The sequence below is a fragment of the Chenopodium album genome, chromosome 14, assembly GCF_948465745.1.
Source record: "Chenopodium album chromosome 14, dcCheAlbu1.1, whole genome shotgun sequence".
Classification (NCBI taxonomy): domain Eukaryota; kingdom Viridiplantae; phylum Streptophyta; class Magnoliopsida; order Caryophyllales; family Amaranthaceae; genus Chenopodium; species Chenopodium album.
The window spans coordinates 41,099,979-41,172,067 of record NC_137847.1 but is presented as its reverse complement, the minus strand read 5'-3'; the positions used below and the strand labels follow the sequence as shown (position 1 = coordinate 41,172,067).

Genomic DNA, 72,089 nt, shown 5'->3' with positions numbered 1-72,089 from the left:
ACTCCTGTCATCCTTTGCCTTTCTCCATTTATCAGCGGTGGGAAAGTTGATTGTTATTAACTCAATTCTAATAGCTACTTTCAACCATATTCTTTCGGTTTTCAAGGTTCCTTCCACTATTTGCGACAGAATTGATTCGTTACTAACTCGGTTTTGATGGAAATCGGGTAAAGATTCCAGGGGTTTGCCGTTGGCTTCTTCTATGGTGATGCATCTCCCTAAAGGACTAGGGGGTTTGGGGATCCGCCATCTTCGGTCGTTTAACTCATCTTTATTGGCCAAGCAAGCTTGGCGGTTGCGGCTTAATCCCCAGCTCTTGGCTTCTCGTGTTCTCAAAGCTAAGTATCCTTCTTTACTTTCTTCCAATCCTTCTGTTTCTGGTTCTAGGCCTTCGTGGGGAAGCTGGGGGTTGGCTGAAAGAGGCTTGGTTTTACCTTCTGGTACTACTTGGAAGGTTGGCTCGGGTACAAGTTTTAGTATTTTGAATGATTCCTGGGTTCCTAATGTCACGGTTGTTTTTAAGGATTCTGTTCCAGAAGAGGATCGTCCTTCTTTGGTGTTAGAGTTAATGCTTCCCTAGTTCGACGTTTGTTCCCTAATTTTGTTGCTTCTGTGATTCTTGGTTTAGAGCGTTCACTGCAGGAAATTGATGATTTTGTTTACAGGAAATTCACCCGGGATGGATCCTTCTCCAAAAAATCAGCTTACACCTGTCTTCTTTCTCGCAATCCAGTCCTTCCTCTTCGGTTTCTCCCTCTTACTTGGTGGAAACACTTATAGGGTTTGCCCGTGCTCCCAAAATGGAAGATCTTGGCTTGGAAGGTTTTACATAATGCCATTCCTACGGCGTCTTTGCTTGTACTTAAGGGTCTTCTGATTGATCCTACTTGTGTGTTTTGTCATGATGCCCCAGCGTCGGTTGCACACTTATTTCGAGATTGTCCTTTTTCTTGTCATCTTTGGGATTCCTTTCCTTGGGATGCCGGTCCCATGAGGGATCATCTTTCCCTTTTCCTGGTTGGTTCTCGGATATTATCTCTAGATTGGATGCTACTAAAAGTTAGCCTGTTTTGGACCTCTTCTTCGGGACATGTTGGGTCATCTGGTTAACCCGGAATAATGTTCGATTTAGGTCTGTTGTCTATTCCCCTCAGTTTGTTTTGGACTTGACCTATGATTGGCGTGACAGAAGTAAACGAGCTCGTGATTTTGGTAGTTCCCACGATGGTATCCCCCCAGGGTTCTTGGGCCCTCCCTTGAGTCTAGTATTTCGGGGTTCTCTTCATCCTGCTTGTAATGTGGTTATACTTTTTAATGGTGCTTGGGAGCAGGGGGACTCATAATGCTGGTGCAGGATGGTGTTTTCGAGAGTCCTCTTCTTCCCAAGATTTGGGAGGTGGTGCCCGGGCTTGTATGGCCAGTTCGGTGCTTCATGCTGAATTACTGGCCTGCTTGTTTGGTCTTCAGCATGCACGTCAACGGGGTATTCAGCGGATTTGCTTGCATACTGAATGTTCGATGATTCTTCAGATGCTTAGGATCCCAGGTTCTGCGGATATCTCGGTTATATGGATTTTAAAATATCAATTTTGCTAATAATAGACTTTTATAATAAATTCATTTTACAAATTAATAACTTAGCCAGATTTTTTTAAATTCAAATATAATGTTAATTAAAGAATAGTTATTGAAAGTTACCATGCATAGTACGAGACCTAACCCAGTAAACATAAAACTATACACATATATATCTCGTATAAAAAATTAGATAAATGATAATACTGATAAGAATACTAATTTATTCTCCTGTTAAAAAAAAAAAAAAAAAGAATATTAATATATTCAACCAATAGACTAGCTTTTTAACACTTATCTTATTGATATTGCAAAGCATGTATATCTTGTTTTTAGCTCCAAGGATTCTTATCCTAATTCCTTGCCTTTAGTTGTAACTGATTACATAATTCTAATTGCATAACTTAGCTTGTCTTTACCTACAAACTAGTTTTTGGGCTCAAGCAATGCCTTGAATTATTACATAAAACTGATCATTAAATTAATATAAGTTGTAATTTATGATTCAATTTTTTTGTAATTAAATTCATTGTTCATATTGTCATTTACTACACATTAATAATTGTATTTAAAAGAGTGCATAAACTCGTAAAAAAAATAAAAAAATATAAAAATATAAAAGAGTGCATAAAAAATCACAGAGGTGGGTGGTAACTAGTAAAAAGCTTAGTTCTAGAATTAGAGGTTGTGGATTCAAATCTACTTGATAATTTTTTTTATTATGATGAGTGCATAACATGCAATGAAAAACAAATGGAAGGACAACCATGTGACGAATACCTTTTAATATATTAGTATAATTACCTATCGATATTATGTCAATAATACAAGTTCTCATAACCATCTCTCTATTCAATACTATTATTTTAAAACAAGAAGTTGGAGGGACACTTGTCCTCCTCCTATTTTTCATGTTTTATCATATTTTTTTAATTGAAAAAAAAAATAAAACCTCTTCCAGCCCATCCCTTAAACATGCCTATTCAAGAAAAAAAAAATCAAGGGGAAAAAACATATTAAAACAAAAATTAAATCTTAGGTGAAAAGACACAAATGAAATCGGTCAATTCTAAGGGGATTTAAAACATCTGTGTTGATGATATTGCTGATTATGATGATGATTATTTCTACTAGAGTCATGCTTATGGCATGTATGCCACATAGGCTGAGTTTGTTACAATGGAATCTTGCTGAGTCAGCAATTCTGTTCTAGTTTGTTGCTTGTAATAGAAGCTAAGCGTAGAGTATTATAGCTAGTATAAATATTCATATTGTAGCTATATTTTCATTCTCTGATTTCACATTTAATGATAAATCTCTCATCTCTTTTCTCTCTCTAATTCTTCTTCTTCTTCATTCTTACAGTTCATATTGTTCTTTTCTGAATTCTTATAGCAGAATTCAATATGGTATTAGAGCTTCTAGAATTCCAGAATTGATGTTGACTTTCTGCTAGATTTATATTCTTCGATCTTCCGCATTTTTACTCTGATTGTTGCAAATTGATTTTTCTGCAAATTCTGCAGTCATATTGTTGTTTGTTTGTTCAAATTTCCGTGAATCATTTTTTGTTTGATTCTTGAGAGTTTGATCATTTTTCTGTTGATTGTTTGATCATTTGTTCACAATGTCAGCAAATTCTGGACCTCTTCCTCCTACTCAGGTCCTACTAGTCCATACTTCATTCATCCTTCTAAGAACACCAGTCAATCCTTGATTTCAGAGAAGTTTTCTGGTGAAGGTTATGGTGAGTGGAAAGTCTTCCTCAACCAGCTACTACTGATTCAGTTCACTCAGCATGGAAGAGATGTGATGTGATCATTATCTCTTACATATTGAGGTCATTGGATACTTCTATTACTCGTAGTGTTCTATATCTCACTACTTCCAGAGAATTCTGGAAGGATCTCGAGGAACGATATTCACAAACTTCTAGTCCTCAACTATTTACATTGCAGCATAAATTAACAGATCTTCATCAAGGAGCTGAAACTTCAATTGCAGACATCTTTACTCAGATCAAAGCAATTTGGGATTAGATAAGTGAAATGAGTCCTCTGCCTACTTGTTGTTGCAGTGGTTGCACTTGTGCCTTAACTCAGAAGTTTCTCAGGCAGCAGCAGGAGGAGAGATTGGTACAGATGTTGATGAAGTTGAACAGCAAGTTTAATAACACTAGATCTAACATTCTGATGATGCAGCATCTCCCTCCTATTTCTCTTGCTTACAGATTATTGATTCAGGAGGAGAAACAACAGGAATTGAGTGTTGATGATAACACTAAGGTCATGGCATTTGCTGCAGATTCCAGGAAGTATCCTCAGTCTTACATGCCTCAATATCAGAATTCAACAGGCTATCAGAACAGGAAACCTAATCCTACCTTCTGTGATTATTGCAATTTTCCAGGTTATACTGTTGAGAAATGTTTTAAGAAACATGGATATCCTCCTAATTTTGGTAACAACAACAACAAATTCAAGGCAAAAAGGTTGCTGCAGTAGTTTATAATGCTGATATTAATGATGCTATTTTTGCTAATTCTAATACTCAGATTACTGTGTCTATGGATCATTATACATCTATCATGAAGGCACTCCAATCTCAGGATATTGGTGCAAGCTCAACTAGAGGTTCACTTGCACCAGAGCCATCTGTAGGAGCTTTTGTGGCAGGTACATGTCTAATTACTTGATCAAACTCTAACTGGATTATTGATAGTGGGGCAACTAACTATATATGCTCTAATATTGATCTATTTATTGATTTTAGAGTGTTTAATAAATTCACTAACATTATTACTATTGTTGATGGGAAGAGAGTAATAGTTGAACATATTGGAACTATTAATTTTGAGAATGGTATACAGTTGAAGGATGTGTTGCATGTGCTTGGTTTCAAGTTCAATTTGATTTCCACTTATAGATTGTGTAAGGATTTGAACCGTGAGGTTACTTTCACTCATGACAAATGCTTAATTCAGGATCCAACCATGAATCATTCCTTGGTTCTTGGTAATTTGAGTTCTGGATTATATTCTATTGATGATTCTGATCAAGTGAAGTATCAGAAGAAAGATCTTTCAGTTCTGAGCTCTTCTTTATTGGCTGGTACTGAAGAAGCTAAGCTCTGGCATCTTAGGCTAGGGCATCTTCCCTTTAATAAAATGCATTTAGTCAACAAATCTTTTAGTTATACTACTGGTTGTGATGTAGTATGTCAAGTCTGTCACAAAGCTGAGCAGACTAGACTACCTTTTCATTCTAGTTTGTCTAGAACAAATAAGTGCTTTGATTTTCTACATGTTGATACTTGGGGTCTGTAAGGAATATTTCAAGCATCCCACACTTGAGCCCCACTGTGATCATACACTTAAGCATGGTGGCGTCCAAAGGGAAGGAAGCTAGAATAAAAGAGTCGACAACAAGTTTTAGGAACTTGTAAACCGTTCACAGGGTGAAGGTTACACCCTTTAACCACCCAGGAGATCGTTAACTCCAATAGGTCTGGAACCATGACTGGAAGTTCGGGGATGAAGGTACAAATATAACCTAAAAGAGATTGAACCTGCCCTAATAATAGGCCTCTAGTTTATTCTTCTTGTATTCATGTGCGCTTTCTGACTAACATACAACCAATAGGTTAACCCTAAACCTGTTTATCGATGTTGGTTGAAATTTAATGAACAAACAAATCTATTATTGGCGATCACTTGAATTATAACCATATTAGCCTAAACAAGATTATTAATTATCTTATTAAGCGTGACTACAAGTACAAATTCCCTTTTAAACATGCATAAAAGGTGTGATCAAGCAATAACAACAATAATATATCAAGCAACATTATAACAATCATCATCATAATAATAATCTCAATCTCAAAGCAATAATAATATTAGCAAGATCCTAGGCATGATACTAACAAGATTAATAACAAACCCTAGCATGTCACTACACATTAAAGATCAATGCTTTATTCCTAACATGATACTAACATGATATTAGAAAGAATAGGAAGCATCATAGAAACATGCATGATATTAGAAATCAATAAAAGCATCCAAATATGATACTGGGAAACAATAATAATCAAAGCATGATTTCTATATAAAAATAACAATTAAATTACTTACTTCGATGCCTCGTATCTCTTTCTAATAACAAAAATACACGCGTTAGTAACTTCAAGGAAAATAATAAATCAACAATTAAATCAAATAATTGAAATAGAGATTTGGGACCAAACCCTCAGAAATATTAAACCTTTCACGTCTAGGGCGAAGGCAACTTCGAACTTGGCTAGGTGTGTCTAGAACTAATGTATGTGGAATTTTGTGAAAGGGAAGGTTTAGAAAAAGAATAGGGAGAAAGAAAGCTTCTAGCTTTTAGAGAAAGAAAGAGATGATTGTGAATTGTTGATTGTTGATGATTACGGAGGAGATACGACCCCTATTTATAAGAAAACAGTCCGGAAACGATAGAAAATACTTCAAGTTTTATACGGAATAAAAATGGAATTTGTCGCCAGGCGACAGACATCAGCGCCAGGCGACAATACCAGCGTCAGGCGACAGATGTTAGCGCCAGGCGACAGACTTTGTCGTTTGGCGCTAATTAAAAGATAAAACGCGCTTTTGCACGGAATCCTCTTCTTAATATGATTAAGCAGCAAATTCCGTGTTTATCAAATTATAATCAGGTTTGTGACAAATCACATATTTTATTCAAAATAAAACATCTTTAAAATATAATTATCAATCCTAATACTATTAGAATTTAAAAGAACCTTCTAAAATCAATCCTAATAACCTTAGGAATAATAATTAATAGAACCTCCTCTAGATCATTGGGCCGCATATAAAAATCATTTCGGACCCAATTTAGTTTAATCCATAACTTCCTCATTATTCATCGGAATTGGGCTTATAATATATCGTTGGAAAGCCCTTTTGGAACCTAACCCAACTACACTATTATTGGACCCTTATCGTGGACCAAGCTAAATTTGACTGGCTATTTTCATAAATAGAGTAATAAAAGAAATGTTTTTCAAAAACAGAAGGAGAGACATTTTAATAAAAACATCCACATCACTAGCTTTTCACACTTCTAACTCGTTCGATAATCAAATGATGTGAAAGGTATTCATCACTGGGTTTGGTTTTGGAGAGACACATTTGGGTGTCTACAGGGTCCTTACAAATTTAAGACTCATGATGGCTGTAGTTATTTTCTAACTATTGTTGATGACTTTTCAAGACACACTTGGACTTTTTTTATGAAGAATAAAACTGATGCTGTTTCTATATATATCGAATAACCTTGTTCTGTTTATTGAGAATCAGTTTGTTGCTAAGGTTTTGTGCATTAGAACTGATAATGCTAAAGAACTCTGTGAGGGTGAAATTTTACACCTATATAATGGCAAAGGTATTATTCATCAGAAGTCTTGTCCTAATACTCCACAACAAAATGGAGTGGTTGAGAGGAAGCATGGCACTTGTTAGAAACTGCAAGGAGTTTATATTTTCAGTCAAGGGTTCCTGTTAGATTTTGGGGTGAATTTTTGTTGTGTGTTACTCACATAATCAACAGGATGTCTTTGAGCAGTGTTGAATTCAGTTCACTTTATGAGAAGCTGTACAAAACTAAGCCTAAACTGGATCATCTTATTAGTGTTTTTGGTTGTTTGTGTTATATCTCAACTCTCAAGAATGATAGGGTTAAGTTTGATCCAAGAGCTAGACCTTGTGTTATATTGGGTTATCCTCTAGATCAGAAGGCATACAGAGTGCTGAACTTGGAAAATAACAAGATTATTATCTCAAGAGATGTTGTGTTTTATGAGAAACACCTTCCTTTTCACTATGATGCAGCCTTAACTCAACCTAAAATACCTATCTTTCTAACCACAAACACACCCTATGAGCTTGATATCCCATTTGATATACCTGAACCTTTCATTCTCTTACCAGAACCTGAACCTCAACCAGTCATTGACACTACAGAACCCAGTCTTGAACCTGTCACACAACTTGTGGGTTTCGATTAGTCCAACTCACCGTGGAACAAAACCCGACCCCAAGACCCACTCACAATTAATATAACTAAGGTAGCCATTTCTTAACCTTAAAGACGATCTTACCCTTGCCGCGTGCTTCACTCTCACTCGGAGCTCTTACTTCAAAGCCAAGTCTTGCAAGCGTAGAGACCTCCTACGGTATCCACCCGCAACTCGACCCCGACTGGTCTCTTACTTGGAGTTTAGCCAAGTCGGACCAAAACACTACTCGAGTATTATATGAATTTAAAGGTTTTCTCTCAAGTGGAGATGCCTTATTGAGTTCCTACTCAAGTAACTTTCTCCAAATCCCAAGGTGGGTATTTATAGAGAATGTCATGAGAGAATTCCACTCTACCAACAATGTGGGAGAGTTGGTAAAATCAATTTTCCCTTTTTATTATTAAATAAAAAATAAAAGAAAATAGCAAACGACTAATTAATCAACAAGTGGAATTCTAAGAGAAGAGGTTAGGTAAGGACCATAAGGGGAGGGGCAGACCAAACCTTGATCCCCAAGACTCCCATAAATCGCCCCTCATTTCTCTCGGCTCCAATGAGCGACTGCCACGTGGCAGGCCATGCCTTGGCATCTAAGCAGCCTTGCTGGTGCTTGGTGTGCGCGGCTAGGCCTCCTCCTAAGCGCACGCATGTGTGGCAGTGCTGCTGCCTCGACCCAACATCCCTCGCGTGCTTGCGGGTTGCTGCCCGAGAGCACTGCGCGCCACACTGCTAGCAGTGCTAGCACCCTAGCACGCTACTAGCCAGCTAGCACTGCTAGCTTATTGCTGCTGCCACCCGCACATGCTAGCAGTAGTGCGCTAGCATGCTGCAACACCAACTAGCCAGCCTAGGCTCGGTTTGTTGCGCATGCTAGCCATCATGCTACACCAATTGCCCCAAGCACTCGGTTTGCTTGGGGCATTCTGATGCTAGGGGTATTTTTGTAACTTGTTGATTAATTATTGATTTTACCGTCTCATCTTTTATTAATTCGACTCGACTTGCGACGCTCGGTTTCGACGCTCCTAGCTCAATTTCCAACGTCTAAATATTTAATACTCGAGCGACTCATTAATTGTTTCCGAATTAATTCGTCTTGTCGGATCGTTAGTTGCTTGGGTGTGACCCGAAGGGTTCAGTCAAGATTAAGCTGTAATATTAATTATTCATTAATATTACTAATCAGAAGCGGCCTCCAACTAGGCATTCCGATCACTTGACCTCACTGAATAATTAGCTTTCTAATAATTCCAAACCCTCTATTGGAATAATACACTTGTTCGAAGGACAACATTCCTATCATTATCCCACTTGTCTCTCCAGACAAATGCGGTTTTTTTGTATAGCCTATTTCCTATGTCACTTAATGTCTCTTCATGAACTATAAGGTAAAATTATTCGTCATCCTTATTACGTCCAGAAGTGTTTCTCGAAATCCGAGTTTGACTGTCAATAAATAGATGATTTCTAAAATCCATCTGAGTACAGCCATGCATTTTCACAGTCTCGCTCTTCGAGAGGCCTTGTAAACAACAAAGACATGTTCCCTATAAATGATGGGAGGACATTCCCAGTCTTGTACTGTCAGCTTCTTTTACTAAGAGGACCTAGCCGCCCGAGTGTTGCCGTTATAATCTCCATGTACTGAAGACGTTTGACTAACATCAAAACGGACTAGTACTCAAACAAGAGAACTCACAATACTCATGGTCGAGGAAAGAGGTTCCGATAGCCATAATGAGAAGTATACTTATGACGATTTTTTAAATCTCTTAAAGTATTCTCATAGGTCGATCCAGTATGGTTCCAAACCAATACCTGTGCAAATGATTTATGACAATTATGTCCTTATAGCACAAGAAACGGTGCTATAAATCAAACTACACACTAATCTCAAGTGGTCATTAACCGTCCATCATTTAAATGACCTCGATTAGGGATAATTTTCGATTATAATATTCAATGTTCACTTAATAGGTGTTTCTTTATCCAAGACTGGTCTTGATACCCTATTTTGAATATTCTCATAATCGAATGGACTCAATATTTAATTCTAAACCACAATTAAATAGAAACAGAGTGATAAAATTGCATGAAATTAAATTACTCTAAAACTTGAATGGTTCATCTTAGTGTCTTACATTAAAATGTTCAAAAATTAATTAAAACACTAAATAGGGAAATCAAAGCCAATCTCCAACGTGCCTGATTCCCATTGCCTCAACGTGCTTGTTGTGCTTCACTTGAGGCAGAGGTTTAGTAAGTGGATCGGCTACATTGTCATTTGTTCCAACTTTACAAATTCTGATTTCACCCTCTGATTTCCATTCCTTTATCATGTGAAATTGTCACTTGACATGTTTGACCTTCTGGTGTTCCCTTGGCTCTTTGTCCTTAGTAATAGCTCCATTTTTGTCACAATAGAAGGCTATTGGACCCTTAATGGAGGGTACAACATCAAGTTCACCAACGAACGTACGAATCCAAACTGCCTCTTTAGCCTCTTTAGTAGCTGCCAAAAAATTCGGCTTCAGTTGTATAATCTGCAGTTGTGCTTTTCTTGGCACTCTTCTAACTAAACGCTCCTCCATTTAGACAAAACACATATCCAGACTATGATTTGAAATCGTCTCTGTCTGTTTGGAAGCCTGGAACGGTATAACCTTCAACGAGTAATTCTTCTAAGCCACAATATACCAGGAATTTATCCTTGTTCCTTTTCAGGTACTTTAGGATATTCTTGGCTGCAGTCCAATGCACCTCTCTTGGGTCTGATTGGTATCGGCTCGTAGCACTCAAGGCATACGATACATCTGGCCTAGTACATATCATGGCATACATGATCGATCCAATAAGCGAAGCTTATGGAATCTGATTCATCCTTTCCCGTTCATCAGGTGTCTTCGGACATCGCTTCTTGCTTAGGGTTATGTCATGTGACATTGGTAGGTGACCTCTCTTGGCCTCCTCCATGTTGAATCGAGCCAGTACCTTATCAATGTAAGTACTCTGACTCAATTCAATCATCCTCTTAGATCTATCCCTATAGATCTTTATGCCCAATATGTATTGAACCTCTCCCAAGTCTTTCATTGAAAAACATTTTCCAAGCCAGGCCTTTATAGACTCTAACATCGGAATACTGTTTCCAATGAGCAATATGTCATCGACATATAAGACTAGGAAGGCGATGTCACTCCCACTGACCTTCTTGTAAACATAGGATTCATCATGATTCTTGATAAAACCAAACTTACTGATGGCTTCATCGAATCGCAGATTCCAACTTCTGCTAGCTTGCTTAAGTTCATAAATGGACTTATTAAGCTTACACACTTTTCCAGCATTGTTTTGATCGACAAAACCTTCAAGATGTGTCATATACACAGTTTCTTCCAAAATTCCATTGAGGAAGGCGGTTTTGACTTCCATCTGCCACATTTCATAGTTGTAATATGAAACAATCTCTAGGATGATCCGAACGGATTTAAGCATTGCGATCGGAGAAAAGGTTTCATCGTAATCAATACTATGAATTTTCCTGTAATCTTTTGCTACCAGTCTAACTTTGTAAATGAATACATTTCCATCTTTGTCGGTTTTCAATTTGAAAATCCACTTACATCCGATAGGTGTGTAACCTTCGGGTAAGTCAACCAAGTCCCAAACTTGATTTTCAAACATGGAATCCATTTCAGATCTCATAGCCTCTTGCCATTTAGCAGAGTTGGTGCTCACCATCGCTTGCTTGTAGGTTGCCGGTTCGTCTCCATCCACTACTAGGATGTCCTGATTCTCGGCTAATACAACACCAAGATACCTATCAGGTTGAGACCTTGGCCTCTGCGACCTACATAGGGTATCGGACTGAGCATTTGCATTGTCGGTTTGACTTTGCACATTTTGACCAGCGTTAACAGATGTTGTTTGAGCACTTTGACTGTCAATTTGAATTTGTTTCTCGTCCTCTCGAACTTCATCGAGTTCGATTTTCCTCCCACTTGTCATTTTAGAAAGGTGTTCCTTCTCGAAAAAGACACCATTGCGAGCAACAAACACTTTGTTCTCCAATTTGTTGTAGAAGTAATACCCTTTGGTTTCTTTTGGGTAGCCCACAAAGAAAACCTTGTCAGATTTGGGGTGAAGTTTGTTAGAAATTAAGCTTCGCATCCCCATATCTTGAGAAAAGACAATCTTAGAGGTTTCTTCGTCCATAGCTCATATGGAGTCTTTTCCACAGCTTTTGATGGAGCACCGTTCAGTGTTAGTCCCGCAGTTAGAAGTGCGTATCCCCAGAAAAAGATAGGAAGATCACTAAGAACCATTGTTGATCGTACCATGTCTAGCAAGGTTCGATTTCTCCTTTCAGATAATCTATTACATTTTGGAGTTCCTAGAGGTGTCAATTTTGAAAGTATACCCTTTTCTTTCAAATGGTCATCGAATTCTTGGCTCAAAAATTCACCACCTCGATTTGATCAAGGGCTTTGATTTTCTTGCCAAACTGATTTCCAACTTCACTCTGAAATTCTTTGAACTTTTCTGACGATTCAGATTTGTACGACATAAGGTAGATATATCCATATCTACTATAGTCGTCTGTGAAGGTGATAAAATATCGATGGTCGTTTCTTGTGGTTGTGCTCATTGGTCCACATACTTCGGTGTGTATTAGGCCTAACAAGTCACCTGCCTTTTCTCCCAACTTGGAGACTGGCTGCTTTATCATCTTGCCTATTAAACATCCTTCGCAATTCTCAAATGATTGTAAATTGAATGAGTTAAGAACACCTTCCCGTACAAGTTTCTTGATGCGTTTGATGTTAATGTGGCCAAGACGACAATGCCACAAGTACGTCTCATTTGACTCAATGGTCTTAGCTTTCTTGGTGGTATTAGTAACATTATAAACTTGTTTGTCTAACGAAAGCACATAAAGACCATTTTCAGAATGTACAATACCATATATAACATTATCGAGATAAAACGAACATTCATTGTCCTTTACTCGAAATTCAAAACCTTTGACGTCTAACGCCGAAATTGAAATAATGTTTTTGGTAATGTTAGGAACATAATAACAGTTTTCAAGTTCCAAAACTAGCCCGGAGGGCAAAGACAAACTGAGAGTTCCTACGGATACGGCCGCAATTCTGGCTCCATTGCTGACCCGGAGTTCAACCTCTCCCTTCGCTAGCCTCCTAATGTTCCTTAGTCTCTGAGAATTGGAACAAAGGTGTGAGCCACATCCGGTATTTAATACCCATGATGCTGAGCTAGTGAAGTTTAAGTCTATAATGAGTATACTTGATCCAGAAGCAACGGTTCCGTTCTTCTTATCTTCCTTGAATTTGAGGCAATCTCTCTTCCAATGTCCCTTCTTCTTGCAATAGAAGCATTCGGAATCAGATTTAGAAGATGCTATCTTCTTGTCCTTGTTATCTTTGGTAGCTTTTGGCTTAGGCAGAAAGGTCTTCTTACTCTTCCCCATGAATCCTTTCTTCTTCTTACCTGAGAGTTTGAACGTCTTGCCCTTTTTTATCATGAGCATATCATGCTTCCCCTCATTCTTGAGCGTTTGCTCGGCTTGCTTCAACATACCATGAAGCTCGGTGAGAGTTTTCTCCATGTTGTGCATGTTATAGTTCATCTTGAATTAATCACAACCTTTGTACAACGAGTGGAGAATGATGTCAATGGCCATCTCGGTTGAATACCCTGCGTTAAGCCTTTCCATGTTCTCAAATAATCCTATCATTTTGAGTACATGTGGGTTGACCGACTCTCCTTTCTTCAGCTTACTCTCAAGGATTTGCCTGTGGGTTTCAAAGCTTTCAGTTCGAGCTTGCTCTTGGAACATGTTCTGCAGCTCAGAAATGATCTCAAAATCTATCTCCTTCTCAAAGAAAGTCTTCTGAAGGTCGAGAGACATAGTGGCCAACATGATGCATTTGACATCCCGATTGGCAGTTTGCCATTGGTTTAGGGCAGCCTGAGTCACTTCCTCATTGGGAGTCTCAGGCATTTCCTCATCAAGGACAAATTCCTTTTGCTCTTGCATGAGAACTATACGCAAGTTCCTTTTCCAATCAAGAAAATTTGGCCCACTCAACTTCTCCATGTCGAGAATTGAGCGCAATGAGAATTGGTTGTTTGAGTTATTTGTAAACATGGTTCTACAATTGAAAGAATTTGAAATGAAAACCCATTCATAATACTTAAATAAGATTGAATTCATGCATATTTATCAAACTTATTTAAACGTCTTATTCACACATTAAATTGTCCCCATTTGGTGAGAACAAGTCGATTCCAAGATCCAAAGAATCAGTGAGTAGTTAAGCATGTTTTGGCTTGTCTTAACACTTAATATTCTAAGGTAAGCAACTCTTTGCTAATGGCTCCAAGCCACTCTTGGTTAGATAAATCGTCGCATCTAATGCTCCCCCAATAACTTATCCACTTTGCCACGACATGTTAGGACTCCAACACTCATATCGTTGATTACAACCAAAACCAACATGTATAACCGGTATGCCTTACGTTTCCTAGGAGTAATAGTGATGCCTCGCTTTGGCGTAGCCCATCACTACTCTCAATAGGTCGGTAATTGTTGTTTTGGAATGGCAAATTTTTCTCAATATTTTAGGGACCTAGGGTCTCTATGTTGGTTGATTTAAGTGAACTTAATTAATCATCGCAACATTCAAAATCCTAAACATGCATCTAACATATTATTCATATATATAATCATAAATATATATCAAAAATATAAGCAAATGATGCATTTGGTAACTAGCATGACCCCTTGAGTCTTCAAGTCTTCAAGGGTCTTCTTTTGCAACTTCATGGCTTCGTCTTCTAAGAACCTCCGTCTTCAAGACATAACCAAAATAATGCAAATACTAGTATCTACGATTAGGACTAATCTAAATATTAAGGTGCAAAAATACGCAACGGTTCGCATACCGTATTTAGATTTACAAAAATACATGACAGAACGCAGTCCGTATTTTCTATCTTAATCGAGCCCCACTAGTTGCCATTTTATAACATGTGAGAGAATATACATTCCATTCATCCATTCACTATATATAAGTGAATGGCCCATACATTTTACAACGATAAACAAGTAACAATGCACAAACACGCGTAAATTAGTAACTAATTTAGGTGGTTAATCCGATTAACGCGCCTAATTAAAACTAGTCAAAGTTGTTTAACCAATTATGTGATTAAGCGCAATTAAAATTGAAGCTCCCACTAAATTCCGCATCCATCTTAATTAATCCAATTAATTAAGCCAGTAAACCCAAAATTTTTCAAAAATTTTTTTTTGCAAATGCCACTCAAAACCGAGGCCTAGCCTCTAAAATTTAATTAAAATTGGCAAATCGCAAAATTAGCATAGCCCTAAAACCCCAAAATCCCTAACATTAAGCCTTTCGGCTTGGTGTGCTAGACACCGGGGCATGGGTGCCTAGTGAGGGGTCGCGCGCACAGCCGTGGCCGAGCCAAACATTACACCCATAGCCAGCTAGCACTGCTAGCTTATTGCTGCTGCTGCCCACACATGCTAGCATGACTTGCTAGCCATGTGCTAGCAGTGCTGCGCATGCCACAGCACCAACCAGCCAACCTAGGCTCGATTTGTTGTGCATGCTAGCCACCATGCTACACCAAGTGGCCCTAGCACTCGGTTTTCTCGGGGCATTCCGATGCTAGGGTTGGTAACTTGTTGATTAATTATTGATTTTACCGTCTCGTCTTTTATTAATTTGATTCGACTTGCGACGCTCGGTTTCGACGCTCTTAGCTTGATTCCCGACGTCTAAATATTTAATACTCGAGCGACTCATTAATTCTTTTCGGATTCGTCGTGTCGGATCGTTAGTTGCTTGGGTGTGACCCGAAGGGTTCAGTCAAGATTAAGTTGTAATATTAATTATTCATTAATATTACTGATCGAAAGCGGCCTCCAACTAGGCATTTCGATCACTTGACCTCACTGAATAATTAGCTTTCTAATAATTCCGAACTGTAATACCTTGTATATTTATACGTGTTTTATTCAAAATAAGTATTTTGAGAAGTATTTAATAAAATTGAAATGTTTTATTTAAAGTATTTTAATTATTCATTTTAACAAGTTTAGAAATCTTTTATAAAAGGAAAGTTTATTAAATTAATTATTTTATTTTAGTTGCGGTTTAATTTAAGAAAGTATTATTTTAGTAAAGTTTTATTAGGGAAGAGATTAGGAAAGATTAAGAAAGCAAAGTTTAGGGGAAGGGTTTCTAGAGAAGGGGTATAAATACTCAACACTTGAGGCAAATCAAACTTTGCCCAGAGTGGAGAAAACCCAAGGTAAACTTCTCTAGCTTTCTCTTTATTTTTCTTTTTCTTTTTCTTTCTCTTTCTTTTTCTTTCTCTTTTTCCCCCTTCCCCTTCTCGGCTCCACCTTCACCGCTGACCACCACCAGCAGCGGTGGCCGCCGGCCGCCAGCAGTGCCAGCCGCCGGCAGCAGGCAGCAGGCAGCCACCGGCGCTGGCAGCAGTCGTGGTGGCTGTCGCTGCCACCCACTTTTTCAAAAAAAAAAAAAAAAAAAAATTTAAAACTTTGTTTTAAAAACTAGTTTAATCCTAGATCTAATTATTAATTATGAGTTTTGTGATTTAATTATGATGTTTGATTATGAGTATCATGTAAATTAATTTTCAGATTTTATTTTTAATTGAAAAGCCCTAAGTTTTGAAACCCTAGGTTCTTGAATTATGAATTATTGAAGGATTATGATATACAATGGTTTAAATCTTTGATTAAAGTGTTTTAAGGCCTAATTACAGCAAGTTTTCATTAAAATATAATGCTGGAATTTTTAGTAGTGCATTAAAAATCAAGTTTCTTTAAGGAATTTCGATTACCCATTAATTGGGATTAAAATATGATGTTTTAAATATAATTTCAGCTTATTTTAATTAAATTATGAGGGGTTTTATGGTAGTATATATTGCTGGAAATTTGTGTAGAGAGGACTTTAATACTCTTCTATGATTTTAAATTGTAGGAGACTTCGAAGTGAGTGATTTCTATTAGTCGTGGTGATTTTCAGATCGTATACAAGGTACGTTCGCGTACTTAACATAATTGTATTTGTGTAGTAGCATGCTAAATGTGTTTAATTGATTACAAGTAGTATCATGCTAGATTTGTAACGGAAATTATGATTTGGATGTTATTGGTGATTGAATTATGAAGCATGATTTATTTGTGATAGATTAATGGATGGAAAATTATAGTTTGGAATATTGTTTATGAACCACACTTTTATTTATGGCATGTTAGAGAGCATGTTTAATTAAACTAAATATTTAATTTGGTTTGGAATATTAAAAGGGAATTTTATTAAGGTTCATATAATTTTTATTGATGCTTTAAGCATGGGAAAGGAGCTATGTAAGTGTCTAAGTACACGAGGAATAAATTATATATTGGTGCCTTAGTGCACTTAAGGTGTTTTTAACACCGAGGGATAGGATTTGTGGCGCTTTATGCGTTTAAGGTGTCATTGGCACCGAGATAGATTTAAAAAGGGTTCAACATTAAATACTATGTGGTCTCTAAGTATTCAAGAATTAAATTGGTATGTTTGATTGTTTGAATAATTATTGTTGATTGAATGATTATGGTTTGAGAGTCATCACCAAGTTTAATAATATGTAAATAACGTAAAGTGAAAGAGATTACGCACTAAAACTCTTGGAACGTATATACCTTGAGTATGAACATATGGGGGGAGTTATGTGACTTTATATTTGATCATAACTTCTACTAGAGTACCAGACACTGTACATTCCTTTTATTATTATTATGCGCAGGAATTCCGCCACTTACGAGTTGTTATTGATGCTGGCACGGTTAGCTCCCGTGTCAGTAACCTCAATTTATTGGGGGAGGCTAGTGGGGAAACCTGTTCGATGCGTAATCAACGCTAAATAAATTATGTAGTTGTCTAGTGAGAAGTTTTGTTAAATGTTGTATGCTTGAAAAATAGGTGCAACAAGGTAAGTTGTGTGTTGATAGGTAATTGCATGATAGTGTGTTAATTACGCTTATGTAATCAGATTTGCTGATTGTGTGTTTGTTGGCCTTGTCTTTGTCTTGGCCCTATGATGACCCATTTTTAATGGAGAGTAGTGGAAACAAGTAGAATGAAGCTTTTCAGGTGATGAAGCATATTCATGAATGGGTATGAGTGAAGAGCAAATCATGCTAGTTTCTATAAGTATATGATGTGTTTATTGCTTAAATTATTTATGATATTATTATTATGCATGCCTAACGCAAAAGTTTTGAAGTTGGTTTGGTTTTAATAAGGGTTTTAATAAGGGCCTATAATGGTTCCAAGTTGTAGGTTGATTTTATTTTACTTCGTTTGACTTTGGTTTGACTTTACTTTCGTTAGTTGACTGTTTAAGTTGACTTGTTTTGAATAGTTTTGAATTTAGTCTTTCCGCTGTGTGTCTTTGATAGTTGTCTTAGCCGTTTTCACGGTGACGGTAATGTCTTAGATATTCCATTTTAAAGTTTTAAACAGGGCAAAAGAGGTACTTTTAAAGAAAGGAATTTCTAGGGTGTTACACCCTCTATCAGAATAATACACTTGTTTGAAGGACACCATTCCTATAACCTAAACCTCAACCAGATAATGTTGCTATTATAGAACAAACCCTAAACACAAACCCAACACCTACTAGACAATCTACTAGACCAAGAAAATGGCCTTCCCATTTTGAAAATTTTATATGTATGGAAAGCAATGTAACTGAGCATTAGTGCAATCTTGTGCAATTCAGTCTCATACCAACTACTACTAGAGCCTTGAATAATACTGTTGCACAAGTTACTGAACCTGTTAGTTATCTGGAAGCTTCACAACATCCTATCTGGGTTGATGTAATGAAGAAAGAGTTGGATGCTTTAATTTCCAATAATACTTGGGAATTGGTACCCTTACCTAAAGGTAAATAAACCAATTTGATGCAAATGGGTGTTTAAGGTGAAGTTAAAGGCAGATGGGTCAGTAGAGAGATTAAAAGCAAGGCTTGTGGCTAAGGGGTTTACTCAAAAGTATAGTATTGATTACTTGGAAACCTTCTCTCCATTTGTTAAAATGGCCACAATAAGATGTATTCTGTTTGTTGCAGCAAGTAATCATTGGACTGTACATCAATTGGACATAAACAATGCCTTTCTTCAGGGTGATTTATCATAAGAAGTTTATATGAAAGCTCCTGAAGGGCTGGCTAATCCTAGCAATATGGTCTGTAAACTAAGAAAGTCATTGTATGGCTTAAAGCAAGCATCTAGACAATGGTTTGCAAAGCTTAATGCTGAACTGTTGGCTATGGGTTACATTCAATCAAAGAATGATTATTCCCTTTTCTTGAAAAAGAATGCATCTGTCCTGACAGTAGTAGCAGTTTATGTTGATGACATCCTTGTTACAAGATCAGATTCTGTAGAAATTGAGCATTTCAAAGCTCACTTACATGCTAAGTTCAGCATCAAAGATCTTGGTGTGCTGAATTATTTTTTGGGAATTGAAGTGACATACTGTCTTCTAGAATACTCCTAACTCGGAAAAAATTCACTAAAGAGTTGCTTAGTGAATGTCAGATGGATGTGTCAAAGATTGCTAAAACACCTCTTCCTACTGGTGTTAAACTACAGGATGTTGTTGGTGATTACTATCCTGAGCCAGAATTATACAAATCCTTGGTAGGAAAGTTGAACTTTCTATCTAATATTAGGACTGATATTGCTTACTCAGTGCAGACTCTGAGTCAATTTCTTCAGCAGCCTAGGCTTTCTCATGTTCAAGCATTGCAGCATGTTCTAAGGTATATTGCTCACACACTAGGGCAAGGTATTTTGCTCAGGGCTTCAAATAAGCTTATTCTCCGGGCTTTTTCTTATTCTAATTGGGCATCTTGTCTAACTACAAGAAGATCTATGACTGGTTATGTTCTTCTTCTAGGAAATTCCCCTGTATCTTGGAAATTCAAGAAACAGTCTACAGTCTCTAAAAGTTCAAGTGAGGCTAAGTACAGAGCTATGGCAGTTGTTGCATCAGAGACAACTTGGCTTGTCAGGCTGCTTGCTAATCTAGGTGTTACAGACTTGCTGCCTGTAACACTCAATTGTGACAATCAAAGTGCCATACATATTGGTAGAAATCCTATTTTTCATGAGCGCACTAAGCATATTGAACTGGATTGTCACGGAGATAAGGTTCTTGAGGGCCTGATTCAGCTGACTTATCTCCCTACTGCTGAGCAACTTGCAGACATCATGACTAAAGCCTTGTCTGTAGCATAACATTCTAAGCTTTCTTCCAAGCTGCTCATGTCTGAAGACTCCATCCATTCTAGCTTGAGGGGGGATGTTGATGATATTGCTGATTATGATGATGATTATTTCTACTAGAGTCATGCTTATGGCATGTATGCCACGTAGGCTGAGTTTGTTACAATGGAATCTTGCTGAGTCAGCAATTCTGTTAAAGTTTGTTGCTTGTAATAGAAGCTAATCATAGAGTATTATAGCTAGTATAAATATTCATATTGTAGCTATTTTTTCATTCTCTGATTTCACATTTAATGAGAATTCTCTCCTCTCTTTTCTCTCTCTAATTCTTTTTCTTCTTCATTCTTACAGTTCATATTGTTCTTCTCTGAATTATTATAGCATAATTCAATAATATGTGAGGGTTTTCTTTATTTAGTACAATAAATAGCACGAGTTTAAGACTAGTGTTTATAAATAACGAATGTGATCAATAACAATAACCCACTTGCTTGAGCATTATCAATTTATTTGCATCAGAATATAAGACCCACTAATCCACCTTTTTTTTTTTTCGGGACTAATCTACTTATTTAAACAATATTAATTTGCATCATAATTAGTGTAGTCATAGTGGTACATCCTAATTTAACTCTAATTAAAATTATAGTGTAGTCATAGTGTAATCATAGGGCCATGAGTCTTGATTTTAATAAAGTGTTATGAAAATGGAAGAATATACAAGAGATTATGAGGGAATTGATATGTGTTTATGTATTCCATGAATAAGTCTTGTGTACAATGGGTGTAGATTAATTTTATTGTAAAATAGTTGGTTTGAGCACAACTTTAAGTATTTTTATGGTAACTTTAACCACTTGAAGGGTAATTTTTAATTTGTTGTTGGTTTGAATTTTATTTTAATGAGTAATTTCTTATAAATACGTGATTACATACTATAAAGATTAATATAATTGATTTAATACATTATAAATTTTTTGTAAGATATAATTTATTAATAGAAAAATAATAACTTTTGTAGTATAAAGGGTAACTGGTAACTTTTAATACTTTTAACATAACTTTAACTCGTTTTACCATAAATCAACGTACACCGCCTTTTAGGATAATTTGTGTTATTCCATATGATGGGGTGTGTATACATATAATATAACTACAGCATGATTGGATAAGAATAAACCCTATATATAGAAAATATTCTAGAATGATACAAGGATTATATTATTAGGCATCCACATAATATCTCATAACACCCTCTTTCATTTTATGGCCTTTATCCTATACTTTTTTCTTAATTATATTATACTAGTATTGTGCCCCGTGCGATGCCCGGGTTGTTTATTGAATTTTAAAAAAAAAATTATAATCTATGCTTTTCTCACGATTTGCTATCTAGTAGGCTTGTAATGACTAATAATAACGTTGGTGAAAATGTTCAATTTAATACATTAAAAAAATTAAAAAAAAAAATAAAATTAGCAAAAAATAAACTAAATGTTCAAATCACGTTGGATTGACCCGAACCCAAAACTTTGGGCAAGGGTTGAACATTTCTTGACTCATAACCTGAAGTGACCCAATCCGAGATAACTCATGACCCATTCCTAATTGACAGGTCTCCATTCTATTAGATTGTGAAGTATATAATTTTAACCGATTAGTATATATTAAAAATGGATGTTTTACGCTTTGAACTACTTCCTACGCTCCAAAAAAATATTATGATATAAAAAATAAATTTATATGATAATTTTTGAGATTTATAATCTAATAATTTTTTAATAAAATTATAATTCAATTTGTACATATTGGTATTTTATTGATAATAAAATTCTAAACTAACAATTTTATCCTAAAATTCTATCCAAATAGAATTCTTAATTAACTTTTTTATCTTATGAAATCTATTTAAATCTATCCAACGTGACGCGACACTTGATGAAAAGTTGGAACGCCAAGTGTCACAATCTCGTGACCTGGTTAAAAATTTAGCTTTATATATTAGTTATATGATTTATTAATTCCTAATGAATTTTATGCTACAACTAATATGCCTAAAATTTGTAACTTTAATAATATCATCATACCTCCATCATTTTTTTTTGGTGTTTAGAAATTTTTAACCACTCGAACTATCCTTTACTCTTATACCTCTATCTTTGTTAACACAACATTTTATTATCCATTCTTTTAAATTGACATGTTATACTGCCAATGGACAAATTTAACAATTAATATTTTAACTTATTATTAACAAGTTACTAACATCAAAATTTTAATATTATACAAATATATATAAATATTAGATAGAGAAGATTTCAATAAGTTTTCATTAAATTACATTTATCATAACTACAATATATATTTTGAAAATATGTACAAAGTCAAAATATGTTAAAATGGAGAAGATATAATATATTGTGTACTTACGCGATGATTTACGACCCATACATAATACGAAGTATATGAAGTATCAATGGAAACTTAAAATTAAAATCTTGTTAATTAACCCATATATATATATATTGAGAGTGAGGGATAGCTCAAGTGGTTAGAGCTTCTCTCCCGATTCCAGGAGATTATGGGATCGATTCTCATCCCCGCCCTTGTGGCTCTCTAAACACCAAATATGTATATATATTTATATGATTTACTCTATATGTATTAATGTTTCGTTAACAAAATTAAAAATCTTATTAAATAACATACATTTGGCATTATTTTTATATATAGTTGATTTTAAACTCAACTTAATTTCTCAAACAAAAATATTTTCGGAATAACTCATATTTCTGCTTTAAAATTCCGGTGAGACCTTAATTTAAATTTTGAATTCTTTTAATTTGCTCGTTTTCTATCAAATTCATGCTTGAATTTGTTATATGTAATATGTAATATGTAATATGTAATCAGGGTTTAGTATTTAAGTCAGTGTTTTAGGTTGGTTTTGTGATGTATGATCGAATTCTGGTTATTTTTAATCTCCCCTGTTTAATTTGGATTTTTTTACAGTAATTTCGTAATTTTTGTTTTTAATTGTTTCAAGGTTTAGTTCAATGCATTAAACCCTTAATTTAATCATTAAAGTCTTGTTTTTAGGGTATATTTAATCAGTTATACACTGTCACCAATCTTAGTTGATAAAATTGTTCATACTGCATTTTTACATGATGTGTTACTACATTAATTCTTGTTACTTTGATGATCATATTATATTGCATCACCATAAATGTTTTAATTTTGTCACATGTATTAGGCTTGTCGAATTTGGTAGTGTAACTTGTGGAAATGCAACATTGTGATTGTTCTGATCCAGAAAATAACATGTATGTTCTGAGGACTGATTCTGGTTCGACTAATTTTGGTCTGATAATGGTTCATTTTGACAATGCAGCCTAACATTTGGTGTAGATTGCTATGGGAAGAACTTTGAATGAAAAAGAAGTGAAACAATTTAATTTATTTCATCACCAAAATAATGGAGGTGGTAGAAGTGAAGTTGATGATGTAGCAGATCATTATGGGGGTGAGATGCTATACGACGGTGACAATTGTGTTTCGACTTATGAGAAAGATCAGCCAGAAATGAATTTTGGTGGTACAATGTGGGGTGAGGGAGGTCAAGAAGAAGATAAACAGTCCGGCAAACAAAGATTGCTGGTTGTAGCTAATAGGCTTCCGATTTTAGCTACAAAGATGCAGAACAATGAGTGGAAGTTAGAGATTAGTGTGGGAGGCCTTGTCAGTGCACTTCTTGGTAAATCTCAGATTATATGCTGTTTATGGCTCATTGATTTAAATAATTGTCGTGATTGTAATTCCATTTGAAGATTTTGAATGTATTTGGTTCTTTTGTCTGCTTAAATTCATCCAATTGTAAGCTTGAGGCGTCATTTATTAAGTGTATATTGTTGCTTCATCAGTAAATCTTTATGATCTTTCTGAATTGCACTAAAGAGAGAAGATGGTTAGTAAATTACTGTGTTGTTTTTGTAGGTTTGAAAGATTTTGAGGCTAAATGGATTGGATGGGCTGGGGTAGATGTACCGGATAAAGCTGGACAGGAATCACTTACAAAAGCCATGGCTGAAAAGGTTTTGACAGTTCTAAATTTGTTTGTAGTTTTACTTTTAATTAGCTCCTGAAGCTTGTAACAAAATGGATAAATCTTGTGCTGATTTGCTCTAATATAACTTGTCATACATTTATCTCATTGTGTTTTTTGTTTTGGTTGTCACAGAAATGTATACCGGTTTTTCTTGATAAGGAAACTGTTAACCAGTATTACAATGGCTACTGCAACAAAATCTTGTGGCCTTTGTTACATTATCTCGGTCTTCCTCAGGATGAAACCTATACCTCTGAATCTCATTATGATGTGTATAAGAGGGCAAATTTGTTATTTGCTGAAGCTGTGGCCAAGCATTACAAAGAGGGTAATATTGTTTGGTGCCATGATTATCATCTGATGCTTCTTCCACAATATCTAAAACAGTACAACAGTAAAATGAAAGTTGGTTGGTTTCTGCACACACCATTTCCATCTTCAGAAATACAACGTACCTTGCCAACTCGATCAGAATTGCTGAAATCTGTTCTTGCAGCTGATATCATAGGGTAATGCTTTTGGTCTACTATACTATCAGATATGTTTGGCATTACATCCTGAATTTAATAATAATAATAATAATAATAATGCAAGAATTTAATAATAATAATAATAATAAAAATGAAAATAATAATAATAATAATTAATGAAGGTTTAAGTAATTGCAGCTTCATTGAGATGTACTTAAAATCTTTGCTAAGCTGCTTGTAAGCTGTTATCTAAGTATGTGATTATTAGGAGTTCAGGAAACATTCAAGCTTCCAAGCATTAGTATAATAGAGTATACAGATCAGGATATGCCCTCATATACAGTTAACATTTTACAATAAATGTTTGACAGCAACCATTCTGACATGCCCCTATCTTCTTTACATTTCTTATGCAGTTTCCTATAGGGATAGATGCAAACCGATTTATTCGAACACTTACACTTCCAAAGGTGCAAGAATACTTGACAAATTTAAGGGAGAGGTTTGCTGGAAGAAAGGTAAGCCTTATTTATTCTTGGTTTTCTATGATTATGATATTTGACAATGCCTGACATGCACAATTGGAGTTGATGCAAGTATATGGGTTAATATGACACTTCCTGGACTCCCTGTTAATTGTTCATAGGATCTAACTCTTGCATTGATATTTGTCTCTGAAGCCATCTAGCAGACCATGAGTTGGTGCCACGACTGCCACCTGTGGCAGAATACTGTCATTTTTTAGATGATTACAGCACATTTGTTCCAATTAATCATTCAATCAACTTCTATCAAATGACTTGTGAACTTTGCATTAGAGAGCTACTATGATGTTCTAACATGTGGATGCCTCATGCCATTCAATCCTCGATGTATGTTAGTTGCATTGGAAGCAAGATAAATAGCGAACTTGGTATCTTATAGAAATGAATCTAAATCCAGAAGAGCCTGTTTTAAGTGTCAATTGTCTGTATGACCTCTGTATTTTTATATTGATGGTAAGTTATATTCATAATTACTTTGAGGTCTAGTCCATGGAAGTATCTTCTTCTATTTCACTATTTGGAATGTTTGCAAATCATTTTAAATGGGTTGTGTATCATTTAAGCAACTTCACATGATTTATGGGAGTAGATACATTGGAACTCCAACATCTTTGGTTGCTCGATCTGTTTTATTTAGATTTAAGTTTTAACATTCATTGTGTTTGAAGTTCACTGCTCAAAGTCCAATCAGACAAATTCTTTAAGAAGTTTTTGACCTTTCTCTCCAGGTTCTCTTTGAAATATTTTCCCATCAATTTGAGGCCTTTGATAATTTGTTCGTGAGTGTCATGACTAATTGGGTAGTATTATAATATGCTATTCATTGCTTCCATTTTTAGTCGGAACAATCTTTATTTAACATCATTGCAAGTAAGTGATGGATGTTTAAAGAAGAAAAGTCACTTGGACTTGTATTTATCTCCTAATACATTTTTTATGTGCATTTTTTCTAGAAGCCTTTCTGATTGATCGACAACTACTTGTTACCTAATTCAAATGCATCTCCAATATGACAGATAATATTAGGCGTTGATCGCCTAGACATGATCAAAGGAATCCCTCAAAAAATACTTGCCTTTGAAAAGTTCCTTGAAGACAATCCAGATTGGTCTGACAAAGTTGTCCTGCTGCAAATTGCTGTGCCAACAAGAACTGATGTTCCTGAATGTATGCTAAGTGTTTTTCTTGTGTTTCTTTTTTCTAGCTACTTAGTTCAATCTGCTTCTATTTACTGTTAGATGCAAATTTTATGCCACTACCCTATATCAGTATGGGAGCCATTTTACACTTGGATCCATTTACACCTATCAATTAGTTGGTTACACTAGCAGCTCCCAAATCCTATTTCTTAGAATCCTTTTGAACTTCATTCCCACACCGCCCCCCCCCCCCCCCCCCCCCCACCCCAAATAATGATGTTATATGTGCACTAGCAGATGTGGAAGTCTAGAATATGAAAAACTGTAACATTGATGAAATTTAAGCACATAAACGGAAAACATACAAAGGAAAAACACTTCTTTGTATAATAATGGTGTCTCTGTGGTCCTTTGTTATAGTTTAGTTTATTAAGATAGACAAGTAGAAGTTGCCAGAACTGCAAGTGTTGTAAGATTTTAGTCATTCTATTGACTAGCTTCCATGAAAGTCGACTGCATTTTGTAGCGATGCAAGATTGTTTTTCCTAGCTTAACATAAGCATTAAATTTTGTAGTTGCAATGTTTTGGTGATTTTATTTACTATCCAATTGCCACTCATATGTATTTTCCGGTTAGAAAGACACTGTCTGTCAAATGTCTTTTTTATTCTGAATTATATGAAGTACATTGTTGTGCAAGTTGGGATTAACAGAACTGTAGTTGACAAAGTAAACTTTAGATATCTGATATAAGGTAATTGCTTCTTATTTTGCAGATCAGAATCTTAGACGCCATGTACATGAAATTGTTGGGCGCGTCAATGGAAGATTCGGAACACTTTCCTCTGTCCCTATAATTTATTTGGTTTGTTCCTTCTAAAAGCTTCAAAGTTGTTTATTATGCATGCATGATAATTGAGTCCAATGAATTCTAAATTTCAATCCCATTCCACCTTCAAATTATCAGACTTTACATAGCAAACAACATATAAATTATAATTGGATGTTGAAGTAGCATGTTCATCAAGAATATGAACTACTGAGTATTAAGCATCGAGAAATGGATTGTAATAACATGATAGTCTTGCTTGTATGCCCTTTTGTAATAATTAAACTTATTCCCCTAGTTACTATTGTTACACTTGTTTGATCAACTAGTAACTGTACTCTGTAGTTTTATATTTTCTGTGTTCCTCTAAAGTTGGTTTTTACCAGTTTAACCCGAACCTGATTCTTACATATGATGAAGCTAGCTTAATTTTTGTGAACAAGTGGAACCTTTCAAGAGCAATTAGTTCAATCATGCATAATTAGTGTTTGAATTAGGAAAGGAGTTTGTAAATATGGGATTATGGCTAAGTATCCCTTTAAAAAAAATATTTTTGTACATTATTTACATTGTTGTATGTCTGCACATTGAGTATTTTATTGTCTACTTTCTGCAGGATCGTTCTCTTGACTTCCAAGCATTATGTGCTCTATATTCTATTACTGGTACTCTTTCTTATCTTTGATTATGAATTTCTACTACTTTTTTTTTTTCTCTATTTGCAACATGTTTTCTTGGTTTTTAAACGTGTAATTTAGTAACCTATTATAGAATTATTACATCTGATTTCTCCAAATGTTAATATGGCATATTTCTCAACCAGCTTAATGTGTTGTGCAATGATTTATCATTGACCTAGTTGTTTTGTGCTGATGTGTATTTACTTATTTTGTTTACTTTTGTTTTAGACGTTGCACTTGTCACCTCTTTGAGGGATGGGATGAATTTAGTGGGTTACGAGTTTGTGGCTTGCCAAGCTTCAAAACAAGGCGTCCTCATACTTAGTGAGGTATACTAAGATCAACATTTTCAATTTTGGTTTAAATGATTTTAGATGGCATAGAAATATAAAAATCCGTTATTTTTTTAAATGAAAAAGTGTATCACTAATATTTCAAGCCACTTCAGTTTGCAGGTGCAGCACAGTCTCTGGGGGCGGGAGCCATCTTAGTAAACCCCTGGAATATTACAGACGTTTCTTCTGCAATTGCTTATGCATTGAATATGCCGAGTGAAGAAAGAAAAATGAGGCACAAACTTAACTTTGAGCATGTAACAATTCATACTGCTCAAGAGTGGGCCACGATGTTTGTAAGGTATGTGATCGATTGCATCATCACATGAATTTGTATGCTTCTTCTATGTTAATGTAATTGATCAATTAAACTGTTTTTTGAAACGTGTTTTGGTTACCATGATTTTTTATTAGGGAGCTCAATGAAACTGTTGTTGAAGCTCAACTACGTACAACACAAGTGTGGACACAGCCATTACTTCCAGTTAATGAGGCAATCGAGCAGTTTTTGCAATCTGATAACCGACTGCTGGTTCTGGTGTGTCACTCTTCACCCAGGCCATCAACCAATTTTCTTGATCCTGAGAAATTTCCCTGCGCACTTTAGATGGTTCCTACATAGGTGGGCCAGAACATTATAAATGGAAAATGTAACTAGACACATGAACACAAACACCTAAGGCTTGATAACTCCTAAAATTCTTTATAAAGAATTAGCACTGTTTGTTCAATTACCTTTTTGTACTTACACTACTCACAAATAGGGAAAATTTCAATTTAAGTATATAAACTGATCGAGCAGCAAAAGGAGTCCTGTGAAGATAATATGAAATAACGGAATTTTTTCTAGTTACCTTTGTCTGACATTGCCTTTGATAACTATGTTATCTTTTGCATCCCATTCAATTCTTGCATAAATGTCAACATTTATATAGCTTCTTTATGACCCTTTACCCTTGTTTAATTATAGGGATTCAATGCAACTTTGTCATCAGTCGAAAGTCCGATAGAAGGTGGTAAGATTATAGACTTGGGTTCTACCTTGAATCCGAACCTGCAAGAGCCACTGAGAAGGATATGCAGTGACCGTCAGACAACTATTATCGTGCTCAGTGGAAGCAAGAGAGATGTCCTAGACAAAGTATGTACTCTCCTCTCTGATCTGTGATAGCTGTGTCCTAATATCCTGTCAAAGTGTCAAGCATAAGTTAATTCTGTTTTAGGTATTTGATGGCTACAGCATGTGGCTAGCTGCTGAAAATGGTATATATCTGCGACATACATCAGGTGGTTGGACAACAACGATGCCAGAATTCTCGGGTATGGAATGGGTTGACAGCATTAAGGTACTACTGAAAAATCGTATGTATTACAAAGTACAAATATTGTATCTTGTATCTCTGGCTGTGGAGTAACTTTGGATCATCTGTCCCTTTTCAGCATGTTTTTGATTATTTTACAAAGAGGACTCCTCATTCATTTATCGAGGAACGTGAAACCTCACTTCTATGGAATTACAAATATGCAGGTATGGAGAAACTTGTTGAGGATTATGACTGTATTAATGATTCTAAGTGATTTTTGATTTGTCTGTTTTTTATCTGTAATAGATTCCAAATTTGCAAGGCTCCAAGCAAAGGACTTGTTGTTGCATCTTTGGACGGGTCCAGTTTGTAGTTCTTCTGTTGATGTTTATCAGGGCGCACAGTCTGTAGAGGTCCGAGCAGTTGGATTAACAAAGGTTACATTTTATTTTGGCTAATATGGATTGCTCTCGAGTTTTGAATGTTGTTTATCTGAGTGTGCTTCATTTAACTTCTGTGTGTTGTACTTACAACTCTTGTTGAATACAGGGTACAGCAATAGATCGTATACTAACGGAAATAGCTTACAGTACAGTCATGGATAAACCAATAAATTATGTCCTTTGCATAGGGCATTTTCTTGGGAAGGTATGTTCTCTGAACAGGACCTAATATATTCTTCTTCACACATGGGTTTCGCACTTTCGCAGAATATTGACAGTCCTGAATGTGTGTTCTATAAACTTCATAGCTTATATTATTGATTGTCTTGTTCAATTCAATCGTTGGATTTAGAGGATCTTAAGGGAGATTGTGTGCAACTACTATATAGTTCATATAGATCATAATTATATCTGTATGGCATGAATGTAGGTCGAAGCATGTCATTCTGTTAAATCTGTTAACTAATGAAACTGAATGTAAATCAGCGGAAATTCTTCTGACAAAATATGAAACGGCTTCAGAAATAAGCGTAAAAATAATGACATAGAGCACTTCTTTCTACCTATGATGGGAAAGTTTTTAAGTCACTAACTATCATCATCAATTGTCTATCAGGACGAAGACCTCTATTTATTTTTCGAGCCAGATTCTCCAGTTCAGCCTTTAAAATTATCAAAATCTAAGGCAGCAGTTGCAGGAAATGGATTAAAATCATCAGTTAAATCAGATAGTGCTGGTACTCATTGTCGAATTGCAACGTGCTCAACTGTGGAGAGTGTGGTGACATATGAGAGCACAACTGTACTAGATATCAAAAGAGAGAACTACTTTCCTTGTACTGTCGGGAGAAAGCACTCAAGAGCCCGGTATGTTCTGGAGTCGTCTAAAGATGTTGTTTCGCTGCTAGAGGGGCTTGCTGAGGTCTTACCACCATTATGTGAATGACTGCATAACTTAGGAGTCTTAGGACCAGAGAAGTGAGAATTAGATAAATAAAGAATAATAACTTAGGGAATGGTTGCATTCTTATGCGATTTCATAATTGATAGTTAGAACAATAATGGGCTCAGTGCAGCATTTCTCTGTTTTTGAACGATGCCTTATCTCAAGCAATAAAGTTCATTTGCTAATTTTGGTTGTCATTTCTTTAGTTCCTTCATTTTCAGGTCAATAGTTAAAATTGACACCATAATTTTAATTAGTTTAGCATGTCCAATGATATGCTTTTTCTTGGTGTTGTTCTTTATCTGTGGTTCCAAATTGCGACATTAGTAACATTCTTGATAGATTTGGTAGTTAATTAAATATCACGTCTCTATGACTATTATTAAAGGGCACGGTCAAGGTGCTACAGAGTAGTAAACATGCATTTTTGCCTACGGGTAAAAAAATAAAGGTCATTTGGATAAATAATCGAATTGTGCTAGTTCTTGTTAGGAAATAACACAAAAGATTTGTACCATAATCGAATTAACATTGAAGAGAATGGTTCTCCAAAATCATTTGACATTTCTTCTTATTAACATCCTCCAAATTAATTAAGACCCAATCTTACTCTTCTTCTTGCATGTACTTGCTCAACTATCTCCAGGAAATATCTTGGACAAATACTTAGTATAGTCTTGTAGAATTATTCTAATATAATTAAAAAAAAACTGGTATTTTCTTCTTTACATTTAAATTGCTAGCTTTTTTTATTCTGTGGCTTATACCATCTATACAGTCTATTCTTCATATTTAAATTTAAACTTACGTCTTGACTAGATTTATGTGTCACCCTTAATTCTTGATCATATACACTCGCTTCTTCTCTTTATCTTAAACTGAAAAAAGAGCCAAAAAAAAAAAAAAAAAAAAAAGCTTAAAAAATGGGTTTGAATGATGCAAATATATGGGTTGTTATAGGATTCCTAGTTATCTTACATAGATGTATTGTTGCTGCTAATGACGGAAACGCCTTGATGGTAATGAATATAGGCGTGTTCGTTGATCCGAATGCTCGAACCGGGAAGGAGCAAACAGTTGGAATAGAGATTGCAGCTGAGGATTTCAACAAGAAGTCTCAGAATAACAAGGTGGAGTTGCATTTTCGAAACTCTAGTAAAAGCAATCCTCTTCAAACAGCCTATTCTGGTAAAGTCTCTTTTCCAATCCAGAATTAAGAGGAATTTATATATTTCTTTTAGCTAGATATATGTATTGATTGGTTTCTATGAGGCTTACTACAATCTTGAAAAAAAAAAAAAAGAAACCAAAAATCTTTTTGTGGAATTTACATTTTTTGGCTGTTGAAAGTTTTTTTTTACTATGATGACCCGAATAAATGTAAGGCCCTGTTCACTTCACCTTAAAAAATATGCAGTTAAAATAATTTCAGATTAGTAAAATCAATTTAAGTTCAATAAAAATAAGGTCAATTCAGTAAATATAAGTTCAGTTCAGTAAAAATAATTTCAGTTCAGTAATATAATCAGTAAACTTAAAGATTAAATATAACAGAAAATTAGTAAAAATAATTTTAGTTTATCAAAAATAATTTCAGTTTAGTAAAATTAATTTAAGTTCAGTAAAAATAAATTAAGTTCAGCAAAATTAATTTAAGTTCAGTAAAAATAATTTCATTTAAGTTCAGTAAAAATAATTTCAGTTTAGCAAAAATAAGGTGAAGTGAACGAGGCCTAACTCTTTATATTGATCTTATGCTACTTTGTTAGAAACAATTATCATAATTGCACAATATATTTTATCTTAATACTACGTTTTAAATTGGTTGTTGTCTAATTAACAAAACCGGTGTTATAAGTCATTTTGAACCAATGCCTTTTTTTTTCTACTAATAACTACTTAACTAGTGAATTGACTTCAAATTAAATGGGGCAAAAAAATAGGGATAGAGGGAGTTCATTATATTTAAAGATATAGATGTGATAGATATAAACTAGTAACCCTATCATGTTAACTCTAGTACTATGTCCAAGGAGCAAATCAATCAAATTACTCCTTATTGTTGGGTTATAATTTTTTAAATACTTCAAGTGTGCGTGTTAATTTTTATATTTTTTTTTAAAACATAACAAACTACTCCTTATTAAACTTTCAAGTTTTTTTTTTTTTTTTTTTTTTTTTTTTTTTTTTAAGGGATATTAATGATAGTTTTTAAATGGCTATAATTCTATATTAAATCAAATCACAACCATTCATTTTATATTGACTAATATAAACCATTGATAAGGGTTTTTTAATTAAAAAAAAATGTTTAGTTTCTCTTGATTTCGAGTAATTATTTTTTGGTTTTCTTGTCAATCTTATTTGAGTTCTTTGAGGGAAATGGAGAGTAGGATTTCCTGCATAATTAAGTTCTGCAAATTCTTTCCTTACTACAGTAGTTTGTATACAAATTACGGAAAGAATTGAAGTCTATCTATAATAGATGGAAGAAGATGAAGGTAATTAGGTTTCCCCAAATTGATTGATTTGGAATACATACACCTGCATATTAGTTTCCATCATAATGCTGAGAAAATTATCTGACAAATCATGAACTTATTGTAAATAAAAGATTGAGAAGCAATTCTACTGTAAACAAAAGAAACTGACAAATCATGAACCTATTTATTTATTTTTTCTCTTAATTTTCTTTTTTTTTAAAAAAAAAAAAACTAAAAGTAATCTAAACCAATAATTCATATTAGTCAACATAAACAAATGGTTGTGATCAGATTTTATATAATGACCACAATTATATTATAGTCACTCAAAAGTCATCGGGGATATTAAACTTTCAAGTTGATTATAAAAGAGTTGTCTTACTAACGGCTGTAAAACCACAATTGAATATTCATGAAGATTGATTGTATAATTGACTAGTCCTAGCGCACAACAATCAAAGATCCTAAATTACGTAATTTAAGAAAACAAGAAAAACTTATTATACGAAGGACCACGAGAATAACATCGATAACTTTCTGGCTTTGGTGTTTTTATTCTTGGTCTTTCCAATTTTGTCGCTTATACATGCGGGGGTCAAGTGATTTCGCATTGTATCCACTAGAATGATGAATCCTTAAGACGAAAATATGTTTCTAAGAGCTTACATATGCTACTGGCACCTTTCTCAAACATTAGAAATATGCCACATTATATTGTTTGAACTCATGACCAACAATAATTAAGTTGAAAGTCTAACCATCATGCATTGATCGGCCAATACACTAATTTGTTTATAATACCCCCAAGTGTAAAAGAATGTTAGAGCTTTTGACTAGATTCCAATAGATTTTGGGATCGATTATCATCACTCACTCTGTGGCAAACTTAAAAAATCTCTTGTAGCTTAGTTTGTAACATATACAACTTAATTAAATTAGTAATCATGATCGAACCCACCAGTGGCGAATCTTGGTCAAAACTATTAGAGGGGCCGGAATTTGAATCTTTTATCTCTCACTACAAAATAATCACTATGTTCTAATATTTTATATGTGAAATAAGGTTATTTAAGTTCATTAGCTAATTTATTTCAAAAATTTACCGGGGGCCGGGCGCCGGGCGCCTAATGGCTCCGGTGGAAGGTCCCCCTCTGGAACCCACCTTATTAAACATAGCCCACATGTTAGTAACACTGCAATGACCATTAGAACGACTGCATTCTTATCTACTATGGAATTGGATACTTACATCTAAATTTAACCTAAATGTATATATATTTATGCATATTTATGAAAATGTTCTTACAAAACTTGGTGCTTTTATTTGTTTTGACATGTAATTGAAACACAGCAATTGAGTTAATCAAAGAAAAAAAAATTGAGGCAATAATCACCGGGACAGAAAACTCCGAGGAAGTGGCATTGATGGAAGAAATCGCGAATCAATATCAAGTGCCAGTTCTTTCTCTCGCAGCAGCTTCTTTAAGCTCGTCGTCACAAGTGGAAAAACACACTTTCTTGGTGCAACTAACCAACGATTATTCACCGCAAATTAATTGTACTGCGATGTTGGTTCAAAATTTTGGATGGAAGAAGGTAATCGTGGTATATGAAGATGGTGAAGATCTTAGTACAATATCTTCATTGTTGGATCTCTTCTCTAAAGAACTTCAAGGAGTTGGATCAGAGATTGAACATCTTTTAGCCCTGCCTCCTGTTGGTTCTGTGCCCTATTCAAAGGAACTGATCGAGGAGCTAGCTAAGGTACGTAATTAATGTAACCTTCAACGTAACAAAATTAAAATTGTCACATTTAAGAATTCGTTTGGTACAACTCATTTTGTGTATGTCAGGCCAGACCATGTGGCTGCTTATAAAAAAACGAAACAACCTCTATAACACTGACCAAGTAACCTCTGTAATACTGATCGGATAACCCGCTCAATATACAACGCTAATAAAGAAATAACCCCTGTAACACTAACTGAGTAACCCCTATTACATTAACGTAGTAACCTCCGGCTGACCATACGGTGTGGCCAACCACGTAAAAATTTGTGATACAAAAATAATTAAGTTATTTACTAGTAACACTTTCTATATTGATTTTCTTATGTAGGTATTTAGCAAGCAATCGCGTGTTTTTGTGGTCCTCGACTCTTCCATACCAATGGCGATTCAACTATTCAAAGAAGCCAACAATATGGGGCTAATGGGAAGAGAGACGGCGTGGATTGTTACAGATAGAATTGCAAGCCTACTCGACTCTCTTAATTCGTCTACAAGATCTTACATGGAAGGCACACTAGGGATCAAGACTTATTATGATGAATATAGTCAAAATTTCATGGCTTTTGGTCGTGCATTTTTATTGAAAATGATAGCAAAATATCCAAATGAGCAAAGCTTTCACCCTGGAATTCATGCTTTACGAGCTTATGATGCTATCACAACCATTGGAAATGCCTTTGAGATTGAGAGGTACGTAAATATATAATTTTTTTTTTATTGTTAATTTTTTAAAATGTTTGTCTAATACTTATAGGTGTTGTAAGGGTGCAAGTAACATCACCATGAATTACGTGAATGTAACAGGAAAAAACGCGAGGACTACAATATATCAACTTCATCAGACTCGTTAATGCATGAAATTTTGTCTAGTAAATTCACCGGATTGAGTGGCAAAATTTCGATAAAAAATACAGCTTTGGATGAAGATGTTATTCTGTATAGGATAGTAAATGTTGTTGGAAAGAGCTACAAAGAGCTTGATTTTTGGTCCCCGAAAATTGGTTTTGTTGAGAAATTAAGAGAGGAAGATCAAAAGGAAAATAGTAGTGAGATTTTAAATAAAATGCTAAACGGAATGGTAAATTGGCCAGGAGATATTAAACATGTTCCAATAGGTTACACGATGCCAAGTACAATGAAGCCCTTAAAGATTGGAATTCCTGGTAATCCACCTTTTGACAAGTTTGTCATGGTGGAAACTTTGAATAAAAACAAGACTACTTACACAGGCTTTTGCATTGACGTGTTTCTTGAAGTAGTCAAGATTGTGGAAGAAAGTTATGGTCTTCCTTTTGAGTTTGAAGTTTTTAATGGCACCTACGACGAATTAATTGACCGCGTCCATGACAAGGTAGGTATACTTGGAACTTGTTTTCTTCAACTAAAATAAAGCAATCTGGTGTGATTTTAATAAGTTTTGATGTGGTCTGATTTGATATTATTTGAATTTTGATAATCTGGTCTGATATGCTCTGATATGATTTATTAATTAGATTAAACTTTGACTGCATTTTAATACATACTAATTTATAAAGAGAAACATTATCAAATTGGATCTTGTTACATTCGCCTCATCATGTACTTTTCAAATATGTAACTTTCATAATTTTATTTAATATACAATTAATGATACTTAGCAATAAGTAAATGATAATTAAAAGTTCTAATCTAATCTGATCTGATCTGAATAGTTCTGATTTGGTCAAATATGATGTGATTTTATTATGAATAAGTAATAATTTAAGAATTTGAAACATATTGAACAGAACAAGTCCTTACTCTGCTCTTATAGACCTGTTTCATTACACACATTTGTCGATGCTTTTCTGTCATCATTAATATCTTTAATCACACATTTGTAAAATAAGTACACATTAAGATGATTTTCTGTCTCATTGCGTCGTATCCTTCAATTCGATATTAATTGGTTATAATTTATCATGATGGCAGACATATGATGCAGCAGTTGGTGACATAACAATATTGGCAAATAGGTCAAATTTTGTGGAGTTTACTCAACCTTACACCAAATCTGGGTTGTCAATGATAGTGCCTTTGAAATCCAAGGACTCTCATAAGGCAAAAATGTTGATGAAGCCTTTCAGTTGGAAGTTGTGGTTGGTTACTCTTTGCACCTTGTTGTATACCATGTTTGGTGTGTGGTGGATCGAGAGTCAAATTGCCAAAAATTCAGACTTTGAAGGGAGCTTGACTAACCAACTAAGTTCTGCACTTTGGTACACTTTCAGCTCCATTTTCTTTGCCCAAAGTAAGTATTTATATAAGGCTATACCATATACAAGTAGCTGTTCTCAAAAAAATTATTTTCATTTATCATCATAAATATGGAGTATTGTTTAGAATAGGAGTATCTAGATTAAAACAAATGGAAGCTCAGTGAAGATTTGTTTGTAAGGAAACTACTATGATATGTTAATTCCAACTGAACAAATTATAGTAGTGCGGCTACAGATATTAACAATGACAATAGCCATGTGCAAGTTTTTATAATTGGGCCCTTAATTTTCAAAGATATACCAAGTACATGATATCTCTAAAAAAAAAAAAAAAAAAAAAAAACTTAGGGTTTGTTTGGCATTGCTGTGGTTTTCTGTTTTTTGTTTTTCAAAATCATATGATAGATGTCATATTTTGAATAATAATCAAATTTATTTAAATCGTGATAATTTTGAAAACTGACAACAGAAAAGTGGAAACACCATTTTCTTGTTTCCTATTTTTGGTATTTGGTTTTCAAAAAAAAAAACTGAAAACTGAAAATAAAAAAACGATGTCAAACAAGCCCTTAGGGTTCGTTTGACATTGATGTGGTTTTCTGTTTTTTGGCTTTTTGTTGTATAAAAGTGTATGATATATGTCACATAATGAATCAAAAACTATTTAAACTTATTAAAATCATAATAATTTTGAAAACTGACAATAAAAAAGTGAAAATACCTTTTTCTTGTTTCCTGTTTTTGATTTTTAGTTTTTTAAAAAAAACAGGAAACTGAAAACCAAAAATGATTCCAAACCAGCCCTTGGTTAAATTATCAATTTTAAATTTTTTAAAATAAATCTGGTGATTACATCACTGATCCATATGTAATTTCTTTTTATTTAGTAGGATAAAAACTTTGTACAATATAAAATGATATCAAATTTGGGTACCCTGGCTTTTTGTTAGGGACCCTATGCAATTATCCATCTTGGTTATTCTCAATTCAATTTAGAAATGCGTACTAGTTAAGTGGAACGAGTGAGTCTGGGCGCATAGCGCCTATGGGCGAGCTATGTAAATAGGAGGGTAAGGAAGTAATTTTCGCTGATTCAATTTTTGTTTCTAGAAAAAGCTGACTCTCTAGTGGTACATGATACTATACTATTACGTACCATTAGGCATGTATAATGTACCACTAAAGTATAAGTTGTCTAAATATTACTTTTTGTGGACTATTACGATTGTAGTGGTACTTTTTACCATCCTATGTGTTTCAACTTCTGGAAAAAGCTGACTCTCTAGTGGTACATTATAATGTATCATTATGCATGTATAATGTACCACTAAAGTATAAGTTATCTGAATAGTACTTTTTAATTGCAAAATTGTCATCCTATATACGCTGAAATCAATAGGCGCTATGCGCCGAGACTTAACCAAGTGGCACATAATTATCGGAAATAATAATTTTCCTTTTGTAGGGGAGAACATACAGAGCAATTTAACACGCCCACTGGTGGCAGTATGGATGTGTGTGGTGTTTGTAATGACATCAAGCTATACGGCAAGCCTAACAGCAATGCTCACGGTTCCATTGTTAGAGCCAATTAAGGTGAGAGATGTTGAATGGCTGAAAAAAACAAACTCCAAAGTAGGTTGTGATGGGGGCTCAGTGTGGGATTACTTAGTAAATGTGCAGAAATTCAACCCACAAAATATAAAGAATGTTAGCAGCCAATATGACTATCAAGAATTATTCGACAATAATACAATTGTTGCTGCCTTTCTCGAGCTTCCATACAAGAAACTCCTCGTCAACCAATATTGCAAAAGCTTCACTAGCACCAAACACACCTTTGGATTTGGTGCACAAGGCTTTGTAAGTTACTACGAAAACTTATTACTAATACTCTTTATGTTCTTCGAGTCATTTTTTATAGCTTGTTGTCATACATTATAGGAATATTTGTCTGGAAGGAACATATATGTTCACTATTATGTTGTTTGCGGGATCTTGAGGTTGAAATCCGGCAATAATTAATTTTTTTCTCCGACGTTGACCTCTCATGTGACCTTAAAAAATGACCCCTCCTTTTTTTTCTACGATTTCCCTCCAATTCCTCCTTCTCTCTCTTCTAATCTCCAAATGGCATGGCACAAATCAAAATAAGGGAATTGAGGGAAATCATGGAAAATAAAGAAAAAGGGGTCATTTTTTAAGGTCACATAAGGTGAACACAGAGAAAAAAGTCAATTATTATCGGATTCCGACTTCAAGGTCCCCTTAAACAACAAAATTAATTTATAAGCTCTTTTTAAACCACTTTAAACATAATATATGTCCCTTTCAGACAAATTTTCCTACATGGTACATTATGACTAATTACAAACCACTAACACGTAAAATTCGGTTTTTATACATTTAAAAATAGTGTATATAATGCCTGTTTAAATAAATAATACACGTAGAAAATATAACCACGAATCATCAACGAGCTATGCATTTCTTACCCTATTTTTTTCTTAATTAAAGAATCTCTTCAATTTCTTTCGGAGGAAGTCTTGCATGCAATGATCTTATGAAAAGTTTTTGGATAAGTCAATTAGTTGATGATAAATTATATTCTGCAATGGATAAGCCCTAACTAAAAAGCTTGTTATCTCGAATGTTTCAAAGTAACCTTAAGATAGATGGAAAAAAGGTGACTTTAGACTTTAGAATAAAGTTGTGGTCAAAATCTAAGAGGACAAGATTCTTGGTCCTACAATGTAGACGATTGAGGTACCAAAAATTCCAAATGCCCCCAGACTTACTTAGAAGTTAAGAATTGTATGCTTGAATTGAACAATGTGTCATTTAAAATGATGTACATAGACCTAATCAAGGTTACATATAAGCTGCCAAATTTAAAATATTAATTATATTTTGTTATCCATCATGCATTATTAAAATTAAAAATCAACATCAATTTTAACTTACTAACTACAACTCTGTAGTATATATTAGTTGGTTAACCCAAAGACTTGGGATCAAATATCTTACACGTCACTGTCTTTACGACTTTTTTTACACAAACAACAAAGTACAATAACAATTAACAATTGATTTTATCTCTAAATTCGTACTCTATCAATCATTATTAGATTCTAAAATTAATTATCTCATAATTAGGTAATGATAAAATGCGTAAATGTTGAATACAACAATTATCTCACAATAATAAAATGGATACGTAGATAAGGTTGAATGTTATCAACTAAATTCCATAAAAAGTTAGGTAAATTATAGAGAACGTAACATTTTATTCTCAATTCATCAAAATCATCGAAAGACTCGAGATAAATCGTGTACATGTCAAAGTAAGTTTTACGTGTATTATTACTTCTTTTTTTTTTTATTTTTTTTTATTTGAGGGGAATGTTAATTATTATTACTTTTTTCAACATGTTTTTGTAGATGTATAAGCATTAGATCTTTAACCCTAGCTTTTTGATTTTTTTTTTTAAAATTTATTATTATTATATAATTCCATATTTATACAGGTCTTTCAAAAAGGCTCTCCAATAGTAGATGATGTATCGAAGGCCATACTAAAATTATCAGAGAATGGAGTGCTAAAAGAATTGGAAGACAAATGGTTTTCCAATTCTGAGTGTCCAACTTCCTCAAATGTTGTTGAGAGATTAAATCCAAAGGATTTTCTCGCACTTTATATCATATATGGTGTAATTTCTATCATATGTTTATTGTCTTCGGTAGCTTATATGATCCGGAGATATCGAGAAGCCATTGCAATTTCATCGAGAAATAGAAGCATTGGACATTGGACCATTTGGATGGTTAAGTTTTTACAATTTTACCTTGGAGGAAATCACAGAAATTCTCAGATTACACCTATTACGGAGTATTTACCAAGCGTCACACAAACAGATGATAGAGTTGGTCGTACGCTGGAAATTTCTACCCGTACTACTTAGTAATTAAATACATAAACACCTTTCTATGTACCGCATATTTACTATTGAATATATATGAAAACATTATAGGGTTGTTAGTGATTTGAAACTCTTTTGAATATGCAACATTTTAACGCGGTAAACTATTCATATGTAGTTTATTTTTTTTTTAGGAAAATTTGTTAGAAAGACATTTATATCTTTATTTTTTTACGAACAACACCTTATTATATAATCAAAGTGGTGAGGAGGGACCTGAATTGACATTGGAATATGGTAATTGACTTTACTTTTTCGATGTTGACTATCACGCACATGGCACTTAATGTTTTTAAAAGATCCTTTTATATATTTTTTTCCCCCACGTTTTCACATTTTCTCTCTTTCTATCCCCAAAAAAGTAATAGGTGTTCAAACACTTACCTGTTATTTTTTCCCCACGTTACACTTACCAAAATTGCTAGGGATCTAAGAGATCGGGCCCCATCTGAGTTGAGTTGTCGTCCCCAATATTCTGTTATCACACATGCATATGTAGATAGGTGCTCGTAGTTATTTTGATAGCGTCTCATGACTCTTATCTCACTTTGTTTTAGGCTAAAAAAGTAATACTCGTTTTAAGAAGACGTGTTCAGAACGAAAACTAAGCTAAGTCCATGTGGGTTTAAAAAAAAAAAAAAAAAAAGGCTAAGTCGATGTCCTTCTCAATAATTAAGACATACTAGTATAAGCCAAATCGATTTGTTATTGATTAAACTATACATTTTTACTCTTTTATTTACTCTGTATTTTCTTTTAATTCTATCAACTTCATAAAGTAGCCCAAATAAATATAGAGAATTTTGAGTAGGGTTACACTTTGATAGATATATAATTTTAGACAATTTAACTAAATTAAAAAAAAATAACAGGCAAGTGTTTGAAAATTTAAAATTATATTTAAAAAAAAAATTTGAATAACTTATTAAAAAGTAATTACTGTGAAAAAAAAAAAAAAAAAAAAAAACAGCTAGGAGAGAGTTACGGAACTTTAATTTCTGTTAATCAATTTCTATTAATCAGTTGAATTCGAAAACTAAGCTGATTTTGGATGGAGGAATGAAGCTTAATTAATAAGAGATGAACACCACCTCGTTTTTTAATTTATTATTGTATGTACCATCATTTGGTGTTTCACGCTAGCATATCAAAAGTATCACGATCAATGCAGAACTTTAGACTTTAATGTCTTTAATTTGGCTTTAATAAATTTATAGAAATTTAATATTTGATAAATTTATGGTGCTAATAACGTGTTATAAAATTAGAGAGAAAGAGGAGAAAATAAGGAAGTGAATAAAATATATATTTCATCCTGAATGATGTGGGAGTACATGTATATATACATGTGATGCAATTAGGGTTTTCTTGTAGAATAATAAACCTATGTATATCTAGAACATCCTAGAATTATCAGAAGGGTATAATGGGCATCCACCAAATACATATATTATATAACACAAAACGAATATAATAAGGTCTTAAATGACTATAATTTTTCATATGTATAAACACACAAATATGGTCAAGGTGGAATAAGTGAATAGTGAGAAAGAACAAATAATGTAATTAAAAAGAAGACTTTTGTGAAGAACTACCATATGCAAGTCAGTTTTTGTGCAAAACAACCGTATTAAAAAAATATGGTAAGAAACTATTTTTTAAACAATAGATGTTGTAAGAAACTTCCTTATAAAACAAGTAATGTTGTAAAAAGCTACCTTTTGTCAAAATATTGCATTGAATATAAGACGTTCGTTTAAAGACTCATTTTCAATCATTTTTTCTCTTTTTCTTACACCCAATTTCTCCATAGCCTCCTTATAACCCCTAATTCCCCTTTTCTTTCATTGTTAATTTAATCATATGGTAGTAACTTACAACATTTAAATTTTATAAGGTAGTTTTTCACAAAATTTCTTAAAATAAACGAATGAAGTATATGACAAGATTATTATCGGAGTATACGTATTTTTATGCAACATATCAATAGTGTTATTCATATATATACTCAGATTCAATTTATCAATATATCTTGATTTTTATTTAAAGAAAAATATATGCATATGTCATATTTGATCTTGTCAGATTCATTTTTGAAAAGGCATAAACGTTGAGATAAAGGATTAGTTGATTTAAAGCGAATAAATATAATAAATCAATATAGATAAATAAGACATGAGTTTCTATTTATAGAGACTAATATGGATCCATAAGAAATGAGCTTTCTATTTACAGAGTCGGCAATTTAGTTTGAAATCTTGTTAGCCGGTTCGATCAGTATCCCGAAAAATCCTTAGAATGAGTAGCTCCTAGCCCCTGCTTCTATCATTGGTGCTATCATCCCTAAGTTATTAATTAAAGTGAAACCTTTTATTTAAGGACGGAGGAAGTATATATATACTCCGTGTTTTTTAAAGTGTGTCACTAACCGAATGCAATCATGTTTTTGTTAGTGTTACAATTCCTTGTTTTTGGCAATAAGCTACATTTTAATATTTTAACTTTCTCCTGTTATAATCCCCACCAAAAACTACTATACTTTTATTTCTTTACTCTCACATTAATTACTCTATAATAAGCTAATCTCACTATTTTTTTTTTAAATCTTCAACTACCTCACTTATTTTTTTAAAAAAAAATTAGTTAAATTGTCTAAAAATATGCGTCACTCAGAGTGTAACATTACTGAAAAAATCACAAATAAACTATATTCTCTGTATTTGGGCTAGTTTATGAAGTTAATAGAATACAAAAAAATATGGAGTAAATGAAAGTGTAATATTTGAATAATTTGATCAATAACAATCGATTTGGCTTATACTAGTATGTCTTAATTATTGAGTAGGACCTGGGTTTAGTTTTCTTCTTAACATGTTACACGTCTTCTTATTACGAGTATTATATTATTTTTTTTGCCTAAAACAAAGTGAGATGAGACGTTATCAATTAGATTAATAACTGCAAGCACCTATCTACATATGCATATATGATAATAGAATTTTGGGGACGACGCGACTAAATACATATGAGTACGATTTCTTAAATCCCAAGCAAAAAAAAAAAAAAAAACTGTTCGTTGTTTTATAAGCTTATTGTATAATTAGTTATTCAACAACTTTTTTGTGTGGCTAATCACACTGTGTGATAGGGGTTACTTGTTGGGGTTTCGTATTCAGGGATTACATATTTAGGGGTTATTTGTATGAGTTATTTATTCAAAGGAAACTTACTCAAAGGTTATTTTTTAAAGGGAAACTTACTCGAGATTATTTATTAAAGGGAAACTTACTCAGAGGTTACTTATTCAGGGGTTAAACTTCTTTATTTGTTTTTCTTTATTTTCTTTTGTTTTAATCTTAAATCTTTTTACCTTCGGTATTTCATTGGTTAAGATGCAAGTGATGACATTGGGGTTTTTCCCAGCTATCTATATTGACTGTATGAGCAATCTTTGGCCTAATTTCGAAATAGTGTTTTTTTTAATGGATATGTAGGAGATCAATTGATAATATCTAAATTTGAAAAACAATTGAAGTTCATATATATACATTGTCATCCAATACGTTATAATATCATAAAAAATTTAAAGGAAAATTCTTAACTCTTACCCATAATTTTCTACGAAAGGAATGGGAAAAGTCATAGAAATGGACCATTACATTTTCCTCAAAAAAAAAAAAAAAAAAAAAGAAATGGACCATTAAATACGTACGGTCTATAATCTTACAAAAAAAAAGTGAACCTCAAGGAATGAACAACCATGGACTCGAAAATTTTCGCGTTCATGAAGCCGAAACTTCACCCCCTCGTATTATTATTTTCATTCTACTTGTGTATAATATTCTTGGTTGAAGGACAAACCTCCATTGTAAGTGATGATGGTGTAACTACAAAAATTGGTGCAATACTCGACTTGGATTCTCGTATGGGTAAAGAACAGAAAATAGCCATTGAAATCGCGGTTGAATATGCTAAGATTTCTGTTCATTTCATAGATCACAACCAAAGGCCGCTTCAAACTGCTTTTGAAGGTTGGTTGCTTCATTCCTGATCTTATAGCCTTTATACGTGATACAATGGGTGCCCTGTTTGACAGTTTTGACTTTCTTGTACTAGAACTTTTAATTTACTTTGTTTCGTAAACATGAAAATTGCCTTATGTGTTGCTTCCTGATCCACAAATGAGGTAGTATGCTTTACAAAATAAGGTTCAGAAATTTTAAATCACCTCCAATTTTGTTAAGTCCATTTGTTAGATATATAGGAAAATATATTATTGTGATATATTTTCCATAGATCTTACGTTATTATTTATGAAAAATAATATATCTTTGTGATATTACAAGTAATGCATGCGCTATGTTGTTAAGTGCTAATAAAATATTGTTGAGAATAGGTGCTAATTAGCCTGTAAGTTCGAGCTAGAGTTAAGAAAACTAAAATTAATAGCCAAACTTTTAATTACTTTTACTTAAGTTCGTTTATCAAGCTCAGCTAGGCAGGGTTGATAACGAACTATAAGTGAAGTAATAAATAGCACGAACTTTGGGGTTAGGTGTGGTAAATGGCATAAATAATTTCGGTGCGGGAGATTCCATCAGAGCCATAATACCTAGAATTCTCTCAAGTTAAAGAGAAGGCATGAATCAAACGAACTAAATACGGGATTTCGCCTTTAATCATCCCCAATTGGTAATAATGTAATGTTAATAGTTTAATATCTTACATGTTACAACAAGGGTAGTTTGGATAGGAAAGTCAATATTTACGTTATGTTTGGATGGAGAGAAATGGAGAGAAAGGAAGAGGAGAAATGAAGGGAAACATCCTCCCTTATTTGGATATCTAATGTAAGGAGAGAAGGGGAGGGAATTGGAGGGATCCATTTTCCTTTCACTTCTGATAAATCAAATCCCTTTATTAATGGAGAGATTTGGAAGGAAAATGGAATGTTTCCTTCTCCCTTCCCCCACCTTCCTTTCCCTCCCTTTCCCTTCACCATTGTTATCCAAATATAGTGTAAAAGTGTTATGAATTACGAACCTTAGTTTGCACAAATTGGCACATGTGAAAAAAGAAGAATTAAGGATAATTTTCGAGGAATCTAGGTCAAGCACTCACATATCCATCAGAACTCTAACCATCACTAGTATACAATAGAAGCCAAAATATAAAGGATGTAATTCTTTTTAGTTTTGTGAGGGATAAAGAGTAATAATTATGTCATAATTTGTTTAAGTAAAAAGTGATAATTTGTAGTGGTGAGGAGTGGGGACAAATTTTCTTTTCAAATTTAGGATTGGAAAGTGAAGTTATTTTAATATATAAATGGATGATATGATTGATAAAAATTAGATATAAGGATGAAATTTTACAATTATGGTGTGCTAAAGACATACCCAAAATTAATTTAGACTAGCTATTGTCCCACATTGAATAATACAAAAGAATTTCTAACTTATACATTTTCTGTACTAGTCCAACTACAATTTATTGATAGGATGTATGAATTTTAGATTAATACTCTGTAATATGTATGTATAAATTTCAGTTTAATAAGATGAGAGTTGTTATAGTATATGGTTAGATTCTTGTCTAGTTATCTTACGAAGTATAAATCTTTATTGGTTATAAAATATGTAACAATGCCAATATAATTTTGTCTCATTGCATGTTTTTGGCCTTTCTTCATCTATCTACTTCATGCTCAAAGGACCGTTATGTCTTTACTATGAAAAATTATATGTGTCCTTAATTATGTTCATGAAAGTGGCCCCGGCCCTTATATTACCCTTTAAATTAAGTAACATCAGTAGATGCTATTCACTCGACTTGTCAATTTTCTTGTGTCTATGACTTGTGCTAATTATAAAACAAAAAGGGTTACCTGTATTCATGATTTTGACACAAAATATATCCATTTTAAAAAAGTGAAAAAACATGAAAAAATAGAAGGAAGAATTGGCCTAAGGTGGAGTGAAAATGAAAGAGTTTATGTAATAATAATTATCTAAACAATTTGATTTTTGGCTATTTATAAATCGATGGAAAATGTTTTATTTAAAAGAGAGTAATAATAGAATTGACAATGTGAAATAAAATAATTTTAAAAAAGTATTGAGTCTAAGGACCTTTTGTATTTCATTTTTTATTTTTCTAATTTATTTAAAAACTAAATAATCCTTTTTTAATTTGTTCATTATATACCTTATACACTATTTACTTATTTTTCGCACCCGACATAACCAACAACAATAGTAGGCATATATACACTATTTACTTAGTTTTCGCACCCGACATAACCAACAACAGTAATAGGCATATGTAGAATATCTTGATAAGTTATATGTTATATGTGATATCTGATATGTGATATACTAATATACTCCTTTGCTTTTGTCAAAAAAAAAAAAAAAAAAAAAAAAAAAAAAAAAAAAAAATACTAATATACTATACATAATACATATGTTCAGATGTTCTTATTAACATTAGAAAAACTCTTGCAGCTGAAGCACTAATCAAGGAGAAGAAAGTGGAAGTTATAATAGTAGGCATAGAAGATTGGCAAACTACAACACTAGTAGCAAAAATTGGAAGTCTAGCTCAAGTACCAGTTCTCTCACTTGCTGCATCACCTCCAATCAACTCACCATTCGCGTCACTCCAATGGCCATTCCTAGTCCAAATGTCTCATAACGCGATCCAACAAGTCCAAACCATAGCATCCATCATTCAGAACTACCTTTGGCGTAGGGTCATTGTTGTGTATGAAGACGACGTTTCCACGAGTTCTGGTAATTGTGGCACAATCTCTCTTCTCACTACATCCCTCCAAAACATCGGATCTCAAATCGAACATCACCTTGTTCTTCCACCACTTGGATCAACTGCAAATCCTAGAGGTACTATAAGCGAAGAATTATTGAAGTTTGCCAATGGAAGATATTATTCAAGGGTTTTCATTGTTCTTAGAGTTTCACTTCCTTGTGTTAGCCTTTTTTTTGAAGAAGCAAAAGGGAATGGACTAATGATGAGTGACTCGGCTTGGATACTTTCAGAAGATATTACTAATTTTCTTCCCTCTTTGGACTACCCTACCATGTTTAATATGGATGGTGCTATAGGAATTATGGCCAAGTTTGATAAATCTACAAAGGGTTTTGAAGTATTTGATGCAAAATTTGGGGTCAAATTTCTTCAAGCATATGAAAAAGAACGGTATTATGAACCAAGTTTTCAAGCTCTAATTGCATATGATGCTATCACAACCATTATCAAGGCTAAGCAAAGCCTTAGTAACAACATTGGTGATCATATTGTTACATCTAAGAGCTTCCTCCAAGAAATTTTACAAAGTAATTTTACAGGTAATATTTTATTCTTGATTCTCTTTTGAAACTCCCTTAATTTTTCTTAAATATTCTTTCGTTTGCTCACTTTACTCACCTTTTTCAAACTCTTTCAAATGATTAATTTATTATGTCATTTTCTTTAAATTGTACGATTCCTTATGACGAATATGTTAGCTGACCCCAAATCATTTTGGGACTAAGACTTAGTAATTATTGTGTTGTAGATACATACTTTTTCCTTGCTTGTTCTTATTATATCTACACTATACATTTACATGTATCTATACCTTATGCCTTAGCCTTTGTATATTTTTCTTACATGTTACATGCCTTATCGACAGGGTTAAGTGGTAAAGTTATCTTCGACCAAAAGCATCATGATCTAGTAGTGAGTACTAGCACTAGACTAGTGAACATTGCTAGTTCAAATTACATAGAAGTATTGGATTTTAGTATTGATGATATTGAAGATGAGGATATTGCGAAAACACTAGCAAATGTAATAAAATGGCCAGGGGACTTGACCGGTTCCATTCCAAAGGGATGGGCGATGCCAACAAACGCAAAACCAATTAGAATTGGAGTTCCAATTGCCCATAATTACAATACCTACATCAATTATACAGGGAGTAGAGCTCTTGATGGCGATTTTTGTTTAACAAGACACGTTCCGAATTCAGTCCATAATAAAAATTTCGAAGGCTATAGTGTTCATCTTTTCAAAGAGGTTCTACAACACTTGGATTATAGGCTGCCTTATGTGTTCATTCCTTACAATGGCTCTTTTGATAATCTTATTGGACTTGTGCATAACAAGGTAACTTATTTTTTTCTCCAATTGGAAAAAATTGTAGTAAAATGTAAGTCAATTTGTTCATAAAACGATTTTTGTTTTTTTACAGTGTTTTGATGCTGCAATTGGTGATATAACAATATTAGGAAGGCGAATGGAGCTTGTAGATTTCACTCTTCCATATAAAGAATCAGGATTATCCATTATTCGGCCTGCATCCAAATCTTACAATTCTCACGGTCCATGGATATTTTTGAAGCCCTTCACAACGAAAATGTGGATAGTAACGTTCTTCATATTCGTGTACAATATGATTATCATATGGGCTTTGGAGCATGGAAGTAACTCGGAGTTCAGAGGAACATGGAGAAATCAGCTCAGTGCAACAGCTTGGTTTACCATCAATTCTCTCTACTTTGCTCAAAGTAAGTGGACAAATTCTCTTCCCCCGCCTTGTTAGGGTTGTCCAGGCCCGATTTCATACTCAAAATTTTAACAATAGTTGCACTTTTTGTTTCACTCTTTTCTTTCATCTATTTTCCTAATCTTATTTTCCTCTTCCCCATTTCGTTACTACCAAAATTTCTCCCTTTATTCTATTGATACTGATAGAGTATATAATCCAATTTTGGGCTTCAAGTATTAGCTTAAACTAGCAAGAGTTGGAGCTCAAGATTGGTTTATATGTACTCTATCAACAACTTTTATATTGCAATTTGCATCGTGTTTATGACTAGTTACTTATAACAATTATGTGTTGATATATTAGCGGAGAAAATTTCCTCCAAACTAGCAAGGGTGGTGGTGATAATGTGGTTTTTTATGATAATGATATTAACATCAAGTTATACTGCCAATCTCGCTTCCATGATCACCAACGATCGACTCAATCGAACAACAATCGATGTTGAGATGCTTCAAAGAACCAATGCTAAAGTTGGTTATGATAAATCATCATTTGTAAATACATTTTTGGAAGATCTTCTTAAATTTAATTCTACAAACATAATCCCCATGGAATCAAAGTTTGATCAGGATATTCACATGGAATTGCAAGCAAGAAACATTTCAGCAGCATGCCTTGAGTACCCTTATGCGCAGCTCTTTGTCACAAAATATTGCAATAAATACATCATGACCAATCCAATCCACAGATTTGGCGGCTTCGGATTTGTAAGTTTCTTTACAATTTACTCTGTTACATACATGATTTTATTTGATATGTCATTACTCATGAGAATTTTTCTTGTCTATATAGCAGGTTTATGGTATACATACAACAAGGTTTAATCATGTCAAATCTGTTAAAACTTAAATTCATTCTTTATGTAGTTTTTACCCACACCTCATTTGTTGAAAAATTATATATCAAGCAAAACTTTTTGTAGTTTGTTAGGGATTTACCTTGTAATATTGAGATCACAAGGTTTAAACTTCTAAACAACGATACTAAGGGATGAAAATCTCATCCCATTCTATGTACCTTACTTTTATGGGTGTCTAGCCTATAAATACTTGACCAGCTAGCCTATGCTAGTAAAAAGGAGAGCACATTTGAGGTCTAACCCCACTAGATAGGGGCACTTTAAGGGACGGGATCCCCAAACCCCATCTCCCGACCAGGTCGCTGATCTTAAAAAGTGACCAGGTCGCTTATCCCGACCAGGTTAGCCCGTGAAAGATTAGATTTAGGCCAGTAAAGCCTTTTTTACCTATACAAAAATAATTATTGAAAACTTTATTTTATTGTTAATTAGATAAACTCCTTGTGATGTTTTAAAAATTGAAATATTATGAGGACTAAAGTAGATGTATGATTGTAAATCACAGTTTAAAATTATATAAGTTTTAGGAAACTATGACAGTTTATTCTCAACCTTCCAAAATAATATAAGTGATGTACGACTGTACGTATCACTAAAGTGCAGCAAAGGAAGTATATCGATCTGTCAATCCATGGCAAATAATTGAGCTCTTCTAGTAACGCAACTAACAAATTTTAAATTTCTAACATTTTGCTAATTAATATTGTAGGTTTTTCCCAAGGGCTCTCTAATTACAGATGATGTTTCCAAGGCTATACTAAATCTAACAGAACTTGATCGTCTGAAAAAACTTGAGAAAGAGTACTTAAATATAATTATTGATTGCACCAGTACAGCCGAAAACTCTGATAACAGTAATGATGGACAACAAAGTAGTTTAAGCATAGAAAGCTTTCAAGTTCTCTTCTACGTTTCAGGAGCAGCAACTAGTATTTGTTTATTAGCATCTTTTATTCCCTTGTCTAAAAAATTCTGTAAAAGAATGGCAACTCAAGAAGTAGCTCCTAGTAATTAAGTTTGGTAGATTATGTTTATTAGCTACATATGTTACTAATAGTTAACTTTTTGCAATTTTTGAATAATTGTTTGTATAACACAAAATACGTTGGAATTCAAATTAAAAGATTAAGATGTATACTAGCATTGATTCTAATTAATTAAGTGTTGTTTTATTCTTCTATGAATAACTTAGCTGATTGGAGTACATTTGATGTGAACGTAAAGTATATATACTTCAAATTATCAGTTCCTTACAATCATCTTGTATACACGGTCGATTCCTACTTAAATGGATTGAGTTGACATCGATCAATCGGTTTCACTATTCGAGTTAAAAACTAGATCAAGATGAGTTGATTGAATTCCTCATATATATATATGATTAATCACTTACGGTATGTAGTGTATGTAAAAATATGCGTTAGATAAGATAAGATACTTTAATCAAAGCATTGAAAACATAAAACGTTACATACTAGGAAGCATAATTCAGTTAAACTTGTACATGAAATCAAGCATCCAACTTGACCCGGCCAATCGGCCATACAACTTTAAGTGGTGAGTGGTCATGCATATTTAAATGCAATGTAATCGTACTTTTCAGGTTTCTCAACTAAAATCAAGTAGTACTAAAAGACAATCCGTAATAACTACAACTAGTAATACCTACATTATTTATACAAGTATGGGAGCCGTTAAAGGAAAACATTCACTCTTTTGCAAGAAAATACGGAAAAAATATGTTTTATTTAGAAAAATTTGTCAAAAATAAGCTAACATTTGCTTGGTTAGCTCAAAATAAGCTAAATTTTTTATTAAATCGTAGTAAGTCAACTTTTAAGGGTATTTTCTTTTAATAGGTCAAATGACCTACGACCTACCAAACAGTTGACTTTTATAATTAAAAATAATTTACTTTAATTAAATGTTTAACTATAATTATATTGAAAAAACAAATTTAAAAAATTAGAAAAAAAAAAAAAGAAAAGAAAAGTCCAGCCATCCCCTCCCCCAATCACTGCTAGCCCCCCCTCCCCTCCCCTGTCAGCGGGCGACCACCTCCCTCACAGGCGCCGGCGACCTACCCATCATCGTCTCGCATCAGCTCATGCGCAACATATCACCCATTCTCACGGTCTCACCTAAACTCCCACACCAACAACACAATTAACCAACACCAATACGCACCACCAATTAAGCCCCCTCACACAGAAAATCACACACCATTGCCAGCGGATTGCTACGCCAAATGAACAACCGTGCACCTCACATTTCCACCACAACAAGCGCACTTAGAAACAACCGTCACCAATCAACTCCATAGCAGCCCCAATGTAGAACAAAACAGAGAATCAACTTGGTTCAGGCGAACCGAAATCGTGTTCAAGCGAACCAAGCAATTCCAAATTCACTCAAAGCGTTTATCAAAAATTAAAGCGGAATCATTTCGCGATTAAACTTTGCCTGTTTTAATGAAGCTCAACGGTCACGAATTGAACTCACGATTCCAATAGAGGCAAAGGGGGGAGGGGTGGTGGTGGGGGGAAGTGGGAATGGGGAAAGGGAGGGGGTGGTCGCCGGCACTGGAGGACGAAGGTGTTCGTCGGGCGTTGACCGTGAAAGGGAGGAGGAGGTGGGCAGGTGGCTGAGATTTTGTTTTAGTTTTTTAGTTATTTTATTTATTTGATATAGTTATTTAATTGTTAATTAAAGAAAAAAGTTTAATAATTAATCAAAAAATAAAGCTTAATTATATTTCTTTTAAAAGGACCAATCACATAAGGACACGTGTTAGACTTTACCTCTATAACCGATTACCTTATAATCTAACAGGTTTTGACTTAATTTGAAAAATCTATAAACCTATACTAAAAGCAAATAAGTAATGACACTTGTCACTACGTTATGAAAAATTTTCCCGTCTTTTTGTTTTTTTCCTTTTTTCTTCTGCTATCTTTCATTTAAGGAAATTAAGGAAAACAATTGGAAGGTGGAACATATTAAGTTAATAACATATTATATAAGTAATATAAATAAGTCAACCATACGATTCACAAATCTGTACAAAATATTAAATATTGTAAATTTAAATTAAAGCTTGACAAAAATTGTGTTATACTAAATATTTTGCAAACTACATCAATACTAGCTAAATATAACTTTGTCTTTACATATAAAATAATTAATAGTTTCATAGATCAAATCAGAAGAAGAAGAAAAAAAAGGCTTTGGATATAGCTCGATTTAGGGCTAATTTTTTAAGATGATAAAAAAAAAAAAAAAAAAAAAAAAAAAAAAAAAAAAAAAAACCAAAGGGAATGAAAAAGATACAATGTGAATGCTCCAATAAAGTCCAAAATGTCGCATGTTTGAACTTATTTATTTAAATATGTCTAAAACTGAGTAAGTTTATATATTGAACTATTGCTTTACTTTTTTTTTTTTTTTGAAATTTATTTTTTACATATAATTAATTTAAAATGATTATTTAAAAATTTTATACCCGTGCATGGCACGGGACTTAAAACTAATATCCTATAAAAGTCGACTTATTTTGAGTTAATTTAAAGGTTGGCTTATATTGAGCTAAACACGTAAAGGTTGGCTTACTTTTGACAAATTTTCCTATATTTATGATAATTTTGTGTTTTTGCCTGTCAAAACTCAAAAGCCACTAAAATACAATATAAAATATACTGTAAATATTATATCAGGAAATTGTTCTAACATACTTCCGGATTATCCTATATACACTCACTTGATTAATTTTTTGTGATTTGTACGTTAATCAAATATTCCCTCCGATCGGTATCACAACTATGTATTTTGAATTTTTTTAACATTAATAATTAGAGGGATTTATGTTTATTTTGATTTAATTTATTTGGTGTGTACATTATTAATACAAGTATCTAATTTTTATAAGTTTTGAAATTATAATATTAAAGACATTTACAATCAAAGTTTGCATCAATTTATGTAAACAAGAACATCATTTAGAAACAGAGACATTTTACCACTCTACAAATCAAATATACAAAAAGTAATAGTAATGTTGCAATTTAGAACTGACTAATCAATTTGTTTCAAAAAAAAAAAAAAAAAAAAATCGACCGATAAAGTTGTCAGTCAAATTTAGGGAAATTGTAATGTTACAAAATATATATATATATATATAGAGAGAGAGAGAGAGAGGGTGTGAGTTTGATCTTTCTAGCAATAGTAGTAAATAATATATGAATGAAAAACCCCACATATCGAATAAAAAAAAAGTGTCCAAGTGTGGCCCATATTTCATAAGCTTGATTAATTATGTCTCAACGTGTCAAAAGCTCTAGCAAAATCTAGCATGTGGATTAAATAGCGAAATCTGTGGAAACTATTATTAGAAGCAGTAATGGACGTTCCTTTTTTTTTTTTGTTTTTTTTTTTTTTTTTTTTTTTTTTTGAAAGCTAATGGACGTTCCTTAGTTCCTTCGTGACACACATTTTATATAAAGTGTAGAAGTTTCCACACCCTTTTTTCACCTCCTCATGTCAATTATAAATATTGGTATTGGGAAACATTTGGAAAAATGTAATCCAGCTACATTATTCTCCAATCCACCTCCTCCCATACAAATTAGAGAGAATTTACCTACACGTGTCATCTCTTTAAGAAATATGATCAGGAGATACTACCAAGTACCAATACACAATCTCCTAATCAACTATTCTCTTTGTAATACTCCTTTGTGAATAGGGCAGTGTTATATAATTTTAGAACCTGTTCTATTTTTATTAATAAGACACTCATACAAAAATGTAATTTTAAGTATAAAACAAATATCGTGATTTTTTTTTCTTTTCAATAAGTTCTTATACAAAAGATTATGCGATCAATCTAGTAATCCAATCATTTAAACTCCAAAATGTTGAGATCTATTTATGCAGGACTTACAACTCTCTTATCCCTCATTATGAAATTCTATTAAACAATTAATCCGTACCCAATTACACATACCTCATGGCTATTATTTAAACTTAATTTATTAATTAAGTGAATTCAATAAAGTGACAAGAAAAAACAGGTAATTATTTGATTAGAAGTGATTCAAATTTGATTGATGGATTGAAAAATTAAATGGGTACAATTATTTGGAAACTTTCAGTAAAATAGTCTAGGAAATTACAGATACATTTTAATTGCAACATAATATTTAAATACGATATATTTATGATAAGTTAAGTTACACATTGTAACATGAATCTAGGTCGGAAAACATGCATGCTAAATTCACAAGAATAATTACCGGATAACATACCAAAACCTAATAACAATGCAAAGAATATACTTATACCAATATACTCATAATAATATATCATATTCACAAAAATATATGTCAATATGGAAATCAAAACATAAAAAGCTAGTATTTAGAAATATTTGGAAATCAGACCATAAATGAGTAGGATCAAGATTTTTGTTTTGTTTTGATGGTTGATAGATTGTTAAATTTTTTATTATTTTTTTTCTTCAGCACTTGCCCTTCAAGTTAAGACAAAATTTTATTTGGCGCTAAAAATTATAGGTATTTGCTAAGGGTCTATATTTACATGCCTTTAATCTTCCATTAATCTGCCCTTTTATTAGTTTATTTTTTATAGTAGGAGTTCACCCATACTTTTTTTTGATAATTTTTGGATTATTTTGGGTGAGAATTGTTGGTAGATTTTTTTGTCTATTTTTCTCACGTTAAATATTGTGAGTTATTTTTACTATATATTTTGTTGACTCGAATGAGGAACTAGGGTAATTTTTTGCGGAATTGTAAAGAAACTTAACAAAAACTTAAAGTGTAAAGAGAGATTTTACGTGGAAAACTTCTTGGCCCTAATCAAGAATAAAAACCACGACCACAAGGAATTTTAAAACTCAACTCTTAATTATAATAGGACAAACAACCTATTACAAAGTAAGACTCTAACTCAAGTTCATATACGAACATAAGTCCCCTTCAACTGATCCCTTAATCAGTTGAACGCTCTCAACTGTCTCTTTCTCCTTGCTTCACTTAAAGCAATAGACACTTTAGAGTTTACCCAAACTCGATCTAACCCAATACAACTCAACATTAAACTCTAATGTTAAGTACTAAAACACTCAAGGACTCAAGTGGATTAAGACTCTTTTTCGAAAACTAGAAAGATTGTAATGCTCAAGTGTATTTTTCTCAACAGATTACCAAGTCCTTTTATAAAGAGTAGAGGAAGTTAATTCTGTCGTTGCTTAACCTCCACTAAGTCACAATTTCCTCAAAAATAAGAAGTGTAAGTAATGGGATATTCGGCAGCAAGCAAAACGTATCTCCCCACTTTCACTAGAAGTGTTTTACTGCTCTCTTAAATTTCTCAAGACCAAGTTAAAACAGACGTTTAAACTTGTTTTCCAAAAACTGATTTCCAAAAGATTAGCTTATGATATGATTTTAACAAAAAAATCTTTTAAACTAAAACTTGATATTTTATTGAAAAAGATATTTTCTAAAATATTTCAAAAATAAAATAACCAAGTTAAGATATGAAAAATAAAACTTTATCTTATAAAAAAAAATCCACTTGACTCCTATTAAATATCAAAGTAATTAACATAAACATAAGAAGCCTAAAATATAGAATAAATCAATTAGACTTCTCGAATATTCTTGTGAACCTTCGACTCAGGAGCTCCACTTTCTCACTCAAGGAACTCGACTTCTGATTGTCTTCATTACTCTTCTTATCTGCACTAGCTGTATTCAAACCTTGTTCTATGCTCTTTTCTTACTCCAGATTTTCGTAGCATAAACTTAGTTCAACTAAGAACCTGTCATCAATCACAACTAAGACAAAAGGTCAAACTGTTATGAATTTGCTTAGGTTTATTTCTTCGAGTCATCATAGAAAATTAGGGTTAACAATATTTCCCTTTTTTTATGAATGACAAACCTAGTAAACTCCAGTAAAGTAATGAAGATAAAATCAGAGAAAGAGAAGCAAAACAAAAGAAAATAGAACTACTAACAATGGAACTAACAATTTGAACTAGAATGGAACTGGATATATACCTTAACATGGATGGATGGAGAGCTTGTCAACAATTGAGTTTGCCTTTCTTTTCTCCCCTTTGTCTTTCATCAAAATTAATGCATACATATGTGTAGGCGTCGTTCGAATTACGACTACGTTAAGCATGTGTGAATATGCTTGGCACTCATAGGAAAAAGGGAATTGACATATATGATTAGGGACAAATAAAGTAGGGAACCGCCAACAAGTTTTTAAGGAACTTGAAAACCGTTCACGGATTATAAAAGGCAACCACGATAAAGGGACAACGAAAGGCAACAACGATTGACCCGTGAAGGTTACACCCCATTCATAATCCATGAGATTACTAACTCCATATGGTTCGGAACCACGAAAGGAGGATCAGGGATGATGGTACGAAGTGAGTCATGGAGTCACATTCGTCCGTATTGGCCTCTACTCGATTCTTATTGTGAAAAGTATATCTGCGATCTCAAAGGCATGCAAACAAAGATTCAATTTGTTTCATCCTATTATTATGCTAAATTGGTCGAATATTAATGCAACATATAATTTTAAAATATTCGTGATCACTTGATTTAATAACAAGATTAAAACGGAACCTAAACCGGTTGTCCAAATTATCTTATTAGGGCTGATTTTCAATTACATATTCCCTTTAAACATGCAATATGGTGATCAATAAATATAATAAAATTAACACTAATATTGGAAGCAATTTAACAATAAATCCAACAATTAGTATATGACAAACATAATAAAAATCGATAGAAAAATAATATAAATAGAGGAACATGATTCCTTACTTTGATTTTGTTTGCTTGCAACTACAAAATAATAAACGCGTTAGTAACTTCAAGGAAATTAATATACAATAATTAAAATTAAATTAAATTGAATTAAGGTTGATTTGGGGCCAAACCCTCAAACAATTCTACCTTTCAAGCTTTGGTTTAAGACGGAACCTCGGGTAAAGTATGGACTCCTTGGAGTGCTTGGGGGAAGTATTGTGAGAGAATAGGGTAGGCTAGTGTTTAGGCTAGAGCATAGAAGAGAGAATAGAGAATTATTTTATGTATAAGAGAGGAAAACAGAATGATTTGGTGCCCCGAATTGCAGAAATGAGGGGGGTATTTATTGAGGAAATGAACAGGGGGATACACGGAACCCTAGAAGAGATAAGAGCCGTAGAAAAACCCTAAATAGGCACCGTGACACGGTTTTGGTCACCGTGACACGGTACTAGGATCCATGCACGGTACCAGGCTCCGTGTCACGGCATTGTCCATTGTGGAACGGTACAACACACCGTGTCGCGGTGTACAATTCTGCCAAAATATGCGTCCAAATTTATTTTAGTGCGTGAGAAAAAACGCGGAATAGACACGGGAAAGCACCGTGACATTGTGAAGAACACCGTGTTACAATACAAGGCACCGTAACACTTTAGCTTATACCATAACGCGGTGTTTAAGCTGTTACGCAGTAATTCCAGTTTTTTACGCGTTTTTAAAATGGAAAAATTGATTTTAATAATCCCACCTTTTGCCGGTTGACTATTAATAATCCCACCTTTGGATTATTATTTAATAATCCCACCTTTGTAGGGGATCTTCTTCTATTGGTCCCTTATTATCGGTAACCTGTATATTAGGTAAAGTTTTTTAAAAAAAATTTCAGTAACACATGTCACTAAATAATTGGTTAAAAAGAAAAACATTTTAAAAAAAATTCTGATCAAAATGATTAAAAAAAAAATGTTCAGCCAAACCCCAACGACTACCTTGACCACCAAACTCCGGCAGCCCCTCCTCCCCATCCCCATCGCTAGAACCCCCACCCCCACCTCCGGAACCCGCATCCCCACCACCGGAACGCCGGAACCCCTATTCCCACCCCCACGCAGCAAACCCAACCCTTAATTTCAATGAATTAAGAAAATAAAAAAAAAAAGAAAAGTAAAAAACTTCAAGATTGAGTAGAAGGGATGGCTTAGGTAGGAGTTTCGGCGGTTCGTCTCGGCAGTTTTTGGCGATGTGAGAGGACGTTTTCGGCGGCCTTTGGCGTTTTTCAAGGTGGTGGTTATAGTGGTTTCGGGGTTGGGATTTAATTTGGATTGGGGTCATTTCGGAGGTGCCTTATAGCCGACTGGGTGGTTTTGCTATTGAGGGGTTCTGGCCGGCCATTTTCAGGGGTTTAGGGTGGCGGCCGGCCGGTTTTGGGTGGGGTTAGGGTGAGAGTTGGGGTTTCACGGTGGGTGGGGTGGCTGGTGGGTATTTTTCTTTTCTTTTCTTTTTTTAGTTTTTAATTTTTTTTAAAAATTTTCAACCAATTACAAAATGACACGTGGCATATAACTTCTCAAAACCGGTTACCAACAGGTTAGGGACCAATAGAAGAAGATCCCCTACAAAGGTGGGATTATTAAAAAATAATCCAAAGGTGGGATTATTAATAGTTAACCGGCAAAAGGTGGGATTCTTAGAATCAATTTTTCCTTTTAAAATTATAGTAACTTTTGATCCGTAACTCGAAATAAGGCATATAATATATTATTGAAAAGCTTACCAAGTCTACTTTCCAACCCATTTAAAGTCAGGTCAAAATCATTTGTATATTTATGATATGGCCGATTTAGTGAAAGGGTGTCGGTTTTGGGCCGAGTTTAGTGTTTTGCTCATATCTTCTTCGTTTTAAACCGGAATTGGGCTTATGATATATAGTTGGAAAGCTTATTGAAAGTCATATTCAATAAAATAATAATTGGATCAAAATTATAGGGTCACAAAATCAGTTCAGCTCGGTTTTGTGATGTGGACACGAAAAGAGGAAAGTATGTTATGGTTTGGGGAAAATGGGCTAAGAATTGGGTTGGTTTATGGAAATATGAAAATACGAAAATATGGATTAAGCACTCCAAAGATTGAATACTTAACCTGACCAATAATGGCAGTGAAAGGTCGTTCATCATCGGGTTTGGTTTTGGGGAGACATTTTTTGGTGTCTACAGAAGCCCCCACTTTGACTGAGTTTGTAGAAACGTCAGTTTTGAAAAGGATAGTCAAAGTATTTGGTAGGGACGGAGAGTTATTTAAGACGTTCTAAGATCCTAAATCACTCTTTTTATGCTGATACTTATAGAAAAATGTTAGTTCCATAGATAAAAGAGTAAAGGGATAAAATGTGTATTTGACACCAGAGTATCGGTGGCAAATAAATTTGGTAGTTTTCTATGCCTGAAGAAATCTATCGGATGAAGATTGTTGTGATATTTTCCATGCTTGAGGAATGTTAAAAGATGATATAATCGCTGACTTCTTCACCTTGAGAGGTGGCAACGACCGACAATTTTCCATGCTTGAGGAAAAACTTGTCTGATGATGAGATTGCAAGTCTTTGTGTATCAAGAACCTTGCGTCGTGAATCATCTTCTCTTGGGAGAAGATCACTAAAAAAACGATGATGGTACGATTGTTCCCGAATGTGGATTGCAGATGGTTCGCTTATCCCCGAACGTGGGCTGTAGATGGTTCGCTTGTCCCCGGACGTGGGCTGTAGATGGTTTTCTTATCCCCGGACGTGGGCTGTAGATGGTTTGCTTGTCCCCGAACGTGGGCTGTAAATGGTTCGCTTATCCCCGAACGTGGCCTGTAGATGGTTCGCTTGTCCCCGGACGTGGGCTGTAGATGGTTCGCTTGTCCCCGAACGTGGGCTGTAAATGGTTCGTTTATCCCCGAACGTGGCCTGTAGATGGTTCGCTTGTCCCCGAACGAGGGCTATAAATGGTTCGCTTATCCCCGAACGTGGGCTGTAATTGAGACCTACAAAATGGAATTTTCCAAGGGACTCGCATATATTGTGACCAACTAACATGACCAAGCTTGACTTGACATGACATGACATGTGTTTGTGGTTGTGTGTATATAGTTTGTGTGTGTGTGCAGACACAAGCAACCGAAAATGCAAAAGCAAAAATTTTCCGTCATCTTTGTCATGAGTGGAGGGTACCGACTTTCTCCCGAAAAAGAAAGACGTGAAAACTTAAGTTTTGTTTTGAACTTCCCTCGATAAAAAAAAAAAATTGAAAACGTTTTTTAACTTCAATTCCCCAAAAAGAAAAGCCATGAAAAAAGGGAGAAGTTTTGAATTTCCTCGTTGAGCAAGATGAAATGAATCGTATGGATTGAATTGCTTGTCTTGAAAATAATGTATGCATGATGCATGTTCTTAGGCCAAGAGGCTAAGGACAATTACATCATGTGACACGATAGATGAATGAACTTAGGTCATGGAGCTAAGCATCATATATGGTGTAAAGAAACGATCCTGAACGTCACGTGTGTCTGGAAGCCAAGCACGTATATAGATGAAGTGATTGTTAAGTATTGCATAATGAACGTTGCTTAAGTCAAAGAGCTAAGCACGATATGCTTTGTATGATTACAAATCATTGATATATAAATTTTGCTAAGCACATTATGCGATGCGTGAAACAATGAACATTGCTCAGGTCATGAAGCTAAGCAAGTATACAATGTTTCTTCTAATGAATGTTGTCTTGAAAGATGATGAAGCATGCGTGGTAGGGAAACAAGATTTCATGATAAAGGGTTCCTAAGGGAAAGATGATATGGCTATGTATGTGTGAAAGAAGTGTGTGAAAGTGATACTAAGGTAAGGCTGCAAAGACTATGGTGATGGAAAGAGATCTGAGAAGAGTCAAGATGGTGACTCTTAAGGCTAGGTAAGCTAAGTGACGTGGGTTCAAGCCCCCAAGTCTAGCTCTCTATGGGTAGGGATAAGCATTGTAAATGACTCGATCATGTGTGGATATGAATGTGAACATGAATGTGGCCGCACCTCATTGTGAGGTTACATACGTATCCGTTTGGAATTAGGCCGAACGTAGCTCTAACCGAACTTTGCACAAGTGTATATACACCTCAAAGAGGTATTTCAAGGGTTGCAATGTGGTTAAGTTGAAGGTTTAAAGAAGATAAGGGTAAAAGGCTCAAGACCTAAGAGAATCCCTAAAATGTGTAATTGTGAATTTGAAAATTTTGAATTTTGCAAGTTTATTTTCAACATTTTTTTTTCATTCTTTTGAATCAATATGGGAAATCTTAGGGAGATTTCTATTTAGCGGTTATGGGATTTCGCAGCCCCCGAGGCTGTGTTCGACAGTTGTTCGAGCGCTGTTGGAGTATTTTTGGGATACTACCAACACTTTCCACTTTGCTTGGGGGGAGATGACGGTGATTCCTCTTGATTTTAGCATGATCAGCAGCTTGTGTTTCACCAAGCACCCTGTACAGCAGATTCCTGACCTCAATTGGGGGGCGAGTGAGGCAGCGGAGTTGTTAAGTCCTGTCGTTCAGCATATCAGGACTTGACCAGTGCCTCGGGGTGGTCCTAGGAGTGGGCGATCAGAGTTAGCTTTTGTTCTTTCCCATGGTTTTGACATAGCTGAGACGACACCTGAGCAGCGAGTACGGATCTTTATCTTGATCCTTATTTCCGGGACTCTTTCTCATGATAGGAGTTCTCGTGCGCTTGTTTGTTACCTGCCGTCTCTGGTCAGGATTGGTGAGATAGGATCCTTCAGTTGGGCTAGTATAGGATATGCTGATATGCTCTCGTCGCTGCGTCATGGCTACAGGCAGCTGAACCATCAGGCCCCTGTTGCTGTTTATGGTCTGTAGAGAGTCGTAGAGGTGACGATCTTTTCCTCTTCATGTTTTGTTTTTACCGGTTTAGCTCATGTGCTTAGAGATTATTCTTGTTGCAACTGTGGTTCTATCAGTACTTTCCGGGATAAGCCCCTCGACGGCATCGCGGAGCGGTCTACAATTTTCCTGTTGGTGCCAGCTGGCTTGATCGAGGCAAGTTACGAGTGGAGTCCGTATCGAGTCTGCGCGGGCTGCTGCTTTGGGGCACCTATAATGTTGGTGTAAGGGTCGATTTCACAGTGTATTATTTTTTACTTTAATGTTATTCTTCATCATTTATTGCAATCTCTTATGGTTTTCAAATTGCTGTCGAGATCTAGTATCGACCTTGGGTTGGCATGGCCGACCTTCCCGAGGCTTTGGAGCTTTTGGCGTGCCGTACTATCTTCTTCATCATGCTTTGTTTGGTACCTTGGAGAGCGTGTTGTTCGTCAGCACAGCGACGATCGCTTTGTGGTGCCATTGCTCCGTCTGAGTCTATGTTGCACTCACGCTTGTTTGGGGAGCTGTTGGATAGGAGGGAGCACTACTATTTTCCTTGGTAGAATTTAGTGTGCATGGATGGTGATTATTCCCAGGACTTGCTTCCTCACTTGGCTCCTCCGCCCCGTCTTCCCGAGGTTTGGTATTCTTTTAGAATTTTATTTTGCTTAGTCCCTGTTTAAACTGTCGAATAACCTGATTAGTCGAATAACCCGCCTCAGTCCGTTCGTTACCCAGGACCGATTGGCATGACTGAGGATCATATTGCTGATGCACTAGAGGGTTTCAGACAGGCGCAAGAGTCCCTACCTGATGAGTTCAAGCCGGTAAGCTTTCTGACATATCTTTCATTCTTCTTATTACTGCTTGTTACTGACTTTTTGGTTTCAGGTCACGCATTCAGATATGATGGGCTTTATGAAGTTGATTGATGCTTTGAAGTATTGTGTCATCAAGCTACGATGTGGTTCGAGTTATTAGAGTGACTCAGACGATGCTCATGAGGTATATTCATCTGTTTTCTCATGTTTACCTTTTCCTGCATCACTAATATCTTTTCATTTTGTGTCTTTCAGGAGCAACGGAGGTCTCGCTCGCGCTCGAGGCGTAGAGGCTCGGACGAGGGGGAGCCTAGTCACCGCAGACGATCCCCTGAGGTTCGTCGGCATTCTCAGACGCAGCGGCAGCAGCCTCAAACTTCTCAGCTATTTCAAGGGCTTTAAACTCGGTGGCCGCAATCTCAGTTTTCTCAGCCGTTTCAGGAGACTCAGTGGCAGCATCCTCGGCCTTCTCAACCATTTCAGGAGACTCAATGGCAGCAGTCTTGGCCTTCTCAGCAATTCCAGCCTTCACAACCTGAGTTTAGGCCGGCCATTACTCCTACGGACCAGGGCTTATTTTCAGTTACATTGTCTGGGACGATGCTTCCACCGACGCTTCCTACATCTTGGAGTCAGCCTACACAGTTTACCAGCTGGACAAGACCTGTTTTGAGTTTGTCTTCTGCTGGAGCTGTTGGTACTAGTAGGGATGCTACTCCTCGCACTCGGATGATGCAGAGTCTTTTTGGTCCGCCATTCCCTTACTCACGGTCTCATGATGACACTGATCCCAGTTCTAGATCTAAGCAATTTTGACCGAGGGTTTTCATTATGTACTTGGTTGATGACACTTGACGCTATTTATGTACCATGACTCACTTTGTATATTTTATTCAAACTTTATGTATTTGAGATTATTTACTCAATTAGTGTACATGTTAGTGTGCGCTTGAGACTGACTGTGTGTGATTGTGTATTTATTAATGACTTGAAAAAAACGTTATTTTTCATAAGTGGAGGGTACCGACCTTCCCCGAAATAAAAAGAAAATAAAAAGAAAAAGAAAAGAAAAAGAAAATAAAAATAGGACTAGTTTTACAACTTCCCCAAAATAAAAAGAAAATAAAAATAAAAAATGGGACAAGTTTTACAACTTTCCCAAAAGAAAATAAAAATAAAAATAAAAATGGGACAAGTTTTACAACTTCCCCACAATAAAAAGAAAACAAAAATAAAAATTAAAATTAAAAATGGGACAAGTTTTACAACTTCCCCACAATAAAAAGAAAATAAAATTAAAAATGAGACAAGTTTTACAACTTCCCCAAAAGAAAATAAAAATAAAAATAAAAATGGGACAAGTTTCACAACTTCCCCAAAAGAAAATAAAAACAAAAATAGGACAAGTTTTACAACTTCCCCAAAATAAAATAAAAATAAAAATGGGATAAGTTTTACACCTTCTCCAATAAAAAGAAAATAAAAATAAAAGTAAAATAAAGGAGAATTTTATTAGGAATAAAACTCTCGAAAAACGAGATTGAAGGATAAACGGTGAAGGAAAATACAACAAAAATCCGGAAAAAATAGGTCAAGGATAAAAATTAAAAAGCGCGTGACCACCGTGACACGTGGAATTATACCGTGTATCCGTGACAAATGAGTTTGGTAGCTTCCTATGCTTAAAGGAATCCACCGGATGACGTTTTGTTGAAATACTTTCCATGCCTGAGGAAAGTCGACTGGTGAGTTTGGTAGCTTTCTATGCTAGAAGAAATCTACCAGAGGATGATACCGGATGAAAAATGTCCGCTGCGGGAAGAATTTGGTGCTATCTTTGGCTTCCCTGCTAGAAATCTCATTGCAATACCTACTCTGCGTGAATATTATTACTAGGATTTTGAACGCCATCTAAATCTGACCGATCCAGATTTAAATAGAATTGTGTGTGGTAAGGAAGTAGATCTAGAAAAGCTTGCAAATTTATATTTTAATCGTCCTGTCTCTGAGTCATATCATGTATATCGTAGAAGGGCTTATAGTTTTTGCATGTTTAGCAAGCTTTTATTTGCAAACGGTAGAGTAGGACATGCTAGTTTAGCATATGTGCTTGAACATGTTGAATCTGGAAGATAACCTATGCCTACTTGCCTTGTAGAAACTTTGCATGGTCTCGACGAAGCAAAATCTGACCGGAAAGCCATCAGGAAGGGCTCTCTAGTAATGTTGCAGGTAAAAACGCGCTCTGGTTAACCACCGTGACACGTGGCAGGCACCGTGTCACGGTACTGCTTGCCGCGACACGGTGCTTCGCTGCTTTTTTTTTTTTTTTTTTTTTGCAGATTTGGTTGATGGAGCGTTTGGAACTCTTTGAAGCCCCCGACGATATTGAAAAATATAGTCCCAATGATCTAGTTTGTAGGAAAAAGAATTACTCTGCAAACATGTCATATGATGATTGGAAGGTGTTCTTTGCAAAGAGAGAATTTTCCATTCGATGGGTGATACCTTGGTGGAGACTCACTAGGATGGCCGGGACGAATGATACACCATATTGTCGTGTTCCTAGTATGTCAAAGTTGACCTTTTATTGCCCTTCCCGATTGATGCGACAGTATGGACTTGAACAAGTAGTTCCACGTTATAACGATAGTCCTCGTGAAGTATCATTGCATGAAAGTAATGTTCACAAGTATGAGACCTATTAGATTGGGAGGCCTATGTGGACTGTTTTAGCGAGTAGCCTTGCTCCTCCCCCCTTGTCTAGTGCATATAAGGCATGGTTGAATCCTCGAAGTAGGAGGGAGCGAGTTGGATCACATCAGTTTGATGTGAAGGGACGACTTGGAAGTAAGAAGGCGCCTCTTAAAGATCGTCTAGGTCCGAGAACACAAGGGATTGAATTTAAGAATCCTATAATGCCTAAAAAGAAGAGTTATTATGTAAAAGGAAAGGGTAAAGAGAAGATGGTTTATAGGGAAAAACAACCTAAGAACTATAAAAGGGGTGAAAGGGGTGAAAGTTCAACCAGAGGTGTGACTGTTCGAGCTACAAAAGATACACTAATGGTGAAGGCCGACCTAGTTGAAAAGAAGAAGGAAGATTCTAAAGTGAAGAAGGATTAGACCAATATTGCTTTGCATTTATGATTTAAGTTTTAATTTTTAAATAAGACGTATGATGCCAATAGTTGTAGTCACATTTATTTCAATAATAATAGCATATTTATTTTTGCCTTATTTAAAAATTACAATGACTTTTTTTTTTTAATCCTAGTCAAAAAGTTGGATGCAATGGAAGAATCGAACACAACAATTTATAAAAATCCTGAATGTACTGCCACGCCACGGTGAATATTGCCGTGTCATGGCAGTTTTTTTCCGCGTCGCGTTACTTCTTGCCGTGACACGGTTCTGCTACAGTTTTTTTTTAAATTTCTCCGTGTCGCGGAAAGTTTTGCCGGTGTGCGGTGGATATTGTCGTGTTGCGGCGTATGCTACCGTGGCACGGTGCCTTTGCTGCTGCATATGTTCGCCAAAATTCTGTTGTTTCGCTTCCTTTTCTGCCGTGCCGCGGTGTTTCCTTTACGTAACACGGTGGTTGTAGTTATGTTGACGAAGCAAGGATTTTTATTTTTAAAATGGTCGGGCCCCTTTGAGGGGTTGCCTACGTATCCTTGAAAGGAATCATGCCAAACGTAGCTCTATCGGGTCTTGAACCCTTGTAACTAGGCATAAAATTTCTTGAGTTGATCCAAATTGGTTAAATTATGGAAGCCATTGCCATCCATGTCCACTAATTGTGTCGCTCCCCCCAAAAAAATGGACTTGACAATGTATGGACCTGACCAGTTTGGTCTAAATTCCTCTTGGAACCAACATGTTTTTGCGAAGTGCCTTAAGTAATAAGTCACCTTCTTTGATATTCCTAGTCTTGACTTTTTTGTTGAAATGTTGTGCCATACGCTGTTGATAGATTTGGAAATGATGCAAAGCTGCTAAGCGTTTTTCGTCAAGTAAGACTAGTTCATCATATCTCGCTCTAATCCAGTCGACTTCATCCAGTTGGCTTTCCAACGCGATTCGTAGAGAAGGGATTTCGAGCTCTATTGGTTGCACAGCTCAACTCCATAGACCAAAGAGAAAGGGGTAGCCCCCGTTGATGTACGAACAGAAGTTCGATAACCCCAAAGAGAGAAATGTAGCTTGCTTGGCCAATCTTTGTAATTTTTCGTCATCTTTTCGATGATAGTTTTCACATTCTTATTGGCCGATTCAACCGCATCATTTGTTTGTGTCGATAGGGTGACGATCTGTGATGTTTGATATGATATTTTTGTAACAATTCTGCGCACTCGGCTTGGAAATGCGTCCTATTATCGCTGATCATTTCGTGCGGTACACCATAGCGGCATAAAATGTTTTTCTCAATGAATTGAGCTACATGTTTTGCTGTGAGTTTAGCATATGAAGCAGCCTCGGCCCATTTGGTGAAGTAGTCAATTGCTACAAGGATGAACTCGTGTCCTCCTTGTCCAGGTGGTATCTTCCCAATGATGTCGATTCCCTAAGTAGAGAAAGGCCATGGAGAAGTATATGTGTAGAGAAGCGAAGGTGGAACGTGTTGCAAATTTGCGTAGACTTGACACTTCATACATTTCTTTACATATTTGTGACAGTCTCTCTCCATGGTAGTCCAATAATAACCTTGTCGTTGAATCTTTTGGACTAACATTTTAGCATTCATATGGGTTCCACATATTCCGGCGTGAAGCTTTTCCATGGTTCTGTATGCTTCTTTCTTGGCTATGCATAAGAGATTTCTCCCTTGAGCGGTCCTTTTGTGGAGTTCTCCCCTGATGAGCACATACTGTGAGGCTAAAAGCCTCAAAGCACGGCGTGCCATTTTATCAGTGTTAGGAGGGTATTCTACCTTCGTCACATAGTTAAGGATATCTATATACCATGGCTCTTCATCTTCTTCTTGCGATTCTTGTTCATCATCAAGTGCATGAACATAAGCCGGCTCATATCTTCGTTCTATGGTCAATGGCATTCAAATCGTATCTCTTAGAATTCGCACCATTGATGCCAACTTAGCTAGTACGTCGGCAAACTAATTCTCTTCTCTAGGAAAATATGTGTATTCCACTTCATCTAGTTGCTCCGTGAGAGTTTCCAAATGAGCTTGATACGTTGCGAGACTTTCACTTATTACTTCCATCTCTTGGAGATCTGGTTGATGATTAGTGATGAATTGCCGTAGATTCTGAGCTTCTTAATTCCAAGGGCCACAACTGTTTCTAATCCCAAGATGCATTCTTCATATTCTGCAGCATTGTTGGTGACATCAAAGTCAAGCTTCATGGAAATTGGGATGTGTCTTCGTTGGGCGATACGAGCAAGACTCCTACAACACAACCCTTTTGGTTCAAAGCTCCATCGAAATAGAGTGTCCAGCTATCATCCTCAGTCATTAGTAGATCCTCATCAGGGAAATCATACTCTTCTTCTTCTTTCTCAGTTTCCTCTAATGGAAAATCTGCTAAGAAGTCAGAAACTGCAGAACCTTTGATGGCCTTTTGTGGTACGAATTTCAAGTCAAACTGAGCAAGGTTGACTATCTATCTTGATAATCTGCCATTGAGTGTTGCCTTTTCGAACAGGTACTTGAGAGGATTCATCTTTGACACAACATGAACTGTATGAGTGAGCATGTAATGTCTTAATTTCCGTGCGGCCCACACGATTGCGAGACACAACTTTTCAAGTGGCGTGTACCTGGTCTCATAACTTTGTAGCTTCTTACTTAAATAGTAGATTGCATTTTCTTTGCTTTCGATCTCTTGTGATAGCATTGCTCCCATCGTTTCTCTTGTGATCGTAAGGTACAGTCGAAAAGGAAAGTTAGGTATTGCTGGTGCTAGCACAGGTGGGTTTGCCAGGTATTCTTTGATCTTGTCGAAAGCTTTTTGGCAATCGTCATCCCATGTAACTGGAACGTTCTTCTTTAGCTTCTTGAATATAGGTTCAGATATTACAATGATTTTGGATATGAACCTACTTATATATTGCAACCTTCCGATAAAACCTCGAATTTCCTTCTCAGTCTTGGGTGGTGGCATGGCCATGATTGCCTTGACTTTTGTGGGATCTATTTCAATCCCTCGAGAACTGATCACATAGCCAAGTAGTTTGCCTGATGTAACTCCGAATGCACACTTTGCCGAATTCAATCTCATGTTATACTTGTAGAGTCTCTCAAAGAATTTGCGAAGTGCAATGATGTGGCCTGGCCGATCTTTTGACTTGACGATCATATCGTCAACATAGACTTCCACCTCTTTATGCATCATATCATGTAATAATGTTGTGGCTGCTCTTTGGTAGGTGGCACCCGCGTTTTTCAACCCGAATGGCATTACCGTATAGCAATATGTTCCCCATTGTGTGATGAATGTGGTTTTCTCCATGTCTTCCTCAGCTATCAGTACTTAATTATATCCAGCGTAGCCGTCAATGAATGATAGGAGTGCATGGTTTGCTGTGTTGTCGACCAGAATGTCAATGTGAGGTAGAGGAAACCCATCCTTTGGGCTTGCCTTGTTGAGATCCCTGTAATCAACACACATTCTGACCCTTCCATCTTTCTTTGGAACTGGAACCACATTAGCTATGCACTTTGGATACTTAGACACTTTAATGAAACCTGCAGCCAGTTATTTTCTAATCTCTTCCTTGATTTTAAGAGCCACATCCGATTTCATACGGCGTAGCTTTTGTTTGACAGGCTTCATACCTGGAATTAGTGGTATTGTATGCTGAGCTATATCCCTATCAATCCCTGGCATATCTTGGTATGACCAAGCAAATACATCAACAAATTCACTAAGCAAGTTAATTAGCTCTTTGCGTTCGTCTTGATTTAGTGTTAATCCAATTATAACTTCTTTGATAGTCGTATCATTGGAAATATTAACTGTTTATGTATCCTCAATAATTGTAGTTTTGTTTTCGTGTTCTTCCATATCACTCGGACCCAGACGATTCAGATTCATCAAACATAGGACCTTCGCCAGTGGTCACTTCTTGCTTTTCTCCACTCGACGTAGTGATCTTCACCGTCTTGCGCCATCCCTTTAGAACACCGTCAGCCGGGACAATTAACTCATAAGGGTCAAAATCTTTGCTCGATATAATAGCTTGAATGAGCTCAGAATTTTCATTGTTAATAGGCTTGGGTTCATTCTTTTCCAGCCCAAAAAGAAGATTAATATTCATATCATCAGAGCTCAGACTAACTGGTTTCTCGGCTATTGAGAACTCATCGCCTTCGTCGATGAAATCACAATCCAGGAACACCTCGAAACCTGGCTCATGCTTCCCATTGTGGACGAAAGGCTCGGGGAACTCATAGCATGGGAAGTTTTCCCCCTCTTTGATGTACTAGCCATTGAGAGTGAAGGGATAAGGATCCATGGCCATTTCTGTCTTCATGGTTCGAGCATTGTTGCGAGCTTTCATCTTTGAGAGAGCTTGTTTCACATCTTCCTTTGTTGGTTTGAACCCCAAGCCAAAGATGTTTTTCATAGGTGCACCAGGGTGACCTCAAAGTCCATCCATCTTTTTCTTAAGTCCAAGGGTCATTCTAGGGAAATTCTCTTGCTTCTTCATGATTGCATTGATGTTGGTATTTGAATAGGGATCAAAGTCGAG

General features: G+C 34.9%; 3 protein-coding genes across 4 annotated transcripts; all 3 read left to right on the top strand.

Annotated features, from left to right (window-relative positions):
* The first annotated feature begins 23,428 nt into the window (after positions 1-23,428).
* On the top strand, positions 23,429-30,822 carry LOC145578062 (alpha,alpha-trehalose-phosphate synthase [UDP-forming] 1-like). Its single transcript, XM_081635461.1, has 18 exons — positions 23,429-23,768; positions 24,008-24,105; positions 24,252-24,628; positions 24,866-24,890; positions 25,006-25,107; positions 26,151-26,301; positions 27,050-27,138; positions 27,719-27,767; positions 28,011-28,111; positions 28,231-28,418; positions 28,532-28,655; positions 29,088-29,258; positions 29,341-29,463; positions 29,558-29,645; positions 29,728-29,858; positions 29,971-30,069; positions 30,481-30,582; positions 30,658-30,822. Exons 1-18 carry the CDS (start codon positions 23,429-23,431, stop codon positions 30,808-30,810), a joined length of 2,511 nt encoding a protein of 836 aa, XP_081491587.1. The 3' UTR covers positions 30,811-30,822.
* An 897-nt stretch (positions 30,823-31,719) lies between these two features.
* Positions 31,720-41,455, top strand: LOC145579247 (glutamate receptor 2.7-like). Its single transcript, XM_081636494.1, has 7 exons — positions 31,720-31,998; positions 34,645-35,057; positions 35,413-35,774; positions 35,889-36,435; positions 37,035-37,353; positions 38,787-39,184; positions 40,849-41,455. The coding sequence occupies exons 1-7, from the start codon at positions 31,734-31,736 to the stop codon at positions 41,281-41,283; spliced, it is 2,739 nt and encodes a 912-aa protein (XP_081492620.1). The 5' UTR covers positions 31,720-31,733; the 3' UTR covers positions 41,284-41,455.
* Positions 41,456-44,961: 3,506 nt separating this feature from the next.
* LOC145579246 (glutamate receptor 2.8-like) lies at positions 44,962-51,954 on the top strand. 2 transcript variants are annotated; one of them, XM_081636492.1, is made up of 6 exons: positions 44,962-45,335; positions 47,811-48,671; positions 48,998-49,473; positions 49,559-49,874; positions 50,219-50,622; positions 51,484-51,954. In XM_081636492.1, exons 1-6 carry the CDS (start codon positions 45,065-45,067, stop codon positions 51,787-51,789), a joined length of 2,634 nt encoding a protein of 877 aa, XP_081492618.1. In that variant the 5' UTR covers positions 44,962-45,064; the 3' UTR covers positions 51,790-51,954. The 2 variants fall into 2 exon arrangements, with proteins under 2 accessions (XP_081492618.1, XP_081492619.1); XM_081636493.1 differs by lacking the exon at positions 51,484-51,954 and adding an exon at positions 50,711-51,457.
* Positions 51,955-72,089: the final 20,135 nt, after the last annotated feature.

What these genes read in the sequence shown, in the direction of transcription:
- LOC145579246 (XM_081636492.1), top strand. Translation starts at nt 45,065, where the DNA reads ATGGACTCGAAAATTTTCGCGTTCATGAAGCCGAAACTTCACCCCCTC. An exon ending in TTGGACTTGTGCATAACAAG is followed by an intron (nt 49,474 to 49,558) that starts GTAACTTATTTT and finishes GTTTTTTTACAG; the next exon opens with TGTTTTGATGCTGCAATTGG. An exon ending in GATTTGGCGGCTTCGGATTT is followed by an intron (nt 50,623 to 51,483) that starts GTAAGTTTCTTT and finishes TTAATATTGTAG; the next exon opens with GTTTTTCCCAAGGGCTCTCT.
- LOC145579247 (XM_081636494.1), top strand. Translation starts at nt 31,734, where the DNA reads ATGGGTTTGAATGATGCAAATATATGGGTTGTTATAGGATTCCTAGTT. An exon ending in AATGCCTTTGAGATTGAGAG is followed by an intron (nt 35,775 to 35,888) that starts GTACGTAAATAT and finishes TGAATGTAACAG; the next exon opens with GAAAAAACGCGAGGACTACA. An exon ending in GATTTGGTGCACAAGGCTTT is followed by an intron (nt 39,185 to 40,848) that starts GTAAGTTACTAC and finishes ATATTTATACAG; the next exon opens with GTCTTTCAAAAAGGCTCTCC.
- LOC145578062 (XM_081635461.1), top strand. Translation starts at nt 23,429, where the DNA reads ATGGGAAGAACTTTGAATGAAAAAGAAGTGAAACAATTTAATTTATTT. An exon ending in ATTCAAGCTTCCAAGCATTA is followed by an intron (nt 24,891 to 25,005) that starts GTATAATAGAGT and finishes TTTCTTATGCAG; the next exon opens with TTTCCTATAGGGATAGATGC. An exon ending in AAGAACTGATGTTCCTGAAT is followed by an intron (nt 26,302 to 27,049) that starts GTATGCTAAGTG and finishes CTTATTTTGCAG; the next exon opens with ATCAGAATCTTAGACGCCAT.